Genomic DNA, 71,765 nt, shown 5'->3' on the forward strand with positions numbered 1-71,765 from the left:
TATAAACTATGTTATGCCAATTGAGCTGGATGTTCCTGGAGACCATGGTCCCCAGCCCTCAGCCCAGTGATTTGGTCCCTCAGGGAGTTTGAATGTGTCTGTGGAGCTTCCATGACCTTGCCTTGTACAAGCTGTGCTGGCTTCCCCAGTATTATGTACTGTCTTACCCTTCACCGAAGTTACCACTTACCTATTGTCTATTTAATGTTTTTCCATCCTCATCCCTCCCCTCCCTTGTAAACATGAAAGATTGTTCCTTTTTGTGTGCAAATCTTTTCATGAGTTTTTATAGTAGTGGTCTCATACAATATTTGTCCTTTTGTGATTGACTTATTTCACTCAGCGTGATGCCTTCCAGATTCATCCATGTTGTGAGATGCTTTCCAAATGCATCATTGTTCTTTATCATTGCATAGTATTCCATTGTGTGTATGTACCATAGTTTATTCACTCATTCATCTGATGATGGGCACTTAGGGTTGTTTCCATCTTTTTGTTACTGTGAATAATGCTGCAATGAACACGGATGTGCATATGTCTATTCCTGTGACTGCTATTTCTCTAGGATATATTCCTAGGAGTGGGATTGCTGTATGGTATTTCTCTTTCTAGCTTTAAAGGAAGGACCATGTCATTTTCCAAAATGGTTGTACCAGTTTGTATTCTCACCAGCTGTGCATAAGAGTTCCAATCTCCCCCAGCCTTTCTAATGTTTGTTATTTTCAGTTTTTTTGATTCAGGCCAGTAATGTGGGAGTGAGATGGTATCTCACCGTGGTTTTGATTTGCATTTCTCTAATGGCTAGTGATCTTGAGCATTTCCTCTTGTGTCTGTTATTGCTGAACATTTTGATCAAAGACTATATAAAAGAATACTGATCCAAAGGTGAAAAATGCAGAACAGAATTTCAAATTTTATGGATTCCACACTTACTGGAGCCATGGAAGCTGGATGAGCCCCTGAAACTATTGCCCTAAGATACTCTTTAAACCTTAAACCAAAACTATTCCCTGAATTCTTCTTAAAACCAAACAATAGGTTAGCCTAACTAGTAAAGAATGTCTGCGTTGCGCTTTTTCAAGATCTATCTATATGGAATCAAATTGAAAACAGCAAGTCAATAGATAAGATAGGAAACTTAGGGGGCAGCGAGTATATTTAGTGGGGGAGGAATAACTCAGAAAAGAAGAGTGAGGATGGTTGCACAACTCAAAAAATGTTATCGATGTCACTGAACTGTACATGTAGAAACTGGTGAATTAGTGTATATTCTGCTGTGCATATTCTCAACAATAACAACATAAACAAAATTTTAAAAAGATATGATAAATACCCATCTCTATTTTCTAGTAGCTCTTTTAGATGATTTTTATTTAGTCCTTCAGTTAATTAATCCATCTGGAATTTATTTTAACAATTAATCAGAGCAAATTATTTTCTAAATTGCTAGCCAAGACCATTCTTCCTTCGTGTATCATTTGGTGACACTTATCAACTACAAAATTCTCACTTTAATAGGATAATATTGTTTCAGCTATTATACCTAATAACTCCTAGATCCTGGCTGACCTATGGCTCCCATACCACTGAATCAATGATGTCCATAGTTTCATGGGGAGAGAAGAGCCATCAAGAATGGGGATTACTCTTTGGCTCTGAGTTTAAAGACCAAGTCAAGGCCATAGTGAGATTACAGTGTGAAAGCAAAGGCTTTTGATTAACAAAATTCAGGCCATGTTGAGAAAGTTTAAAAAAGGGATGGAGGAGTTTCAGATAGTTAGGGCTTAAAGAACTAATCATAGAATAGATCATTGATTAGAGTGGAGAACAGAATATGACATTAGTGGAGTTCCTACCACCTAGGAAGGGGAAAGTTCCTTCTTAGTGCTGAGAGTAGGAGCTGGGTGAAGGAGGGAGAGAGGTAAAGGGTCACTTGAAATGTCCTGCTCCCTGCTCACCCTAGGATGGAACACTGACAAAAGAGTGGACAGGAGGGGGCGTCATGGGTAAAACAACCAATCAGACATATTTGAGAGAATCTGAGACCTTCAGGGGCTAGTATCCTGAACACCTGGGCAGAACTTAAGGAAACTTGGTCCTTCCAGAGAAATTCCTCCTGGGGTTGGGTGTCTTGTCCAACAGGATTCAAGAAAGGGGAAGTAACAGTGACTGAGACAGGTGCTGAGGGCAACCTCACAGAGCCCCCACACCACAGCATGCTGGAGAGAAAGCAATCAAGAATTTTCTGCTCCCCATAAAGGTGTGGAATAGCTGAGAGACCAGACGATACCTAGTGTTCAAATAAGGAAGCAAAGAGTAGGGCACGCTTGTCACCAGAGGCAAGAGCCAGGGTGTGGGTGAAAGATGTCCGTGTGATATTCCTGGACCAGATCAGGCTAGACGACTATGGCCAGGCAGATGAGAGGAATCTCAGCAGAGACCAGGAAGGACCCAAGGGAGAACTGAACAACTCCACTGCACCCGGACATTGTCCTGAGAAGGTGTCTCAAGCCCTTCAAGCCGTTAGGGAGTCAGAGCATTGCCTTGACTGCTTTACCTAAACAAAATCTCAAAATGGAAGAAACTAAGTTAACATTAATCAGCTAATTGAAGTTTCTTGCCCTGTGTCACCTTATCCTTGCTATTCGCATAAAAAAGCATCCAGAGTGTGATACAATTATAAAACAAAAATTCTACCTTTATTTTTCCATATCTGAGTAATATGTAAATTTTGAAACTAGTACCACCAAACACACACACACACACACACACACACACAATTGAGGCTCCTTCTGGATATTTTATTCCTTTATTGATTTAAAATATTCCCTAAATTCAAAACAAATCTTTAACGTGTTTGGGGTATGTTGTGAAGATCCTTTTGTTGTTGTTGTTTCTTTTAATAAATGTAAGTAGAGGTTTCTTTAGCGTGTCAGAGGAACTCAGAACCCTTCCTTGTATTGTCAGTCTTGTGACAGGTGTAAGGTGTAGGTATGGGACGCCTCATGCTGGGAGTGAATGTAAAAAACAACAACAAAAATGTAGGAGAATGGAAATTTGGAAACACCGCCGGATTTTCTGCCAGAAAACCCTTGAACTTCCTCTTGTTCTCTCACACCCCATAGGAATGCGTGCGTGTCCAATTGCCTGGGACAGTTCCCATTTACCACTGCTCCCCCGACACAATTACAAACCGTGCCCACTTTTGCTCTCAAAAATAGCCTGGTTTGAGTAAACTCTATGGTCACCCTGGCCATGAAGTCTTCCTGGCACGAGGGGGCAGCATCTACCCATAGTTGAAAAGCGGTGCAGCTTGTGGATGGTTGTAGTACCTGTGCCAGAGAAAGTGATCTCTTCATTAACTGTGGTCAGAAAAGAAACCCACTGCCATAGAGTTGATTCCGACTCACAGCGACCCTATAGGACAGAAGAGAACTGCCCCATCAGGTTTCCAAGGAGCGCCTGGTGGATTCAAACTTTTGGTTGGCAGTGTGGTTAGCACTTAAACTCTATGCCACCAGGGTTTCCCAACTTAGGTCAGGGCCCCATAAGGCCACAGGAATGAGAGTACCTTAGAATGCAAGGACCTGTAAGGGGGTCATCTTGCCCATTCCCTGCCATGGGGCAGGCCACATAACCATTCCAGCAGCTGTGACAATAGGTGCCCTCAAGGTGGGGATCCTTTCAGCTTTTGAAATTAGGGTCTATTTAAGCATTGCCTGTGCTGAAAAAGAACCCTTTAAACTGTTAAAAGGCAAAGATGTCACTTTGATGACTAAGGTGCAGCTGAGCCAAGCCATGATATTTTCAATCACCTTATATGCATGTGAAAGCTGGACAATGGAAAAGGAAGATAAAAGAAGAATTGATGCATTCGAATTGTGGTGTTGGCAAAGAATGTTGAATAGACCATGGGCTGCCAAAAGAATGAACAAATCAGTCTTGGAGGAAATACAGCCAGAATGTTCCTTAGAAGCAAGGATGAAAACACTTCGTCTTGCTTACTTTGGACGTGTTATCAGGAAGGACCAATTGCTGGAGAAAGAAATCATGCTTGGTAAAGTAGAGGGTCAACAAAAAGGAAGGAAACCCTCCATGAGATAGGTTGATACAGTGGCTACAACAATGGACTCAAGCGTACCTACTGTTGTGAGGATAGTGCAGGACTGGTCAATGTTTTATTCTGTTATACATAAGGTCACTATGAGTTGGAGTCAACTCAATGGCACCTAACAACAACAACAACCCAGGGAAGGGTCTTCTCCACCAGCAGTTTCTGAGATTCTCACACACAAAAACTCTGGTCCTTGTATTGAACATGTTGACTGCTTAAATACCCAACCATGGAGAAGATGTTTGTTTTCCAGATGGTACCTCAATTGTCAGCTCTTATCTTTTTTTTTTTTTAATTGTACTTTAGATGAAGTTTTTACAGGACAAACTAGTTTCTCATTAAACAGTTAGCACACATGTTATTTTATACATTGGTTAACAACCCCACGATGGGTAAACGCTCTCCCTTCTCAGCCTTGGGTTCCCTATTACCAGCTTTCCTGTCCCCTCCTGCCTTCTAGTCCTTGCCCCTGGGCTGGTGTGCCCCTTCAGTCTCTTTTTGCTTCATGGGACTGTCTAATCTTTAGCTGAAGGGTGAACCTCAGGAGTAACTTCATTACTGAGCTATAAGGATATCCAGGGGCCATACTCTCAGGGTTTCTCTAGTCTCTGTCAGGCCAGCAAGCAAGTCTTTCTTTTTGAATAAGAATTTTGTTCTACAATTTTCTCCAGCTCTGTCCAGGACCCTCTATTGTGATCCCTGTCAGAGCAGTTGACGGTCACAGCCAGGTACCATCTAGTTGTACTGAACTCAGTCTGGTGCAGGCCATGGTGGATGTGGTCCGTTAGTCCTTTGGACTAGTCTTCCCCTTGTGTCTTTAGTTTTCTTCATTATTCCTTGCTCCCAAAGGGGTGAGACCAGTGGACTATTCTAGATGGCTGCTGACAGGCTTTTAAGACCCCAGATGCTACTCACCAAATTAGAACGTAGAACATATTCTTTATAAACTATGTTATGCCAATTGAGCTAGATGTTCCCTGAGACCATGGTCCCCACAGCCCTCAGCCCAGCAATTCGGTCCCTCAGGGAGTTTGAATGTATCTATGGAGCTTCCATGGCCTTGCCTTGTACAAGTTGTGCTGGCTTCCCCAGTATTGTGTATTATTTTAGCCCTCACTAAAGTTACCACTTATCTATTGTCTCTTTAGTGTTTTTCCATCCCCACCCCCTCCTCCTTCGTAACCATCAAAGATGATTTCTTTTTGTGTATAAACCTTTTCATGAATTTTTACAGTAGTGGTCTTATACAATATTTGCCCTTTTGTGATAGACTTATTTTACTCAGCATAATGCCCTCCAGATTCAGCCATGTTATGAGATGCTTCACAGATTCATCGTTCTTCTTTATCTTTGGGTGTATGTACCACAGTTTGTTTATCCATTCATCTGTTGATGGGCATCTAGTTTGTTTCCATCTTTTTGCTATTGAGAACAATGCTGCAATGAACATGGGTGTGCTTATGTCTGTTCGTGTGACGACCCTTATTTCTCTAGGAGTGGGATTGCTGGATCATACGGTATTTTTATTTCTATCTTTATAAGGAAGTGCCATATGTTTTCCAAAGTGGTTGTATCATTTTGCATTCCCACCAGCGGTGCGTAAGAGTTCTGATCTCCCCACAGCCTCTCCAACATTTGTTATTTCCTGTTTTTTTGATTCAGGCCAGTAATGCCGGGGTGAGATAGTAACTCACTGTGGTTTTGATTTGCATTTCTGTAATGGCTAGTGATCTTGAGCAGTTCCTCACGTGCCTGTTGGCCTCTTGAATGTCTTCTTTGGGGATGTGTCTGTTAATTTCCCTTGCCCATTTTTTAACTGGATTATTTGTCTTTTTGCTGTAGATGTGTTGGATTTTCTTATAGATTTTAGAGATTAGAACTTTGATTTGTAATAGCCAAAAAAGTTTTTTCCCGGTCTGTAGGTTCTCTTTTTACTCTTTTGGTGAAGTCTTTTTGTGATCATAAGTGTTTAATTTTTAGAAGATCCCAGTTATCTAGCTTATCTTCTGGAGTTTGTGTGTTGTTGGTTGTAGTTTGTATCCTGTTAATGCCGTGTATTAGGACCTCTAGCATTGATCCTATTTTTTCTTCTATGAGCTTCATAGTTTGGGGGTTTATATTTAGGTCTTTGATCCATTTTAAATTAGTTTTTGTATATGGTGTGAGGTATGGGTCCTGTTTCATTTTTTTGCAGATGGACTTCCAGTTTTGCCAGCACCATTTGTTAAAAAGACTGTCTTTGCCCCGTATGATGCACATTGGGCCCTTGTCGAAGATCAGGTGACCATAGGTGGATGAATTTACATCTGGGTTGTCAATTCTGTTCCATTTGTCAATGTGTCTGTCATTGTACCAGTACCAGGCTATTTTGACTACTGTAGCTGTATAGTAGGTTTTGAGATCAGATAGCATGAGTCCTCCTACTTTATTCTTTTTTTTCTGTAGTGCTTTACTTCTCTGGGACTTCTTTCCTTTCCATATAAAGTAAGTGATTAATTTTTCTATCTCTTTAAAGAATGATGTTAGTATTTGGATCATGATTGCATTGTATTTATAAATTGCTTTGGGTAGAATTGTCATTCTCACAATATTGAGTCTACCTATCCATGAGCATGGTTTGTTTGTCCATTTATGTAGATCTCTTTTGGTTTTTTGCAATAGCATTTTATAGTTTTCTTTGTACAGGTCCTTTACATCCCTCGTTAGATTTATTCCTAAGTATTTTATTTGGGGGGGAGGGGCTATTATAAATGTTATTATTATTATTTTGCTGCTGTTTATTCTTTTTAAAAAATGTTTTATTGTGATTTAGGAAATAATTTACATAGAAAATTAGATTGTCATTTAACAATTTCTATATTTATTGCTATTCAGTGACATTGGTTACATTTTTCACAACGTGTCATCATTCTTATTATTTACATTCTGGCTGTTCTGTTGCCATTGATCTAGCTTTCTTTGATCTAGGGTAAATATTGACTATTAGGCCTCGTTGTGGTGATTGTTTAAAAGAACACAGTACTCACAGGTGCTATTATTTATTTCATGAGACATTCTGCCTTTTAATTGATAGGTAACCTCTCCAAGTGGTTTGAGTTTCAAGTTTAAAGGGTATCCGAGGGCAACAGTTGTAGGGCTCCTCTAGTCTCTACCAGTCCAGTAAGTCTGACCTTTTTTAGCAATCTGAGTTTTGCTCTACATTTTTTATTCTGCATTCTACCCAGGACCACCTAACGTCCCTGTTCAGAATGGTCGGTAGCTGTAGCTGTGCACCATCTAGTTCTTCCGGTAAGCCCGTAGTTCATAATTAATCTTGAAGACTAGTTCCTTCTTTGAGTCTGTTTTCCTTCTTTCTCTTTTGCTCCAGACACATAGGGGACAATAGTTATATCTTAGATGGCCTCTCACAAGGTTTTTTTTTTTTTTTTTTAATTTTTATTGTGCTTTACGTGAAAGTTTACAAATCAAGTCAGTCCTTCATACAAAAATTTGTATACACCTTGCAATATACTCCTAATTGCTCTCCCCCTAATGAGACAGCCCGCTCCTTCCCTCTCTACTCTCTCTTTTCGTGTCCATTCTGCCAGCTTCTAAAATGGTATTGTTTTTGTGATTTCCTTTTCATCATTCTCTTTATTGGTGTATAGGAATACAACTGATTTTTGTATGTTTTTACTGTATCCTGTGACTCTGCTGAATCTTTCTATCAGTTCAAGTAGCTTTCTTGTGGAGTCTGTGGCTTTTCTATGTATAGTATCATTACCATTTGCAAATAAGGAGAGTTTAACTTCTTAATTACCAATTTTGATGCCCTTTATTTCTTTTTGTTGCCGTATTGCTCCAGCTAGCACTTTCAATACAATGTTAAACAGGAGTGGTGATAAAGGGCATCCTTGTCTTCTTCCTGTTCTCAAGGGGAATGTTTTCAGCCTCTCTTTATTAAGAGAGATGTTGGCTGTTGGTTTTGCATAGATGGCCTTTATTATGTTGAGAAATTTCCCTTTTATTCCTATTTTATTGAGAGTTTTTATCAGGAATAAGTGTTGGACTTTGTTCAATGCATTTTCGGCTTCAATTGAGATGATCATGTGATTTTTTCCTTCTATTTATGTGGTGGATTATGTTGATTGATTTTCTAAAGTTGAACCATCCTTGCAAATCTAGTATAAATCCTGTTTGGTCTTGGTGTGTGTTTTTTTTTTTTTTTAATAATGCTGAATTCTTTTGGCTAGAATTTTGTTGAGAATGTTTGCATCTATATTTATGAGTGATATTGGTCTGTAATTTTCTTTTTTTGTGGTGTCTTTGCCTGGTTTTGGAATCAGGGTTATGTTGGGTTCATAGAATGAATTCAGAAGTATCTGCTCTTCTCTGAATGTTTGGTAGAATTCTTCAGTGATGTCATCTGGGCTTTTTTGATTGGGAGTTTTTTTTTATTATTATTACCTTTTCGATCTCTTCTCTCATCATGGGTTTGTTCAGATTTTCAACATCATTTTATGTTAGGCTGTGTACGTAGTGTGTTTCTAGAAATTTGTCCATTTTCTCCAGGTTTTCAAATTTGTCTGAGTATAGCTTTTCATAGTACACTGTCATGATCCTTTTAATTCAGTTGGGTCTGTTGTAACGTCCCCCGTTTCATTTCTTATTTGGGTTACTTGTGCCCTCTCCTGTTTTTCTTTTGTCAATTTGGCCAGTGGTTTGTTGATTTTGTTGATCTTTTCAAAGAACCAACTTTTGGTTTTGTTGATTCTTTCTATTTTTCTATTTCATTTATTTCTGCTCTGATCTTATTTCCTTTCTTCTGGTGGCTGTGAGCATCTTTTGCTGTTCTCTATTAGTTCAAGTTGTGTAGCTAATGTTTTGATTTTGTCCCTTTTTTTTCTTGATGTGTGTACCTATTGCTATAAATTGACCTCTAAGAACTGCCTTTGCTGTGTCCCAAAGGTTTGGTTATGATGTGTTTTCATTCTTGTTTGATTCTAGGAATTTTTTATGCCATCTCTGATTTCTTCTATTATCCAGTGGTTTTTAAGGAGGGTGTTATTCAGTTTCCATGTAATTGATTTTTTTTCCTTGTTCTTCTTGTTGTTAATTTCTATTTTGAAGGTGTTTTGATCAGAGAAGATACTTTGTATTACCTCAATGTTTTGGATTTTGTTGAGGGTTGCTCTGTGGCCTAAGATGTGGTCTATTCTGGAGAACATTCCATGTGCATTGGAAAAGAATGTGTACTTTGCAGCTGTTGGATGGAGTGTTCTACATATGTTTATAAGGTCAGTTTGACTGATTGTGCCCTTTAGCTCATCTGTATCTTTCTTGAGTTTCTTTCTAGCTGCTCTGTCCTTTACAGAAAGTGGTGGGTTTAAAGTCTCCAACTATTATTATGGAACTGTCAATTTCTCTTTTTGGTACTATTAGAGTTTGTTTTATGTATTTGGAGCCCTGTCATTGGGTGCATATATGTTTATTATGGTTAAGTCTTCATGATGGGTCATCCCTTTAATCATCATATAGTGCCCTTCTTTGTCTTTTATGTTTTAAACAGACTTTGTTTTAAAGTTTATTTTATCTGAAATTAGTATTGTCACTCCTGCTCTTTTTTGGAAGTTATTTGCTTGATATATTTTTTCCATCCTTTGATTTTTAATAAATTTACATCTTTGTTTCTAAGCTGTGTCTCTTGTACACAGCATATTGATGGATCCTGTTTTTTTTTTTTTTAATCAATTCTGTCACTCTCTGTGACACCAGTATCACCAACATATAACGTTGACCTTGCTGACTGTGCACAAAGACATTATACCAACTCCTAAGAAATGTTGCATCTTTTCTGCAGCAAGTACTTTCTGCCTAACTAAACCCCTGGTGCACTGGGTATTGACTGCCTCTATCCTCCACTCTGCCTAGTTTGCTTTAAGACCCTGTGTCTTAGTCAGCACCACCCAAAGTTGTGCTCCATTCAGTCCAGCCGAAACCTAGCCACATTCTAAAAGTATGAAACAAAGTTAAAAATGTGAACTTTAAAAAAATCAATATTTATTTAGTATAGTAAGAGTCATATTGTGCTTTAAAGATCTGAATTTCCATTTCAGCTTTGCTGTTATTTATATACTATTTTGTGACCTCAAAGTCACTTGATCTGCCTAGGCTTTTGCTTCCTTAATCATGCCAGCCTCCCCTCATTCAGTGTAATTATTGATAGGTGTGAGTTTTTTGCTATCATTTTGTAGTGCTCTTTTTTGTGGTGCTGAAGTTTTCTTTGTTGTTCTTACTCTCCTATGCTGAATTCCTTTTGTTTGTGGATTTTTTTTCATTTTTTGTTTTTGTAGATTTCGTTTTTACTGAGACTTTATGTTTTTCTTCTTTGTTTTGATGAGTAGTTTTGTTAACTTTCTTTGTGGTTACATTGAAACTTACCCATATCTTCCTAGGTTTGAACCAGCCTATTATTACTTGGTATCACCTTGTCTTCCTCTCCGTTATAAAATTCTGTACCTACACCATTTATTCCCTCTTTTATTGTTCTGATGTTGTCATTTACAGATTAATTTTTCTGGTTCCCTATTGTAATTCTTTTGGTTTTGGACAGTCCTTGAGAGTTCATTTCCTTGATTGGTGTCTGGCTGGTACACTGTTGCATCCTAGATTCAAGCTGTGGTCTGATGTTGTTTGTTCTCGGACTGAAGGACTGCCTTTAATAACACTTGTAAGTTTGGTTTGGTTTTTACATATTCCCTTAATTTCTGTTTATCTCTAAATATCCTAATTTCTCCATCCTTTTTTGGTCTGAGCGTTTTGTAGGATGTATTATTCTTGGTTGGCAATTTTTTTCTTTCGAGGTTGTGTATATGTCTTCCAATTGCCTTCTTGCTTGCATGGTTTCTGTTGGATAATCAGGGTTTAGTCTTGTTGTTTCTCTTCCGTATGTGACTTTTCATTTTTTTTGAACTGCTCTCAAAATTCTTTGTCTTTGGTTTTAGTGAGTGTGATTATGATGTGCCTTTGTGATTTTCTCTTGGAGTCTATCCTATATGGGGTTTGTTGAGTTTCTTGGATGGTCAGCTTTTCATCTTTCATGAAATTAGAGAAGTTTTCTGTCAGCAATTCTTCAATGATCCTCTTTGTATTTTCTGTTTCTCCTCCTGTTCTGGAACTCTAATCACTAGCAAATTTTTGCTTCTGACTGTACCCAACCTAATTTTCAGGATTTCTTCATTTTTGTTTGTCTTTTATTCTGACTTTTTCCTCAAACAGAGTTATATTCAAGTGTTTGTCTTCAATGTTGCTGATCCTGTCTTCCGTCATTTCAAAACTGCTGCTCAGCCTTCTATGACACTGTCCATTTCTGAAATCTTCTTGTTTGTATTTTTGATTTCTAATTGTTGTTTTTGTATGATCTCTAGTTTTGAATTTATTTTGGCATTTTTTTCCTGTATTATTTTCCTGAATTCTTCCATTCTTTTTTGTCTGTATTTTCCATGAATTTGTCTGCCTTTCCTGTGAATTTGTCTATTTTTTTCCTCATTTTTGTCTGCTTTTTGCTTCAACTCTTGGATAGTTCTGAACATTAGGGATTTGAATTCCCTATCAGGTAGTTCTATGCCTTTACTTCTACTGGAAAGTCATCTGATGTTTTATTTCGGATGCCTACTGAAACCATCCTGTCCTTTTGTAAATATGTTTTGATATTGTCTGCTGTCTTCAGGACATTCAGTAGTTATCTCCTTCATTTATTGATTGTAGGTCTGTTTGTTTTGCCCTGATTTTTTGTTTTATTTGGTTATGTCTGAGCAGGTGGGCTGTGCATTCTTTGTTGTTTGCTTGTCTGCGGTCATGATGCTTTTCACCTACTTGTCCAGTGGGCAGGGCCAGTAGCTCTGCTATGGTGCAGCAGTGCAGGTCCAGCTGAAGTGTAGGGGCTGTGATGGGTTGTTTGTGGCATATACTAGGGCCAACAGGGTGGGCTGGGAATCACTGCTGGGCAGGTTCTGGTAGGCCGTGCCTGTGCTACTCGGGGTGTGATGTTCAGTGCACAGTGCGGTTAGGCAGGAAGGAGGGGGGAGATTGTGATGTGTGGAGCTAATATGGGTTTGGAAAACAGGGTGTGAGGAGAGAGAAACAAGAGCCAAAAACAAACAAGCAAAAAAGAGTGTGTAAGGAGCTTGCCATTGGAGTGGAGAGATAAGAAACCAAGAAATGGAGAAAAAAAGAAAAAGGGAAAAAGAAAAAAGAAAAACTAGTTAAAAATTTGGTAGAGAGAAAAAAGAAAGGAAAGAAAAGCCCCCAGAGATCCCACTAGTGTGGCTGCAAAGAACAGGGAAGTGGCTCACAGACTGCACAGTATACCCTGGCTAGAGGGGGTATAGATGTCATACAGTGCCAGGTATTCAAAAGATAGGAAAAGAAGGCAAGTATAGAGAGATGAGAGCTGAGAAAGGAAAAAAGAGAAAAAGAAAAAGAAATGCCCCCATAGATCCCACCTACGTGTTTGCACAGATTGGGGGAGTGGCTCCTAAGCCGCGCAGTGCAGCCCTACTAGAAGGGGCTCCCAAGCCTGGAAAAGAAAAAGAAAACAAATAAACAAAACAAAACAGAACAAAGCATAAACAAAACAAAGCACCAGGGATCCCACCAGCGTGGTGTCTTGGGCCAAGGGAGTAGTTCCCCAGTTGAGTAGCTTTTCACAGCCTTTCAAGAGGAAGTAGAGATGGCACACAGAGCCAGGTGTTCAAGACAAAGAAAGGGGAGGTGGTGGGGGGCACAGAAGAAACCAAAAGAAACAGAAAAAGCAACATCAACAACAGACAAATGGCACTCAGGAAACCAGTCAGTGTGGGCAGGGTGAATCCAAGTGACCCAGGGCCAAAGTAATTGCCTCTGGGCCAAGAGATTGTGACTGATGGGAAGCAGAAGAGGCCAGGGGTGGGGGAAGAAGGGAAGGTTACTGGGTGCTCTGTCTCCTGCTGGGAACTTCATGAAGCTGCTTTCCCATACTGTTTGCCTATTGACTCCAATGTGGGTGGGGCAAATCCAAGTGGCATGGAAGCTACCCTTCCTGGCCAGCTGAGCCACTGCCTGCCGGGAAGCACAGAGGTAGAGCAGTGGGAGATGATGGGGAGTGGGAAAGCATGTTTCGCTGATTACTGGGTGCTCTGTCTCCTACTGGGAGCTCCATGAAGCTGCCCTCCCGTGCTCCCTGTCCACCAATCTCTCACAGGGGTCCAAGATGGCGAATCTGTACTGTGTTAGGTGATAGGGGACCTGCACACCTATCTCTCCTTGCTCTCTGTTCTCTTTCAGTTTCTTAATCTATTCAGTGCTTTGCTTTATCTCTTCATTTGACACTTTGGGTTCCAGGACTGACATTTGTCTCTGTTTTACTTAGTTTTTCAGGTCTTTTCTGTTGAGGGACAGCATGGTGTTTCTGTCTATGGCACCATGTTGGCTGGAAGTCCAACTCTTCTCTTTTTTCTCTCTAGTTGCAGTTGCTGATTCACATTTCATGAACTAGTTATCTATTGCTGCATAACAATACTGCCATAAACTCAGCAGCTTAGAACAACATACATTTATTATCTCACAGTTTCTTTGGGTCAAGTGTCCTGGCAGGCAACAAAATTTACAAGCCATTGCCCAAATTGACAAAAGAAAAATGGGAGGAAGGAAATAACCCAAATAAGAAATGAAGTGGAGGGACATTACAACAGACCCAACTGAAATAAAAAGGATCATAACAGAAAAACTGTATTCCAACAAATTTGAAAACATAGAAGAAATGGATGAATTTCTAGAAACTCACTACCTACCTAAACTAACACTAACAAAGGTAGAAAATCTGAACAGAGCCATAGCAAGAGAAGAGATTGAAAAAGTAACAAGAATTAAAAAAAAAAAAAAAAGGAAAACTCCCAACAAAACAAGTCCTGGCCCAGATGGCTTCACTGGATAATTTTACCAAACATTCAGAGAAGAGCTCACACTAGCACCACTTAAACTATTTCAGAACACAGAAAAGGAAGGGATACTACCAAATGTATTCTATGAACCCAGCATAACCCTGATACAATCAGGCAAAGATGCCACAAAAAAATTATACACCAGTATCTCTCATGAATATAGATGCAAAAGTTCTCAATAAAATTCTAGCCAATAGAATTCAGCATCATATTTAAAATAAATAATACACCACCACCAAGTGGGATTCATTTCAGGTATGCCAGGGTAATTCGACATCAGAGAATTAATTCACATAATCCATGTAATCCTCCACATAAATAAAACAAAAGAAATGAATCACATGATCATCTCAATTGAGGCAGAAAAGGTATTCAATAAAATTCAACACCCATTCCTGATTAAAAAAAAAAAAAAAAAAACTCTCAACAAAATAGGAATAGAAGGGAAATTCCTAAACACTATAAATGGCATCTATACAAAACCAATGGCCAACATCATTCTTAATGGAGAAAGGCTGAAAACATTCCCCCTGAGAACAGGAACAAGACAAGAAAGCCCTCTATCGCCACTCCCATTTAACATTGTGCTGGAAGTCCTAGCTAGAGCAATAAGGCAAAAGAAAGAAATAAAGAGTATCCAAATTAGTAAAGAAGTAAAACTATCCCTATTTGTGGATGATATGATACTATACATAGAGAACCCAAAAGAATACACAAGAAAACTACAGAACTAATAGAAAGATTCAGCAAAGTTGCAGGATACAAGATAAACATACAAAAATCAGTTGGATTCCTATGCACCAATAAAGAGATCTACAGAAAAGGAAATCAGAAAAGGGCTATCATTTATGATAAAAAAAAAAAATTTTTTTTTTTTATCGCTCCTAAAAAATAAAATACTCAGGAATAAATCTCTCCAGGGACCGAAAAACCTATACAAAGAAAACTACAACAGGCTACTCCAAGAAACTAAATGAGAACAACAACAAAAAAAAGGGGGGGGGGAATAAAAATAAATAAAAACAAGGCAAAAAAAGAAAAGCCTCCAGCAATTCCACTGGTACAGCCACAAAGACCACGGAAATGGCTCCCAGGTTGCAGAGTACAGCCTGGCTAGAAGGGGTAGAGATGTCACTCAGTGATAGGTGTTCAGGAGACAGGAAAAGAAGGTAAGTATAGAGAGACAAGAAACTGAAAAATGAAGAAAGACAAAAAAAAAAGAAGAAGAAATGCCCCCAGGGAGCCCACCAGTGTGGCTGCACAGACCAGGCAAGTGGCTCCTAAGCCACACAGTACAGTCCAGCTAGAAGGGGCTCCCAAGCCTTGAAAAGCAAACAAACAAACAAAAAAAAAGGCGGGGGGGAGCCCCAGGGATCCCACCAGCATGGTGACAGGCCAGAGAAGCTGTTCTCCAGTCAAGTGGTGCTTCACAGCCTTTCAAGAAGAAGCAAAGATTGCACATGGACCAGGTGTTGGAGAGAAAGGAGGGAGAGGTGGTGAGAGGCACCGAAAAAACCAAAAGAAAAGGAAAAAAGCAAAACCAGCAACAAACAAATGGCACTCCAGAAGCTGGCCAGTGTGGGAGGGGTGAATCTAAGCAGCAAGGGGTTGAAGCCAGTGCCGCTTGGCCAAGAAAAGCAGAGGAAACTGAGCAGCAGAGGGGAGAAGGATGGGAGGTGGAAAAGCATATATCACTGGTTACTGGGTGCACCATCTCCTGCTGAGAGCTCCTGGAATCTGCTTTCCTGTACTCCCTGTCATGGATTGAACTATGTCCCCCCAAAAAATGTGTGTATCAATTTGGCTGTGCCATGATTCCCGGTATTGTGTGATTTTCGTATATGTTGTAAATCTTGTCCCTATGATGTTAATGACGGAGGATGGGTAGCAGTTGGGTTAGTGAGGCAGGACTCAATCTACAAGACTGGATTGTGTCTTGAGGCTAATTCTTGAGATATAAAAGAAAGAAGTGACCAGAGAGACAGGGTGACCTTATGCCACCAAGAAAGCAGTGCCAGGAGCAGAGCTCATCCTTTGGATTGGGGTCCCTGTGCAAGGAAGCTCCTAGTCTGGAGGAACAATGATGAGAAGACCAACAGAGAGTGAGAATGTCTTTCCCGTGGAGCTGACACCCTGAATTTGGAATTTTAGCCTACTTTACTGTGAGGAAATAAATTTCTCTTTGTTAAAGCCACTCACTTGTGGTATTTCTGTTATAGCAGCACTATATGACTAAGACACTCCCTGATGCAGGCGGGGTGAATCCAAGCAGCACAGACCCTGCACTTCTCAGTTGGCCAAGCGACCGCAGCCAGCTATGAAAAGGAAAAGGTTGAGCAGAGGGGAGAAGGATGGGGTGGAAAAGCATATATTGCTGGTTACCGGGTGTTCCATCTCCTGCTGGGAGCTCCGTGAAGCTGCTTTCCTGTACTCCCTGTCTGTTGATCTCCAACAGGAGTCCAAGATGGCAAATCCATGCTGCATTAGCTATAAGGGACCTCCACACATATTTCTCCTCACTCTTTTCTCTGTCAGTTTCTTATTCCATTTGGTTCTTGGCTGAGTTCTTTATCTCTTCATTTGACACTTAGGGTTCAAGAATTGACACTTGTCTCTGTTTTACTTAGTTTTTGGGGGGTCTTTGCTGTGCAGGGACGGCATGGTGCTTCCGTCTATAGTGCCATGTTGCCCAGAAGAGCACATTGTAGTTTTTTGACCAATACATGAGGATTTGTTAAATCAATTCCTCTTTGTCTTCACTCCTACTCCACCCTTGACTTGACTAGAACATCAATTTGGCCTCATCAGTCCCATCTCAACTTCATTACTTTTGGTTACTGTCACATTTTTTCAAATGTTCTCCCTCTGGTACATTTTGCTCACTGCCAGTACCCTGCTCAAAACACTATCACTGATTCAGAGTGGCACAGTAGAAAACTCTAGAGGTCAGTCCAGCCACCGAAACAACAATTAAACTGGAAAGAGCAATTATTTTGGAACTCTGGAACCTGATCAGATACTTAAAACCAAACAGAAATGTCAGATGAACAGCAAGGCTGCTGGTCTTTCCTAGGTGAGCCACATATGCCAACAGCTACCACCCCCATGGCTATTTATTCAGGTAATGGTACAGTAGGGAAAGGGGACCCATAGTCTAAATTGACATTATACCCAGAGAACCAAAGCATTATCATGACCTCTTAGTTAGAACGGGATCTTTGGGGTTCAGGTAATAAATGAAGTCCTGGCCACAGTCCAGCTTATAGTGTGTTTGTTCACTGGGTCTACAGATACACCCAGGGGTAATGTCTTCAGTTCCTTAATTGGGATTGACATACTTGTTAGTTGGAACATTGGGTCATTGGTCTGTGGGGTAAGAGCTACCACAGTGGGAAAGGCCAAGTGGCCCACTCCCAACCAAGACAGTAAATACAAAACAATATCACATGATGAAGGGGATTGTGAATATTAGTACCACCGTTAAGAATCTAAACATGCAGGAGTGGTTGTTGTTGTTGTTAGGTGCCATCGAGTCAGTTCTGACTCATAGCGACCCTGTATACAACAGAACAAAACACTGCCTGGTCCTATGCCATCCTCATGATTGTTGTTATGCTTAAGCCCATTGTTGCAGCCATAGTGTCAATCCATATCATTGACAGTCTTCTTCTTTTTCGATGACCCTCTACTTTACCAAGCATGATGTCCTTCTCCAGGGATTGGTCTCTCCTGATAACATGTCCAAAGTATGTGAGACGAAGTCTCGCCATCCTCCCTTCTAAGAAGTATTCTGGCTATACTTCCTCCAAGACAGATTTGTTTTTTCGGCAGTCCATGGTGTATTCAACATTCTTCACCAACACCATAACTCAAAGGCGTCAGTTCTTCAGTCTTCCTTATTCATTATCCAGCTTTCCCATGCATATGAGGTGATTGACAACACCATGGCTTGGGTGAGGTGCACCTTAGTCTTTAAAGTGACATCTTAGCTTTTTAACCCTTTAAAGAGGTCTTTTGCAACAGATTTGCTCAATGCAATGCTTTGTTTGACTTCTTGACTACTGCTTCCATGGGCATTGATTGTGGATCCAAGTAAAATGAAATCCCTGACAACTTCAATCTTTTCCCCACTTATCATGATGTTGCTTATTGGCCCAGTCGTGAGGATTTTTGTTTTCATGTTGAGGTGTAATCCATACTGAAGGCTGTAGTCTTTGATCTTCATCAGTAAATGCTTCAAATCCTCTTCACCTTCAGCAAGCAAATCCTCTCCACACTTCCTCTTGTGTCTTCTGCGTAACGCAAGTTGTTAATGAGTCTTCCTCCAATCCTGATGCCCCGTCATTCTTCTTCCTAGAGTCCAGCTTCTCAGATTATTTGCTCAGCATACAGATTGAATAAGTATGGTGAAAGGATACAACCCTGACACTCACCTTTCCTGACTTTAAACTGTGCAGCACCTCCTTGTTCTATTTGAACAACTGCCTCTTTATCTATGTACAGTTTCCTCATGAGCATGATTAGGTGTTCTGGAATTCCCTTTCTTTGCAATATTATCTATAATTTGTTATGATCCACACAGTTGGTTGCCTTTGAATAGTCAATAAAACACAGGTAAACATCCTTCTGGTATTCTCTGCTTTCAGCCAGGGTCCATCTGACATGAGCAAGGGTATTCCTTGTTCCATGTCCTCTTCTGAACGCAGCTTGAATTTCTGGCAGTTCTCTGTCAATGAAGTACTGCAACGACTTTTGAATAATCTTCAAAACACCCAACCATAGGACACTAAAGGAGTATGCATCTAGAACTCTCCTCATGAGCTGCCATCTATCAGACCACCAAGTCAGAAGGCCAGGCAGGCCCACCAGCAATTCATCGTAAGTTGAGAGTGGTACCTCTGGGACTGAGCACAGGTAGGACTTGGACCACAAGAAAGATGCAGAAGCAGATAGCCTAGACTCTCATATTCATTGCCACTGATGAACAAGTGCCCCTCCCTCAGCTCATAAGGGGCCACGTAGGAGCACACTTTATGACCAATGATGGAGGAAGAAAAAACCCAAGCTTCGTTTATGGATGAGTTGGTTTAGCTATGTGAGTTCAAGTTAAGAGTGGACAGTAGCTGTACTACAGCCCCTCTGAGGAGAAGCCTTGAAAGATATTGGCAAGAGAAAGTCCTTGCAGTTGACAGAGCTCTCGGCAGTGCACCTGGACATTTACTTTGTGTGAAAGGAAAAGTGGCCTGAGGTTAGAATATATATAGACCTGGATGTGGAAAGATTGCGAACAGATTGGGGTAGAGGCATGTGGATGGACATATGGAAGTAGACATGAGTGTGAAGATCTCTGTGTCATATGTTAATGCTTACCAGAGAGTATCCACCATGGAAGAGGCACCAAACTACCAAGCTGACAGATAATTTGTCCAGTTGATGTCAGCCAACTTCAGTCATTGGTCACCCTGGTGCTGGCACAATGGACTCATGAGTAAAGGATGAAGGCTATACTTGGGCACAACAACACAGTCTCCCACTAACCAAGGCTGAGTTAGTTTCTGTTGCTATTCAATGTCCAACCTGAGAGCAACAGAGATCAACACTGAGTGCCCCATATAGCACCATTCCTTGAGGAGTGCAACTGTCACTTGATTGCAAATTAACTATTCTGAGCCCCTCCCATCCTGGAAGGGCTAGTGATCCACTTATTCAGAATAATGTGTGTTCCAAATAGCATCTTAACCAAATAATTCCCAACTAAAGAAAAAACAAAACAAAAAACCAAACCCGTTGCCATCTATTCTGACTCTACAGGACACAGTAGAACTGCCCCATGGGGTTTCCAAGGAGCACCTGGTGGATTTGAACTGCCAATCTTTTGATTAGCAGCAGTAGCTCTTAACCACTACGCCACCGGGGTTTTCAATTCCCAACCAGTAAGAAACATATCCATTTCAATCCCCAGACTCAAGTCACTCCAGAAGGATTATGCAAGAGGTGTTGATCATATTTTCCTACAGGGATCTATACCACCATCTTGATGTGAGCTACAGCCATGGTCTTGGGCAACTATACTCCCATTTTTCAAATGATCTCCTAGGATTCTTTCACTGGCAGTTTGTACATGAACTTAAACCATCTCAGCATTCTCCTGACTGCCTGTGGAATAGCTTCTGTATTTGGAGATTGAGCATTGCTGGGTTACAAGATTTGCTATCAGCTAACTGTTGGTAGAGGCTGTAAAAGCTTGCTAAATGCCGATATAAAATGATTAGTTGTGCTATGCAAATACTTTGTTCTGTTATCATTTGGAGGAAGGACAAGTCTCATAGTTCACCTTCCTCTTTGAGGTTCCAATTAAGTGATCAAGGACTTATAACAGGCCAGGTGTTTTTAAACAATGTGGTTGTCAGTGCTCAGCATTCTGGCCAGAGCTAGGGAGAAAATTGTACCTTTCCAGCAGATAACAATAACGTATAAGGATGATTGTAAATCTTGACTTCCAAGGAAGTGAGCAAAACTGGGTGAGGCACGGACACATGGGTCCATAAAACATCTTTGTACATTGCTCTTAACCACACATTATAAAACACGTTTTAGAGAAGGAAGAGATCAATACTGTTTTATTACACTAATGGCTTTCCTTGCATTGGTTAATTTTCTTTTTTCTGATTTTGACTTCTGTGTGTGTTTTGCAAATAAAATCCTTTGCTAAAGCTGGGATTAGGAGATGGGAAGTAGATGGACAAAGAGTAGATAAAGCTCTAACCAGATCTGATGCTTGGTAAAATGTATTATTTAGCCTGACTTTGGAGTCTGGTGTCTGGAAATCAGTGCCGTAATGTATGTAGAGAAATCCCCTGTAGTTTTGTGTTTGGCAAGAGCATGCGGTTATGTCCCAAAGAGCAGTAGCCAGTAGGGAGTCCCCCTGCCCTCCATAAAGCTTTAGAAAGGGAACCCTCATGGCTCTGGGTCAGTGTTCTGAAAACTGGTCCAGCGCATTGCAACTAATTGTATTTTACTATAATTTGTGCCTATGCCAAAACCTCGTTGCCATCGAGTCGATTCTGACTCATAGCAACCCTATAGGACAGAGTAGAGCTGCCCCATACTATTTCCAAGGAGTGCCGGGTGGATTCGAACTGCCAAACTTTTGGTTAGCAGCCATAGCACTTAACCAAGAGGTCACCAGGGTTAAGTCTTTAAGATGTTCAGAAGTAGGTAAAATAGAAAATGATACGCTTAACAATGCAAAATGACTACATCAGTTATAAAAAGCTGAAAATTTGACATTCATTTAGAAATACAGAATTAAACCTTAGACAAATTGATTTATTTTTTTAATCTTTAAAATGCCAAAAACCAAAACCAAACTCATTGCCGTGGATTTGATTACAACTCAGAGTGACCCTATAGGACGGAGTAGAACTGTCCCATAGGGTTTCCAAGGAGCAACTGGTCGATTTGAACTGCCGCCCTTTTGGTTAGCAGCTGAACTCAACCTCTGTGCCACCAGGGCTCCAAAATGCCAAAAAGATGGTAAAAAAAAAAAAAGAAAGAAAGAAATAGACCGCTGAATAGATAAAAATGCTCAAAAAGGAATTTTTTGAGGCTTTGATTATAAGATGCCTGCTCCTTATTGCTGCAAACTAATCTGATAATATTGCAGCTAATGTTGTTGTTAGGTGCTGTCGAGTCGGTTCCGACACATAGCGACCCATGCACAACAGAAAGAAACACTGCCTGATCGTATGCCAACCTCATGATCGTTGTTATGCTTGAGCCCATTGTTGCAGCCATAGTGTCAATCCATATCATTGACAGTCTTCTCTTTCGATGACCCTCTACTTTACCAAGCATGATGTCCTTCTCCAGGGATTGGTCTCTCCTGATAACATGTCCAAAGTATGTGAGGCTAAGTCTCGCCATCCTCACTTCTAAGAAGCATCCTGGCCACACTTCTTCTAAGGCAGATTTGTTCGTTCTTTTGGCAGTCCGTGGTATATTCAATATTCTTCGCCAACACCACAATTTAAAGGCGTCAACTCTTCTTCGGTCTTCCTTATTCCTTGTCCAGCTTTCACATGCATATGACGCGATTGAAAATACCATGGCTTAGGTCAGGCACACCTTAGTCTTCAGGGTGACATCTTTGCTCTTCAACACTTTAAAGCGGTCCTTTGCAGCAGACTTACCCGATGCAATGCATCTTTTGATTTCTTGACTGCTGCTTCCATGGCTGTTGATTGCGGATCCAAGTAAAATGAAATCCTTGACAACTTCAATCTTTTCTGCATTTATCATGATGTTGCTCATTGGTCCAGTTGTGAGGATTTTTGTTTTCTTTATGTTGAGGTGCAATCCGTACTGAAGGCTGTGGTCTTTGATCTTCATTCGTAAGTGCTTCAAGTCCTCTTCACTTTCAGCAAGCAAGGTTGTGTCATCTGCATAACACAGGTTGTTAATGAGTCTTCCTCCAATCCTGATGCCCCATTCTTCTTCATATAGTCCAGCTTCTAGTATTATTTGTTCAGCATACAGATTAAATAGGCTGACCCACACCTTTCCTGACTTTAAACCAATCAGTATCCCCTTGTTCTGTCCGAACAACTGCCTCTTGATCTATGTAAAGGTCCCTCATGAGCACAATTAAGTGTTCTGGAATTCCCATTCTTCGCAGTGTCATCCATAATTTGTTATGATCCACACAGTCGAATGCCTTTGCATAGTCAATAAAACACAGGTAAACATCCTTCTGGTATTCTCTGCTTTCAGCCAGGATCCATCTGACATCAGCAATGATATTCCCGGTTCCACGTCCTCTTCTGAAACCAGCCTAAATTTCTGGCATTTCCCTGTCGATATACTGCTGCAACCGTTTTTGAATGATCTTCAGCAAAATTTTGCTTGCGTGTGATATTAATGATATTGTTCTATAATTTCCACATTCGGTTGGATCACCTTTCTTGGGAATAGGCATAAGTATGGATCTCTTCCAGTCAGTTGGCCAGGAAGCTGTCTTCCATATTTCTTGGCATAGACAAGTGAGCACCTCCAGTGCGACATCTGTTTGTTGAAACATCTCAGTTGATATTCTGTCAATTCCTGGAGCCTTGTTTTTCACCAATGCCTTCAGAGCAGCTTGGGCTTCTTCCTTCAGTCCCATTGGTTCCTGATCATATGCCACCTCTTGAAATGGTTGAATATCGACTAATTCTTTTTGGTGTAATGACTCTGTGTATTCCTTCCATCTTCTTTTGATGCTTCCTGTGTCGTTTAATATTTTCCCCATGGAATCCTTCACTATTGCAACTCGAGGCTTGAACAACAACAACAGGGCACTTTGAGTTGCCTGGATTATCTCAATTAATTCACATAATAACTTGATGTGGTAGGTGCTATTATCTCCTGTTTTACAGATTAAGAAAATGAGGTTTAAAGGGGATAAATAACCTGACAATATCACCTTCCCAGTAAAAAGTACAGCTGGACTATTAACTTGGAGCTCTGACTCCAGAGTCCAAGTGATCAACCATGATGCTATACAGCTCCCTGAGAAGCTGGGAAGGGAGAATCTAGCTGGACATTAGTTACTTCTCCACCACCTGCCTGAAATCATTCAACTCTCAGAATGAGCCCAGAGGCAGGGCCTCCATTTATAGCTCTTCACATTGTACACTGCTCAAGGGTGCCACACCTAAGGGGGTGCCATCTACATTGTAGATATATTCTAACTTATATAAGAGGCTGTGGGCAGATGCAAAAATCTTGAGCTCCTGATCATGTCCTGGGTTAGTAGCTCCCATAGCTGTACACTCACTCATTAGCGCACACACACGTGCACAAGATAACCACACTACAAGCATGGAGTTATTTCTCTTTCTCTCCTGTTGTTTTCAATGGCCTAATTCCTACTGCCAAGGGGAATAGGAATACACACTTCCACCCAAGGTTATTCAAATGGTGCAGCAATATTTTTAATTAATTAATTTTTTTTTTTTTTAAGGAAGAGATATTTTTCTAATTGGCCCAACTATACTATATTGACTATCTGGGTCCTGATGGAGTCCTTAACTAGACTCCACAGCACCCCTACCCGCTGAGTCACTCAATTGTTGAGTGCTTGGGCTGTGCCTGCCATTTTAATGCCAGTTTAAAACTGACAGAAGTGGGAAGATCACATCTGCGTTTTTTTTTTTTTTAACATTTTATTGTGTTTTAGGTGAAAATTTACACAGCAAATTAGGTTTCCCTTTAACAATTTTTCGAAACTCTACTGGCATTTTTTTTACTGGCATAGTGGTTAAGAGTTATGGCTGTTAACCAAAAGGTCGGCAGTTTGAATCCGCCAGGCACTCCTTGGAAACCCTGTTATTTTTACGATGTGTCCACATTCCAATTATTTCCATTCTATTTGTTCTGTTTCCTTTGAACTAGCTTCCCTTCCCTTCCTTGCCTTCTAGCACCTTTGCTTTTCTTTGGTCTCATATAGTTAATTGTTTAAGGGAGCACATTACTCACAGGTGATATTGTTTATTTTAAAAGCCAACCTATTATTTGGCTGAAAGGTCACCTACAGAAATAGCTTCAATTCCAAGTTCAAAGGGTATCTTAGGGCAATAGTCTCTGGGATTCCTCTAGTCTCTATCAGTCCAGCGAGTCTGGCCTTTTTTAGGAATTTGAATTTTCTTCTACATTTTCCTCTACATCTTCTATTGCGTCCCTGGTCAGAATGGCCAGTAGTGGTAGCAGAGCACCATCTAGTTCTTCCAGTCTCAGGTTAGAAGAGGTTGTGGGTCATGTGGCTGTTAGTCCCACTGACTAGTTTCTTCTTTGAGCCTTTGATTTCCTTCATTCCTTTTTGTTCCATACAAGTAGAGACCAATAGTTGTGTTTTAGATGGACACTCAAAGCTTTAAAGACCCCAGATGCTACTCACCAAACTAGGATGTAGAACATTATCTTTGTGAACTATGGTACGCCAGTTGACTAAGTTGTCCCCCGAGACTTTGGTTCTAAGCCTTTTGACCCAGCAAACCAATCCCTCGAGTTGTTTGCATATGTCTAGGAAGTCTCCATAGCTGTGCCCCACGTCGCTTGTTATTTATGTGGATGTGTATGTAGTACACACAAAGGCGTATATACATATGCCTACATGTACAGATACAACTATACATGCACGGGCATTTGCTTGAATATGACTTCCTCTACACAGGTATGCATCCATATCTACCTACATAATCACATACATATTTTTCGGTTATTTTTACTGTTGTTGCTAAATTGTATACGTTATAGTATTTACAGAAATTCTCCCTTTTTCTCGGGTACTTCTTTGTGTCTTTATTTACCTTGGTCAGGTTGTGCTTACTTCACCCATATTTGGAATTGCCTTTTTTTTTTTTTTTTGGTGTAGCGGTTAAGAGCCATGGCTGCTAACCAAAACGTCTGCAGTTCGAATTCACCAGATGCTCCTTGGAAACCCAGTGGGGCAGTTCTACTCTGTTCTATAGTGTCGCTATGAGTTGGAATTGACTCGACGGCAATGGGTTTTTTTTTTACCCATCACTAAAAGTAACAATTGTCTGGTATCTGGAAAGTGATCCCTTCTCCTTCTCCCTCCCTAGTAACCATCAAAGAATGTTGCTTTCTCTGTATAAATCTATTCTTGACTTTCTATAATAGTAGAGCCGTACAGTATTTATCTTTTTGTGATTGACTTATTTCCCTCAGCATAATGCCCTCCAGATTCATTCATGTTATGTTTCGTGGACTCCTCATTAATATTCCATTTTATGTATGTATCACAATTTGTTTATCCATTCATCCGTTGGTGGGCACTTAGGTTGTTTCCAGCTTTTTGCTATTGTGAATAATGCTGCAATGAACATGAGTGTGTATATGTCTATTCCTGTAACTGCACTTATTTCTCTAGCGTATGTACCTAGGAGTGAATTATAAGGTACTTCTATTTCTATTTCTAGCTTTTTGAGGAAGCGCCATATCATTTTCCATTGTGGCTGTACTATTTTACACTAGTAACGTATGAGAGTTCCAATCCCCCCCACAACCTTGCCAGCATTTGCTGTTTTCTGTCTTTTGATCATTGCCATTTTTGCAGGGATGAGATGGTATCTCACTGTAGTTTTGATTTGCATCTCTCTACTGGCTAACGATTACAAGCATTTTTTCATGTATTTGTTGGCTGCTGAATGCTCTCTTTGGTCAGTGTCTGTTCATGTCCTTTGCCCATTTTTTGATTGGATTGTCTTTTTGTTGTTGAGTTGTTGAAGTTTTCTGTATATTTTAGAGATTAGACCCTTATCAGTTATGTCATTGCCAAAGATTTTTTTCCAAGTCTGTAGATTCTCTTTTTACTCTCTTGGTAAAATATTTTGATGAGCGTAAGTATTTAATTTTTAGGAGGTCCCAGTTATCTAATTTATCTTCTGTCATTCGTGCATTTCTGGTTTTGTTTGATAGATTATTTATGCCAGAAAGTAGGTCCCCTGGTTTTTGTTCCTTTGTATAATGCGGCTTTGTTTATTTGAACAAATTACACAATTATCTCATATTTTAGTAGATGGGCCATGTTTATCTCACATTTTCAGGTACACTATATGCTTAGAATGAGTGTCATTTATTTTAATTCAGAAGATAAGTTTTTTTTTTTTTTTTTTTTTGCATCCCTGGCTAACAGTTACAGCCTATATACAATTTTCCTGTAAATCTCTAATGTCTGGACATTTCATGAACTATGTGAAATATTGAAGGCTGCTGACTGAAGTTTTCCCATTCTCCTTGCATTTGCTCACCATGATATTTATAAATGTTTTTAATTAAGATACCCTACTTTTTTATTTAATACTGAGTATTGTAGAGAGAAATAGACAATTACAAGTAAGAAGCACACCATCTATCTTGACCAGGAAAAGAAATAAGATGTAGAAGCACATGCGCTGAGGACTAACTAGTATGATAAGATGCAGATAACATAGGAAAATGATAGTAAATGGAAGATGTTGGGAACAACTATTTTTTAAATTCTACCCCCACCTCCACTTCCTGATATTTTTCATTACAATGAATGAGAGAGTAGTCGCTTGCAGGACGAAGATCATATTTTGACAATGACTCTAGTACCATTTTATATTTGGAGTTCTCATGACACATTTTCTGAAAATTCACAATTTGCTGGCTATTAGTCATACAGATCTAACATGGCAATGAGAGGCAAAATTTATTGGGACTGTAGTGGATTTACAGGAATTCAAAGATACACAGCAAAGGCTGGATATCACCAGAGGAAAGTACTGCTTGGCTTCTGCAGGACCATCTCTCAGGTGCTGTTTGCATTGGTGACTTCACCGTGATCCAGGCTTTAGCCTTTAACAAGTCCACAACCTGATCTTGCCAATGTATTAGAATTCATCCAACACCGGGTGGTGGAATACACTGATTACATCATAAGACTTAAGAATCACAACTTCCCAGGTGCAAGACATCAGTAAAAGCAGGGCGGCATTGTCAGTACTCCCCATTGTCTTCACTGGGTGAATGATGAACACACCAAAGAAATGAAGTCATACTGCAACCCCTCAAAGACTGGTCTGAGGTAGAAGAAATGCATCGTACTACTTCTCTGGAGAAGGACGGTTCGATTTCAGGCCTGGCAAAGTTGGAGATGGTGCGGAGGGGACAAGGCTATTACCTCTGTTGGAGGTTCCTTTGGCAGTGCTTTTTTGGTGGCTTGGCTTCCCACGTGTTTCCGGGAGGCACAAGGTTGATAAGACCTGAGCATCAACTCTGTCTGGTGGGCCCTGATGAGGCTGAGAGACTTGAGATGGTGGCAGGCCCTTTCCAGGTACCAGGTCCCCTAGTTTTGACCCTATGTTATCTTCCAGCAACTTTATAATTTTAGCTTTAAATTTAGGTCTTTGATTCATTTTGAGTTAGTTTTTGTGCATGGTGTGAAGTATGGATCCTGATTCATTTTTCTACATATGGATTTCCAGTTTTGCCAGCACCATTTGTTAAAGAGACTGTTTCTTCCCCCTGATAAGGACTTTGACCCTTTGTCGAAGATCAGCACCCGTAGATGGATGGATTTACTTCTGGGTTCTCAATTCTATTGCATTGGTCTATGTGTCTGTCACTGAACCAGTGCCAGGCTGTTTTGATTACTACGGTTGTATAGTAAGTTTTTTTTTTTTTAATTGTGTTTTAAGTGAAAGTTTACAGTTTAAGCTATTTTCTCATATAAAAATTTATATACACATTGTTATATGACCCTAATTGCTCTCCCTATAAGAGCACACTCCTTCTTTACACCCTGGATTTCCCGAGTCCGTTCAACCAGCTTCTGTCCTTTTTTTCCTTCTCATCTTGCCTCTGGACAGGATCTGCCCATTTAGTCTCATGCATCTACTTGAGCTAAGAAGCACTTTCTTCACAAGTATCATTTTATGTCTTATAATCCAGTCTAATCTTTGTCTGAAGAGTTGGCTCCGGGAACGGTTTCAGTTCCGGGCTAATAGAGAGACCGGGGGCTATATTTTCTGGGGTCTTTCCAGTCTCAGTCAGACCATTAAGTCTGGTGTTTTTACTAGAATTTGAGTTCTGCACCCTACTTTTCTCCTGCTCCATCAAGGAACTCTCTGTTGTGTTCCCTGTCAGGGTGGTCATTGGTGGTAACTGGGCATCATTTAGGTTTTCTGGTCTCAGGCTAATGGAGCCTCTGGTTTATGTGGCCCTTTCTGTCTCTTGGGCTCATATTTTTTCTTGTGTCTTTGGTGTTCTTCGGAAACCCTGGTGGCATAGTGGTTAAGTGCTATGGCTGCTAACCAAAGGGTCAGCAGTTCGAATCCACCAGGCGCTCCTTGGAAACTCTATGGGGCAGTTCTACCCTGTCCTATAGGGTCGCTACGAGTTGGAATCAACTCGACGGCACTGGGTTTGGTTTTTTTGGGTTTTGGTGTTCTTCATTCTCCTTTTCTCTGGGTGGGTTGGGACCTATTAATGCATCTTAGATGGACTCTAGCTAGCTTTTAAGACCCCAGATGCCACTCACCAAAGTGGGATGCTGAACATTTTCTTAATAAACTTTGTTGTGCCAGTTGACCTAGAAGTCCCCTGAAACCATGGCTCCCAGACCCCTGCTTTTGCTACTCTGTCCCTTGAAGTGTTTGGTTGTATTCAGGAAGCTTCTTAGCTTCTGGTTTAGTCCAGTTGTGCTGACTTCCACTGTATTGTGTGTTGTCCTTGTCTTCCCCTAAAATAATTCTTGTCTACCATCTAGTTAGTGAATACCCCTATCCCTCCCTCCCCTCCCTTGCAACTATCAAAGAATGTTTTCTTCTGTGTTTAAAAATTTTCTTGAGTTCTTATAATAATTGTGTCATACAATATTTTTCCTATTGTGACTAATTTCACTCAGCTTAATGCCTTCCAGATTTATCCATGTTATAAGATGTTTCGTGGATTCATCACTGTTCTTTATCGCTGTGTGGTATTCCATTGTGTGCATATACCATAATTTATCTACCCATTCATCTGTTGATGGGCACCTAGGTTGTTTCCATCTTTTTGCTATTGTGAACAGTGCTGCAATGAACATGGGTGTGCATATATCTATTCGTCTGACTGCTCTTATTTCTCTAGGATATATTCCAAGGAGTAGGATTGCTGTATCTTATGGAAGTTCTATTTCTAGCTTTTTAAAAAAAAAAAAAAAGGAAGTGCCAAATCAATTTCCAAAGTGGCTGTGCCATTTTACATTCCCACCAGCAGTGTATAAGTATTCCAGCCTCTCCACAACCTCTCCAACATTTATTATTTTGTGTTTTCTGGATTGTTGGAGTGAGATGGTATCTCATTGTAGTTTTGATTTGCATTTCTGTAATGGCTAATGATCTTGAGCATTTCCTCATGTATCTGTTAGCCACCTGAATGCCTTCTTTGGTGAAGTGCCTGTTTATATCCTTTGCCCATTTTTTAATTGGGTTATTTGTCTTTTTATTGTTGAAGTTTTGCAGTATCTTGTAGATTTTAGAGATTAAACCTTGATCAGATTTGTCGTAGCCAGAATTTTTTTCCTAGTCCGTAGATTGTCTTCTTAGTCTTTTAATGAAGTCTTTTGTTGAGCATAAGTGTTTGATTTTTAGGAGCTTCCAGATGTCTAGTTTCTCTTCTGGTGTTTTGCATTGTTAGTAATGTTTTGTATTCTGTTTATGCCACATATTAGGGCTCCTAGTGTTGTGCCTATTTTTTGTTTCATGGTCTTTATCATTTTAGATTTTATATTTAGGTCTTTGATCCATTTTAAGTTAGTTTTTGTGCATGGTGTGAGTGTAGGTCTTTTTTCATTTCTTTGCAGATGGATATCAAGTTGTGCCAGCACTATTTGTTAAGGAGACTGTCTTTTCCCCAGTTAATGGACTTTGGCCTTTGTCAATTATCAGTAACCTCTGGATTCTCAATTCTGCTCCACTGGTCTATGTATCTGTTGTTGTACCAGTACCAGGCTGTTTTGACTACTGTGGTGGTATAATAGGTTCTAAAATCAGGGAGTATGAGGCCTCCCACTTTGTTCTTCTTCTTCATTAATGCTTTACTTATTCGGGGCCTCTTCCCTTATGAAGTTGATTTATTTCTCCACCTCAGTAAAAAATGCCATTGGAATTTGTATTGTATCTGTAGATTGCTGTGGGTAGAATAGACATTTTCACAATGTTAAGCCTTCCTATCCATGAGCAAGGTATGTTTTTCCACTTATGTAGGTCTCTTTTGGTTTCTTGCAGTAGTGTCTTGTAGTTTTCTTTGTATAGGTGTTACTTCTCTGGTTAAATTTATTCCTAAATATTTTATCTTCCTGGGGGGTATTACAAATGGTATTGATTTGGTGATTTCTTCTTTGAAGTTTTCTTTACTGGTGTAGAGGAATCCAACTGATTTTTGTATGTTTATCTTGTATCCTGATGCTTTCTTGAAATCTATTAGTTCCAGTATTTTTCTTGTGGATCCTTTCGGGTTTTCTGTGTATAAGACCATATGATCTGCAAATAGGGATACTTTTACTTCTTCCTTACCAATTTGGATGCTCTTTATTTCTTTTTCTAGCCTAATTGCTCTGGCTAGGACCTCCAGCACAATGTTGAATAAGAGTGGTGATAAAGGGCATCCTTGTCTGGTTCTCGTTCTCAAGGGGAATGCTTCTCAATGGGAATGCTTTTAGACCCCCTCCATTTAGGATGATGTTAGCTGTTGGCTTTGTATAAACACCCTTTATTTTTTTGAGGAATTTCCCTTCTATTCCTATTTCGCTGAGAGTTTTTGTCATGAATGGGTGTCGAACTTTGTCAAATGCCTTTTCTGCGTCAATGATAAGATCATGTGGTTCTTGTCTTTTGTTTTATTTATGTGATGGATTACATTAATTGTTTTCCTAATGTTGAATCATCCTGGCATACCTGGTATGAATCCCACTTGTTCATGGTGAATTTTTTTTTTTGATATGTTGTTGAATTCTATCGGCTAGAATTTTGTTGAGAATTTTGTGTCTATGTTCATGAGGGATATTGGTCTGTAATTTCCTTTCTTGTGGTGTTTTTACTGAACTTTGGTATCAGGGTTGTGCTAGCTTCATAGAATGAGTTTGGGAGTGTTCCATCCTTTATATACTCTGAAATACCTTTAGTAGTAGTGGTGTTAACTCCTCTCTGAAAGTTTGGTAGAATTCTTCAGTGAAACAGTCAGGGCCAGGGCTTTTTTGAGTTGGGAGTTTTTTAATTACCTCTTTAATCTCTTCTTTTGTCATAGGTTTATTTAGTTGTTCTACCTCTGTTTGTGTTAGTCTAGGTAGGTAGTGTGTTTCTAGAAATTTGTCCATTTCCTCTAGGTTTTCAAATTTGATGGAGTACAATTTTTCATAATATTCTGCTTTGATTCTTGATTTCAGTTGAGTCTGTTGTGATATCACCCATCTCATTTCTTATTCAGGTTATTTGCTTCCTCTCCTGTTTTTCTGCTGTCAGTTTGGGAAATGACTTATCGATTTTGTTGATCTTTTCTAAAGCTCTTGGTCTTGTTAACTCTGTCTAATGTTTTTCTATTTCATTTAATTCTGGCCTAATTTCTATTATTTGCTTTCTTCTGGTGCCTGAGGGCTTCTTTTGCTGCTCTCTTTCTATTTGTTCGAGTTGTAGGTTAATGTTTCAATTTTTACCCTTTCTTCTTTTTGGATGTGTGCATTTATTGCTATAAATTGACCTCTGAGCACTGCTTTTGCTGGGTCCCAAAGGTTCTGGTAGGATGTGTTTTCATTCTCATTTGATTCTGTGAATTTCTTTATTCTGTACTTAATTTCTTCTATAACCCAGTAGTTTTTGAGCAAGGTCTTGTTCAGTTTCCATGTGTTTGATTTTTTTTCCCTTGATTTTTCTGTTATTGATTTCTACTTTTATGACTTTGTGGTCAGAAAATATACTTTGCAATGTTTTGATGCTTTGGATTCTGTTAAGTCTTGCTTTATGGCCTAATATGTGGTCTGTTCTGGGGAATGTTCCATCTGAGTTGGAAAAGAAAGTATACTTGGCTGCTGTTGGGTAGAGTGTTCTGTATATATCTGTGAGGTCAAGTTGGTTGATTGTGGCATTTAGATCTTCTGTGTCTTTATTGAGCTTCTTTCGGGATGTTCTGTCCTTCACCAAAAGCGGTGTGTTGAAGTCTCCTATGATTATTGTGGAGTGTCTATCTCTCTTTTCAATGCCGTCAGAGTTTGTTTTATGTATATTGGAGCCCTGTCATTGGGTGCGTAAATATTTATAATGGTTATGTCCTCCTGGTGTATTGACCCTTTTATCATTATATAGTGTCCTTCCTTATCCTTGTGGTGAATTATACTTTAAATTCTATTTGTCACTGATTAATATTGCTACTGCTGCTCTTTTTTGATTTTTGTTTGCTTGATATATCTTTTCCATCCTTTGAGTTTTAGTTTGTTTGTGTTTTTAAGTCTAAGGTGTGTCTCTTGTAGGCAGCATATAGACAGATCGTATTTTTTAATCTATTTGCCACTCTCTGTCTATTGGTGCATTTCGTCCATTTACATTCAGCGTAATTATTGATAGATATGAGTTTAGTGCTGTTGTTTTGATGTATTTTTGCATGTTGTTGACAGTTTCTTTGTTCCACTTAATTTTCTGTGCTGCATTATTTTTCTTTATACATTTTCTTTTCACCTTTTTCATTGTTGCTGATTTTGTATTTGCTGAGTATTTATGTATTTTTTGTTTTTTATTTTGATGTGTAGGATTGTTAGTTTTCTATGTGGTTACCTTAATATCACCTCTATTTTTCTAAGTTTAAACCAATCCTTTATTTCTTTGTATTACCTTGACTTCTTCTCCATATGAAAGATCTATGACTAAGTTTTTTAGTCCCTGTTTTTTGTTTCAATATTGTCACCTTTTATATATTGACATCTCTGTTTCCCTATTTTCAGCGTTTTAGTTTTGATTTATTTTTGTGACTTCTCTATCTGTTTGATATCTGGTTGCTCTGTCCTGTGTTCTAGTCTTGGGTTGTTATCTGACATTACTGATTTTTCTAACCTGAGGACTCCCTTTGGTATTTCTTGTAATTTTGGTTTGGTTTTTGCAAATCCCTTAAACTTCTGTTTATCTGGAAATGCCCTGATTTTGCCATATTTGAGAGCCAGTTTTGCTGGGCACATAATTCTTGGGTGCCAGTTTTTTTTCTTCAAGGTTTTATATATGTCATACCATTGCCTTCTTGCCTGCATGGTTTCTGCTGAGTAGTCTAAGCTTAGTCTCACTGACTGTCCTTTGTAGTTGACTTTTTGTTTATCCCTAAAACCCACAACCCAGTGCCACTCTTAAAATTCTCTTTTTATCTTTGATTTTGGTGTTTGATTATAATGTCTTGGTGACTTTCTTTTGGGATCTACCTTGTGTGGGGTTTGAAGAATATCTTGGATAGATATCTTCTTACCTTTCACAATATCAGAGAAATTTTCTACAACAAATCTTCAAGAATTCTCTCTGTATTTTCTGTTTTTTAATTCTTTTTTCTGATTTTTCCTCAAATATGTTAGTGGCAAGTGCCTTATCTTCAATCTCAATAATTCTGACTTCCATTGCCTCAGTTCTGCTCCTATGACTTTCTATTGAGTTGTCTAATTCTGAAATTTTGTTGTTAATCTTCTGGATTTCTGTTTGCTGTTTTTCTATGTTTTCTTGCAGCCTGTTAAATTTGTCATTGTGCTCCTCTATAATCTCTTAAATTCCTCTGTTGTTTTGTCTGTTCCTTGGCTTGTTCTGCATTTTGCCTGCTCTCCTTCCTGATCTCTTGAAGAGTTCTGTATATTAATCTTTTGTATTTTACTTCCGGTAATTCCAGGAAGTTTTATTTTTCTGTGGAAGATTTCTTGATTCTTTGTTTTGGGAGCTTGGTAAAGCCATCATTGTCTGCCTCTTTATGTGCTTTGATATTGACTGTTGTTTCCTAGCCATGAATAAGTTATTGTATTTATTTTATGTTTGCTTACCGTGTCCTAGCTTCTTGTTTTGATATGTCCAAATAGGCTGCTCATGTGAGCTAGTTTGATTATTGGTACATTTGAAGTTCTAATGTCCTGTCACCAGGTGGTTAGATCTGTCACTAGGTATGTGAGCTTAGAAGTCCATTTACTTTACTTGTATAGATTCAGCTCAGGTGTCCAGATAGTCAATCACCAAGTGTGTGATGCAGGCTACACAGTCGTACATAGGCAGGGGTGATTGGAGTAGACACAGGTATCTGGCCACACACTGAGCAAGGCAGAGGGCTGATGGCTGCCCTGAGTGTCTGGGAGGAAAGTGTGTCCCTGTTCCCTAGAGTGTGTAGATGGGTGGGTTTTGCATCCAGAGTATGGACACCCAGTGCTGTTGACTGTGAGGACTGGGAGGCACCACTTATTCTTGGACCCCAGTAGCAGGTGGCTAGGTGGCATGGGTGGAGCCTCCAGTCCTCACGCACCTGATATGGGTAGGTGAGGAACCTGCTTAATGGGAAGAGCAGTGTCAAATGTCACAATCTTGCCACTCCACCATATAGCTGATACAGTGAAGTTACACTTCAGGTATATACCCTGTTATACTGCACTGATGAGGGCCTATGCTGTTGAAATGGATGCATATAGGTCTATGCAGGGAAGAAAGGCATTCAAAGTCTTCAGACCCCTTATGCCTGTGCCTAGGCGAAGGGGCTGTACCTGCCCTGCAGTCCCAGTTTAGGGGAGCTGGCAGATTATTTTTTTCCTGCTTGTTAATTTGTTTCCTCTACCAGGTCAGGAGAATGGCTCAGGGTGCATGACAGGCCATACTTCTGGCCCAAGGGAAGCAGCAATTCACAGTCACTGAAGCTGACCCAGTGCAGAGCAGGGAGGGAGCAGGGAGAGAGGTTCTTCCCAAATGGGGTGTTTTTTGGTCCGTGCAGTAGGTTAGATACATGCACTTATCTCTTACTGATTGAGGGCAGCTACTCTCTGATTCTGGAGGGTTGAGCAGACTCTCCAAGTTCACTCTCTCCCGATTTGGAAAATTCCACTGCTTGCCTCACCATGCTTGTCAACTGATCCAGGCTGCAGGGTGCCAGTTCCTGCCGGGTCAGGTCTGGCAACTCCTTGCTGCTTCTGAACCGTCTTTCCCTCCTTCTGCCTCTCAGTCTGATTCCTCAACTTTGCCTTTGATGTTCAGGGCTCCTAGATTGTCATATATAATCGATTAACTTGTTTTTTCGGGTCTTTGTTGTAAGAGGGACTACTGGAAGTGTCCGACAAGTCCGCCACCTTGGCCCCACCTGTACAGTTAATTTTGAGATCAGGAAGTGCGAGGCCTCCTACTTCGTTCTGCCTCTTGAATATTGCTTTAACTGTTCAATGTCTCCTTCCTTTCCATGCAAAGAGATTAGGTTTTCCGTTTCATTAAAGAATGTTGTTGGGATTTGGATCAGGATTGCATTATATTTGTAGATCACTTTTGGTAGTGTTGACATTTTCACAATGTTAAGTCTTCCAACCCATGAGCATGGAATGTTTTTTTCATTTTTTTTTATATAGATTTCTTTTAGTTTCTTGCAATAGTGTTTTATAGTTTTCCTTACATATAGTCTTTTACTCCCTGGTTAAGTTTATTCCTAGGTATTTTATCCTTTATAAATGGTATTGATTTCTTGATTTCCTTTTCAGAGCCCTGCTTGTTTGTGTAGAGGAACCCAACTGACTTTTGTGTGTCGATCTTGTACCCTGCCACTTTGCTGAATCCTTCTATTAGTTTCAGTAACTTTCTTGTGGATTCTCTGAGGTTTTCTACCTACAGGATCATGTCATCTGCAAATAAGGATAGTTTTACTTCTTCCTTTCCAATTCAAATAGACTTTATTTCCCTTTCTGGCCTTATTGTTCTAGCTAGGACTCACAGTACAATATTGAATAAGAGTAGTGATAAATGGCATCCTTGTCCATTCCCATTCTCAAGGGGAAGGCTCTCAATCTTTCTCCAATGAGAATAATGTTGGCTGTTGGTTTTGCCTATATGCCCTTAATTATGTTGAAGAATTTCCTTTCTACTCATATTTTGCTCAGAATTTTTATCAGGAAAGGGTGCTGGGTTTTATCAAATGCCTTTTCTGTGCTGACTGAGATAATCGTGTGATTCTTTTTCTTTGTTTTATTTATGTGGTGAACTACATTGATTGATTTTCTAATGTTGAACTATCCTTGCATCCCTGGTGTGAATCCCACTTGATCATGATGATTTGTGGTGACATTCTAGATATCTAGAATTTTTTTGATATTCTAGAATTTTGTCAAGAATTTTTGAGTCTATATTCGTGAGGGATATTGGTCTGTAATTTTCTGTTTTAGTGAAGTCTTTGACTGGTTTTGGTATCGGGGTTATGCTGGCTTCATACAATGAATTAGAAAGTATTCATTCCTTTTCTGTGTTCTGGAATAATTTGAGTAGAATTGGTGTCAACTTTTCTCTGAATCTTTCATAGACTTCTCTAGTGAAGCTGCCTGGGCTGGGGATTTTTTTGGTTGGGAGTTTTTTTTTTATAAAGACATCGTTAAGACATTGTTATGGATTGAATTGTGTCCCCCCAAAAGTTGTGTCAACTTGGCTAGGCCATGATTCCAAGTATTGCATGGTTGTCCTCCATTTTGTGATCTGATGGAATTATCCCATGTGTTGTAAATCCTAATTGCTACCTGTGGTTAGGGAAGCAAGATTAGGTTATGTTAAAAAGGGTTAGGATGGGATGCAACACCCTTACACAGGTCACAACCCTGATCTGATGTAAGGGGAATTTCCCTGGGGTGTGGCCTGTATCACATTTTGTCTTATAAGAGATAAAATGAGAGAGAAGCAAGAAGAGAGATAAAGGCTTCATGCCACCAAGAAAGAAGTGCCTGGAGCAGAGCGCATCCGTAGGACCTGGGGTCCCCACAATGAGAAGTTCCTGGACCAGGGAAGTTTGATGACAAGGACCTTCCCTCAGAACCAACAGAGAGAGAAAGCCTTTCCTGAAGCTGACACCCTGAATTCAGACTTTTAGCCTCCCAAAGTGTGAGAGAATCAATTTCTGTTTGTTAAAGCCATCCACTGCAATATTTCTGTTATAGCATCACTAGATATCTAACAGACATCTTCAACTTCTTCTTCTGTTATAGGTCTATTCAAATATTCTACCTCTATTTGTAGATACTGGGCGGTTTAAAGTTAGGAAAGGTGTGTGTCAGGGTTATATCTCTTTAGCATATTTATTTAATCTGTATGCTGAGCAAATAATCTGAGAAGCTGGACTATATGAAAAGAACAGGGCATCAGGATTGGAGGAAGACTCATTAACAATCTGCGTTATGCAGATAACACAACCCTGCTTGCTGAGAGTGAAGAGGACTTAAAGCACTTACTGATGAAGATCAAAGACCACAGGCTTGGGTATGGATTACACCTCAACGGAAAGAAAACAAAAATCTTCACAACTGGACCAATAAGCAACATCATGATCAACAGAGAAAAGATTGAAGTTGTCAAGGAATTCATTCTATTTTGATCCAGAATCAACACCCATGGAAGTGCAATCAAGAAATCAAATGATGCATTGCATTGGGAAAATCTGCTGCAAAAGATTTTAAAATGTTAAAAAGCAATCACTTTAAGGACTAAGATACACCTGACCCAAGCCATGGTGTTCTCAATCACCTCATATCCATGTGAAAGCTGTGCAATGAATAAGGAAGACCAAAGAAGAATTGATGCCTTTGAGTTATGATGTTGGTAAAGAATACCGAATATACCATGGACTGCGAAAAGAACCAACAAATCTGTCTTGGAAGAAATACAGCCAGAATGCTCCTTAGAAGTGATGATGGAGAGATTTCATCTCACATAATTTAGACATGTTATCAGGAAGGATCAGTCCCTGGAGAAGGACATCATGCTTGGTAAAGCAGAGGGTCATTGAAAAAGCAGAAAACCCTCAACAAGATGGATTGACACAGTGGCTGCAACAAATGGCTCAAGCATAACAATGATCATGAGGATGACACAGGACTGGGCAGTGTTTCATTCTGTTGTACATAGGGTTGCTACGTGTTGGAACTGACTCGACGGCACATAACAACAACAACAACAATTTGCATTAGTTTAGATAGGTAGTGTGTTTCTGGAAATTTGTCCATTGGTACGTCACATATTTTATAAGGAAAACCTCACCCAAAAAATATTTTCAGAAGGGAAATATTGGGGTGTTTTTTAAGTAAGTCATCCATCTGGGTGTGCCGAACTTGTTGGTGTTCTCTTTTCATTAAGATCTTTGTTTTATGATATTGTGCTTTGTCCAAGGCAGGAATTAATAACTGCCAGACGGCGTAGCTAAGTGGAATCAGTGACATAGAGGGCCCAATCTGCCTCTCCATGGGAGATGGAAAGGTCAGGTCAGCTGGAGTGCACCAGCTGTCAGCCAGACGGCAGGGGAATTCCTCTCTCCAATTTTGAAGTTTCCCTTTTCCTCTGCCCAGGTCATTGCATCATTGTCTGGGAGATGCCTGAATGGGCTCACAAAGCCGGGGCATCCCGAAAAGTCTTGGACCCTGGAGTGGAGGGGAAGTGGGGGTGGGGCTGCATGGATCACTGTGTGTCCTTGAAGCCACTGTCACCACCCCTGGAAAAGTTCTGCTAGAATAAGCGACAGTAAGAAAAACAAGGGGCCTGTCTGGATCTCTCTTATAAGCCATAGGATCCAAACCCTGAGACAAGTGACTTAATGAATGTCCCAGAGAGATCAGTGGCAGAGCTATGCTTTGCACCCAGATGTTCTACTGATAAGTACAGCTTCTTTCCAACACACTACACTACATTCTACATTTAAAGAAGATTTAAAGGAGACTTCCAAACACCAGCAACTCAAGGAGAACAAAAGAGAAGTCCAAGGAGACCTGATTTCTGGATTGATATGGATGGAGAAGCCCCAACCAAGCCCAGAGAACAGAAGGTGAGATGAGGTTTTCTCCCCAAGGTTGAGGTCTTGTCTCTGAATATGGGTGGTGAGTTACAACAGCAGCTGTCAAGCATGCACAAAAGCTCTCTTCCCAGAGCAGGCTGGGCTCATCCCAGGAGACCAGGTAAGGATTCTGAAGTTCAGGCCATGGCTCCTCTCTCTACCTCGCTATTCTTCTATTTCCCCCTACCTGCCCTCCCACCAAAGTGCATGTTTCCTTAGAGTGCCCAGAATAACTTAGAACCAACAAATGCTAGAAAGAAGGGAGAGCTTGGAGATCATACAGTCAAGACCCTTTTTTATAGTGGAGATGAAAGGAGCACATTGCTCAAGGTCACTCATTTGGTTAGACGCCGGCAAAGCAGAACCTCCTGAGTCCTAGCTCTGTGCTCTTGTCTCTACGCCACACTGTCCCTCCCCTTCTTATCTGCTGCTCAGTGGAGCTCCAAGAAGCAGTAGGGACCCAGAGTCCTACACCAGCCTGTACTGAGCATGAGGCAGATGCCCTCCCCAGCAAGACCAGAGGGCCAAGAGAGTTCCCGGTATTCCCCTCACTCCCTGAAATGCTGTGTGCTGTCACAGAGGCCTGTGGCCCAAATTGCTGAGTTGGGCACCCAGTCTTCTGGAAAAAGGTTATCTGAAGGTCACCAGCAAAGAAGGGACTGGGAGAAATTCTGTTGATTATCCTTCCAGCCTCCAATCAAGCCTGATAACCCTCTGAAGACTTTTTATCTCACACTCCTGAGCTTCCTCATTGCCCTGCTGAGGCGGCATCTGCTCGTGAAGCTGATATTGCTGCACCATTGGATTTCAGAGGAGCAGGGTGGTGTGGTGCCCATACTTTGGCCCTAACACGTGTTGTGTCAGTACTTGCCACTGCAGAAAATTTAGCCTAGAGGGAAGCAGATGCCAGCCACAACCTTAGCCTGGACTTGGCAGATACAAATCAAACTGCAGAGATTAGGTACTAGTACTCCCTGGGACAGCCTCCAGGTGAGGGCAGCCAGATACTCTAGGAGGCAGGGAGGGGTATGAGAAGGCTAGCAGTGCCCAGGCAGGGGGCTTGCTAAGAGAAGGCACAGAAGGAGCTGTATGGAGCCTGTGGGCTTTTCCAAATCTGACCATTCGGGGTTCTAACTGGAAAGAGCAGTCGAAGCCCTTATGGAAATGAATGGGCATAGCCAAGCAGAGGTGGACAACTTGAACTGTTGTGCCAACCCATGGACTCTTCATGTTTCTCCCGTTCTCTCCTCTCTTCTCTTCTCCTTTTTTCACCTCCCACTCTTCACTTCCTCTCCTCCTTCCCCTACTTCCTCTGCCATTTTTACCCTCATTTCCTCTTCTCCTCTTTTTGGTTCCCACACCTACAGCCTATGTCCCAGACTGACCAGTGTCTCTGTGGGGCTTATTCAAGTTGGAGAGTAAGGGGAGTCCTCACCTTGGGTCTAACCATTGACTATCAGCACCTCTTCTGAACATTTTTTAAAAAGCAATTATCATTGGGTCAACTCCAACTCATGATGACTCCATGTGTGTCAGAGTAGAACTGTGCTTCAAAGGGTTTTCAGTGGCTGGTTTTTTCAGAAGCAGATCACTAGGCCTTTGTTCTGAGGCATCCCTGGGTAAACTTGAACCTTAAACCTGTTGGCTAGCAGCTGAGGACATTAACTGTATCACCCAGGGATTCCATCCTTAACATTAGTGAGGTGTGTGTTAGAGTAGAAGGAGCCCAGATGGCGCAGTGGATAAGCACTCGGCTGCTAACCAAAAGGTCAAGAGTTTGAACCCACCAGGTGTTCCACAGGAGAAAGATGTGACACAGTCTGCTTCTGTAAAGATTTACAGCTTGGAAATCCTATGGGGCAGCACTACTCTGTCCTATAGTGTCGCTATGAGTCAGAATCAATTCAACAGCAACGAATATTAGTGCAGGAAGGAGATACAATGGCTAAATGACTAGATTTAGTTTGCTTTTTTTTTTCTCTTTCTCTCTCTTAATCTACAGGCTCCAGGAACTGCAAGCAGTACATAGATTCGAGGAGCAGATTTTTAATAAAAGAGTATCCATGAGCACTCTCCAGGGATTACAAAAGAACTATAATGTACTATCTCTGTCATTTTAATTGGCAAGCAATAAAAGAACCATTCAGTAGTGGTCAATATGGCATCCACTAGTGGGTGGTGGGTTCTTCACAGCAGCTATGCATTGTCACCTGCCATGTGCTGGACCTGTGTCAGAGCCTGGGGGTAGAGATGACTGAGACAAAGTCCTGCCCTCAAGCTGAGCCCCAAACCACTGGGAGACACAGACAAGGGAAAGATCAATGTACTTGGGGCAGGGAGAGCTTTCTGGAAGTTGTGGAGAAGAAGCAGAATAGGACCTGGGACAGACCCTATGCAGACAATTGCTTGGCCAGAATGTGAATTTGTAACTCCTTATTGCTACTGGAAAGCTCAGGAACAGTGAAAGAGAAAGCTTCCCTTGAAGGAATCAATTCCTCTTCTGCAAACAGAAAGGGGTGATGAGAGAAGAGCACAGGAACTGCTCTGTGCCAGGCAGGCTGTCGGACACGGTAACGGCTCTCTCGTATAAATCGTACAGCCACCACCTGTATACATTTCTCATCCCCTGTCCTACAGGTGAGGAAACAAACCCGCAAGGCTGAGTAACTTTTCCCAGGTCCTGCAATTTCAACTCAGATCTGAACTTGTAAGCATGTGGTCTTTCCCACCCCTTGATGCTCTCCCCACAAATTCAGGGCTCCACACTGGCAAGTGGGAGGGAGCTGGGCTGGAATCCCACAGAGGGGTTTTCCCTGCTTCTGAACGCAGGAACCTCAAGGGTCGGGGAATTTTAACCTTGCCAACTGTGACCAAGGCCACATATGCATATTCAGAAGTGTGAAGATGAAGTCAAACTTCTCTCAGAGAGGGTAGTTCTTGTCCTGCTTTTGTTGCTGTTGTTAGTTGTCATCGAGTCAATTCTGACTCATGGTGACCCCATATGTGCAGAGTAAAACTGCTTCATAGGATTTTCAAGGCTGTGATCTCTCAGAAACAGACCACCAGGCCTATCTTCCCAGGTGCCTCTGAGTGTGTTGGAGCAGCCAGCTTTATGGCTAATAGTTCAGTGCTTAACCGTTTATACCACGCAAGGACTCCTTTGTCTTACTCTTAGATGTAAGCAATCCAGCCCCCACTCTGTGCAGATGAGCAAACTGAGACCCGAGTGTGGGAAGGTACTGTCCCAGGACCCTGCTGCTCCTCCTGAGCCTCTTCTCACTTAGTGTCCTTTGCAGGTCACCAACCAGGAGGCAGGATGGAAAACGCCCCTCCTCCTCACCCTGTGCCTGCTGCAAGGTGAGTGCCAACACAGCCCCGGTTCAGAATGTACAGAACCATGCAAACACCCAGACCGCAGAGATTCCTGACCAGCACTGCAGAGGCTTCAGCGCTCCCTTGCAATGTGGGCATATCCATGGTTTTTCTTCTTGGGGTCCAGGGCCAGACAGTGAGTCCGGGGAGAGGTCAGATTTGGCCAGGAGGAAGTGAGGGAGATAAGGAGCTCACAGGACAGGGCATGTGCCTGACTTGATAATTCCTAGACTATTCATATTTCAATATTGCCCATTTTCTGCTCTCTTCCATTTAAGTAGATGACTGAAAGTTGGCTGCATTTTCAGGATGAGGGTCCCAGGGCATGCAAAAGACGGAAGCAGCAGGGCTTCATGGCTATTCATCCTACAAACACTTAAGTGCCAGGCTCATAAAGATGAAGACTCTGCCCCACTCTTAAAGAGTTCAGAGTCTACAAAGGAACAAGATAGGTAAACAAAAATTCCATTTATTCACTTATTTATTTGCTCAACACACATTCATTAAGGGCCTACTCTGTGCCAGGCATTGGGAACAGAGAGATGAAGACAGGACCCTTAAAGGTCCTCACAGTCTAGTGTGGGTTGTAAGGCTGGCCAGGTATAGATCAGGCACAGATTACAAATAGGCCCCCCATGCTGCGGTGCCTGGATTTTATTCTCACGGTGATGTGGAGCCAAGGAAGAACATAATGAGCTGAGTGGTTAGAGGTCCCTGAGTGCACATGCGGTTTGCCATCAGCTACTAACTAAGTTATCTAGTGTTGCTATAACACAGATACCACAAATGGGTGGCTGTAACAAATAGAAATTTGCTTTCTCACAGTTTAGGAGGCTAGAGGTCCGAATTCAGGGCACTGGCTCCAGGGGAAGGCTTTCTCTCTCTGTCAGCTCTGGGGGAAGGTTCTTGTCTCTTCCACTTGTTTCCTGGTTCCTTAGAGAGAGAAAGCCTTCCCCTAGAGCCAGCACCCTGAATTCGGACCTCTAGCCTCCTAAAAACAAATTTCCTTTTGTTAAGGCCATCTACTTGTGATATTTCTGTTACAGCAGCGCTATATGATTTTAGTGCTTGATTAATGAATAGAAATGTTATGATAACACCAAAAAAAGAATTAACAACTGAGTCTGGCTTACACACAGGCTGTATTAAAAAAAAAAAAATCTGAGTTTTATTAAATCAAAAGTAGTCAATGTTTAAGCAAGCACTCTGTACAATTTAATTTATCTTTATTTTACTCTCCCACCACCCCCTTTAAAATTTTTCAGGAGAGGCAGGTTTCCTTCGGTCTTGAATGAAACTGTAGGCAGACTCATGATTTTTATGCTAACTTAGAAATAATAGAAAGTCCCTGAGTGGCACAGATGGTTTGCTACCAGCTACTAACCAAAAGGTTGGTGGTTTGAACCCACCCAGCAGCAGTGCAGAAAAAAAGAGTCCTGATGACCTGCTTCCTTAACGAAGAAAACCCCATGGAGCTCAGTTCTGCTGTGTAACACAGGGGGTCACCGTGAGTGAGAATTGACTCTGAAGCAACATTTTCTTTCTTTTTTTTAGATAGGTAATAGCCCTAATGGTCACTTTAGGTCTCAAATATTCTAAATTTAATAATGCTAAGTGTCCAGGTAAATATTTGGGCCAGCACTTTAATCTTCATACAAAGATACGCCCTCCGCAACCCCAGGGCCTGCAGTACTGGAAGGAGGAGAGGGTTGCATTCTCTCTTTGCCTCCTCCTTCCCCTCCACCCTGGCTCAGCAGTCGTCCATGATGATTTGATGCTGATTTGATGCTGATTTGGGGGACAGAGGAAAGACAGGAAACCAGGGCAGCTCTTACTTGATTGGAGGGCCTGGAGCTCTCTGGTCTGGTGGGGTGTTAAAGCTGGCCCTTCAGTGCTTCCTCCAGTGGGAGCCTTTGTGGACTTGTGGACACCACTGATGGTCCACTGCCCCAGGTTCTTCTTCTGCCCCTCCACATAAGAGTGCAGCCCTGACACTCTTAGATTCCACCTCAGAGGGCTGCAGACTGCCTCTGTCCCCTCTGGGACCCTCCTCTGGGCCAGGGAAGCACTCTTCCTCACCCCTCTGCTGGTGGAAGAAGGCAGACTTGGCAGGTGCAATCCTGTGCTCCCTCTGTCCTGCCTCAAACCTCTCACACTTTCTCAAATACCAGTCAGCTGTCCTCTAACCGCAGGCATCACTCATGATGCTCTTAAGTGGGCCATTTGGGCCTTTGGCTGGCCTGGGGTGAGGGTACGGGGACTCCTGTTGGTCAGTCATTTCACCCCATTACTAACAGAAACTTTAGCCACAGGGTGATGATGGCCAAATGAGAGCCAGAGGTACCCACCTCCACTGAAGGGTAGATGTGCACATTAGGAATCCTGGGGGGCAGCTCCAGTTGCAGGAATGTTAGAGTCCATAAGTTCTATGGATATATGAATACTTACTGTACGTTTAATGAAATGCACCACCAACTATATCAATAAAGACAAAGTTAAGTGGTAATTTATTAATAAAAGCAGAAAACCAAGGACCGTATTGGACAACAGTGATGGTGCCCAGATAAAGTTCCTGCATCCCTGATAAAAATGCCTGTACCACCACTTTGGAAATCTATCTGGCGTTATCTTAAACAGTTAGAAATAGAACTACCATACAACCCAGAAATCCCACTCCTCGGAATATACCCTAGAGAAATAAGAGCCTTCACACAAACAGATATATGCACACCCATGTTTATTGCAGCTCTGTTTACAATAGCAAAAAGCTGGAAGCAACCAAGGTGCCCATCAACGGATGAATGGTTAAATAAATTGTGGTATATTCACACAATGGAATACTACGCATCGATAAAGAACAGTGACAAATCTGTGAAACATTTCATAATGTGGATGAACCTGGAAGGCATTATGCTGAGCGAAATGAGTCAGAGGCAAAAGGACAAATATTGTATAAGACCACTATTACAAGATCTTGAGAAATAGTATAATCTGAGAAGAACACATACTTTTGTGGTTACGAGGAGGGGAGGGAGGGAGGGAGAGGGTTTTTTACTGATTAATTAGTAGATAAGAACTGCTTTAGGTGAAGGGAAGGACAATACTCAATACATGGAAGGTCAGCTCAACTGGACTGGACCAAAAGCAAAGAAGTCTCCGGGATAAACTGAATGCTTCAAAGGTCAGCGGAGCAAGGGCGGGGGATTGGGGACCATGGTTTAAGGGGACTTCTAAGTCAATTGGCAAAATAATTCTATTATGAAAACATTCTGCATCCCACTTTGAAATGTGGTGTCTGGGGTCTTAAATGCTAACAAGCAGCCATCTAAGATGCATCAATTGGTCTCGACCCACCTGGATCAAAGGAGAATGAAGCACACCAAGGTCACACGATAACTAAGAGCCCAAGAGACAGAAAGGGCCACATGAACCAGAGACCTACATCATCCTGAGACCAGAAGAACTAGTTGGTGCCTGGCCACAACCGATGACTGCCCTGACAGGGAGCACAACAGAGAACCCCTGAGGGAGCAGGAGATCAGTGGGATGCAGACCCCAAATTCTCATAAAAAGACCATACTTAGTGGTCTGACTGAGACTAGAGGAATCCCGGTGGTCATGGTCCCCAAACCTTCTGTTGGCCCAGGACAGGAACCATTCCCGAAGACAACTCATCAGACATGAAAGGGACTGGACAGTGGGTGGGAGAGAGATGCTGATGAAGAGTGAGCTATTTGTATCAGGTGGACACTTGAGACTGTGTTGGCATCTCCTGTCTGGAGGGGGGGTGGGAGGATAGAGAGAGTTGGAAGCTGGCAAAATTGTCACAAAAGGAGAGACTGGAAGGGCTGACTCATTAGGAGGAGAGCAAGTGGGAGTACGGAGTAAGGTGTATATAAACTTATATGTGACACTGTGACTTGATTTGTAAACGTTCACTTGAAGCTCAATAACAGTTAATAAAAAAAAAAAAAATGCCTGTACCCCGGAATTGATCAAAAACGCTAGCCCTTTCTTTAATTCTCACAGGAAACGAACATAAAATTCCAAAGGCCTTAATTGTTATGTGTAACTAAAAGCTACTTACCAGTAAGCCAACAAATGAGTGCCTTTTTTAAAATTGTGCTTTATGGAGCAAATTAGTTTCTCATTAAACAATTAATATACATATTGTTTTTCCCTCCAGACCCCTCCCCTCCCTTATACCCATCAAAAATTGTTTCTTTCTGTGTGTAAACCTTTCCATGAGTTTTTATAACAATGGTCTCATACAGTATTTGTCCTTTTGTGACTGACACCACTCAGCATAATGCCCTTTAGATTCATCCATGTTGTGAGATTTTTCGAAGATTCATCATTGTTCTTTATCATTGTGTAGTAGTCCATTGTATGTATGTACCATTCATCCATCCATCTGCTGATGGGCATTTAGGTTGTTTCCATCTTTTTGCTACTGTAAACAATGCTGCATTGAACATGGGAGTGCATATATATATTCCTGTGACTGCTCTTATTCCTCTAGGATATATTCCTAGGAGTGGGATTGCTGAATCCTATGGTATTTCTATTTCTAGCTTTCTAAGGAAGCCTGTATCGTTTTCCAAAATGGTTGTACCATTTTGCATCCCCACCAGCAGTGCATAAGAGTTCTAATCTCCCCCCAGCCTCTCCAACATTTGTTATTTTCTGTTTTTTTTTTTAATTTGTGCCAGTAATTTCTGGTTGAAATGGTGTCTCATCGTAATTTTGATATGCATTTCTCTAAAAGCCAGTGATCTCAAGCATTTCCTCATGTGCCTGTTAGTTATCTGAATGTCTTCTTTGGTGAAGCGTCTGTTCATACCCTTTGCCCATTTTTCAATTGGGTTATTTATTTTTTTGTTGTAGGGGTGTTGGATTTTCCTGTAGATTTTAGGGATTAGATCTCTGTCGGATGTGTCATAGCCAAAATTTTTTTCCTAGCCTGTAGATTCTGTTTTTACTGTTTTAGTGAAGTATTTTGATGAGCATAAGTGTTTAATTTTTAGAAGATCCCAGTTATCTAGCTTATCTTCTGGTGTTTGTATATTGGTAGTTTTGGTTTATATCCTATTTATGCTGTATATTATGTCCTCTAGTGTTGACCCTATTTTTTCTTCTATGGTCTTTATAGTTTTGGGTTTTATACTTAAGTCTTTGATCCATTTTGAATTAGCTATTGTATATGGTGATAGGTATGGGTCTTGTTTCATTTTTTCACAGATGGACATCTTGTTTTGTCAGTACCATTTCTTAAAAAGACTGTCTTTTTCCCATTTAATGGACTTTGGGCCTTTGTCAAACATCAGGTGGCCCTAGGTGTATAGATTTACATTCTCAATTCTGTTCCACTAGTCAGTGTGCCTGTCATTGTACCAGTGCCAGGCCGTTTTGACTACCGCAGCTATATAGTAGATCCTGAGGTTAGGTAGTGTGTGTCCTCCTACTTTGTCCTTCTTCAATAATGCTTTACTTATATGAAGTTAATGATTAGCTTTTCCATCTCATTAAAGAATGCTGTTAGTATTTGGATCAGGATTGCCCTGTATTTGTAGATTGCTTTGAGCAGAATTAACATTTTCATTATGTTGAGTCTACCTATTCATGAGCATGGTATGTTTTTCCATTTACATGGGTCTCTTTTGGTTTCCTGCAGTAGTGTTTTGTAATTTTCTTTGTATAGGTCTTTTATGTCCCTGGTTAGATTTATTCCTAAGTATCTTTTAATTTTTTAGGGTCATTATAGTTGGTATTGCTTCCCTGATTTCATTTTCATAGTTGTCTTTATTGGTATATAGGAATCCAACTGATTTTTGCATGTTTATCTTGTATCCTACTACTTTGCTGAATCTTTCTATGAGTTCTAGTAGTTCTATTGTGGATTCTTTTGGGTTCTCTATGAATAATATATTATCTGCAAATAGGGATAGTTTTACTTCTTCCTTAACATTTTGGACACATTTTATTGCTTTTTCTTGCCTTATTGTTCTAGCTAGGACTTCCAGCGCAATGTTAAATGGGAGTGGTGATAGAGGGCATCCTTGTCTTGTTCGTGTTCTCAGGGGGAATGTTTTCAGCCTCTCTCCATTGAGAATGATGTTGGCTGTTGGTTTTGTAGAGATGCCCTTTATTACATTGAAGAATTTCCTTTCTATTCCTATTTTATTGAGAGTTTTTATCAGGAATGGGTGTTGGACTTTATTGATCGATCGTGTCCATTAGATCTTCTGTATCTTTTCTGAGTTTCTTTCTAGATGTTCTGCCCTTTACCAAAAGTGGTGCGTTGAAGTGTCCTGCTATTATTATGGAACTGTCAATTTCTCTTTGCAGTGCTGTTAGGGTTTGTTTTATGTATTTTGGAGCCCTGTCATTGGGTGCATAGATATTTATTAAGGTTATGTCTTCTTGGTGGATTGTCTCTTTAATCACTGTATAACGTCATTCCTTGTCTTTTATAGTGGATTTTGTTTTAAAGTCTATTTTATCTAGATTAGTATTGCTACTCCTGCTCTTTTTTGGTAGCTGTTTGCTTGATAGGAAACTCTGACAGTGTACTGGTTAAGTGCTACAGCTGCTAGCCAAAAGGTTGACAGTTCAAATCCACCAGGCACTCCTTGGAAACTCCATGGGACAGTTCTACTCTGTCCTATAGTTTGCTCGATATATTTTTTCCATCCCTTGATTTTTATATATTTATGTTTGTTTCTAAGGTGTGTCTCCTGTAGACAGTGTATCAGTGGGTCCTGTTTTTTTTATCCATTCTATCACTCTCTGTTTCTTCATGGGTACATTTAAGCCATTTTTGTTCAGTATGATTATCAATAGGTGTGAGTTTATTGCTGTCATTTTGTAGAGCTTTTGTGTGTGTGTGTGTGTGTGTGGCGATGACATTTTGTTTTGTTCTTCTTACTCTCCTGTGCTGAGTTCCTTTTTTATTTTATTTTGTTGTTGTTTCTTTCATTTTTGTAGATTTTTTGTTTACTGAGACTTCATGTTTTTCTTCTTTATTTTGATGAGTAGTTTTATTAACTTTCTCTGTGGTTACCTTGAAATTTACCTCTATCTTCTTAAGTTTAAACCAGTCTTTTATTACTTAATATCTCCTTGACTTCCTCTTCATTTGGGAGTTCTATACCTATACTGTTTATTACCTTTTTCATTTTTCTGATGTTGTTGTCATTTACAGAATGATCTTTCTGGCTTCCTGCTGTAAATTTTTTAGATTTTTTTTTTTATTCTTGAGAGTTAATTATCTCAATTGGTATCTGGCTGATGCTGTTCTGAGTCCTAGATTCAGGTTGTTGTCTAATGTTGTTGGTTCTCTAATCGAAGGACTCCCTTTAATAGTTCTTGTAAGTTTGGTTTGTTTTTTACATATTCCATTAACTTTTTTTTTAATCTGAAAATGTCCTAATTTTGCCATCATATTTGAGTGAGAGTTTTGCAGAATATTATTCTTGATTGGCGATTTTTTCTTTCAAGATTTTATACATGTCATCCCATTGCCTTCTTGCCTGCATGGTTTCTGTGGTGTAATCAGAGTTTAGTCTTATTATTTTCCCTTTGTACGTGACAATGTGTTTTTCTCAAGTTTCTGTCAGGATTCTTTCTTTGACTTCGGTTTTGGCGAGTGTGATTATGTATGTCTTGGTGACTTTCTTTTGGGGTCATTCCTGTATTGGTTTCATTAAGCTTTTTGGATGGTCAGCTTTTCATCTTTCATGATATTAGGGAAGTTTTCTGTTAGCAAATCTTTAATGATCCTCTCTGTGTTTTCTAGTTTCTCCCCCTATTCTGGAACTCCTATCACATGCAAATTTTTGCTCTTGATTGTATCCCACATTGTTCTCAGGTTTTCTTCATTTTTTTCTCTGATTTTCCCTCAAACAAAGTTGTATACAAGGATTTGTCTTCAATTTTGCTGATTCTATCTTCCCTTGTTTCAAATTTGCTTCTGAAACCTTTGATTGCACTGTCTGTTTCTGAAATCTTGTTGTTTATCTTTTGCATTTCTAATTGCTGTTTTCATATGATTTCTAGTTTTTTTTTTTTTTTTTTTTTTTGACATTCTGTCCCTGTATTATTTTCCTGAATTCTTCTAATGTTTTCTTCTGTCTTTTCCATGATTTTGTCTGGATTTTCCATGCTTTTTTCTATTTTTTCCTTATTTTTGTCTGCATCTTCCTTCATCTCTTTCCTAATCTCTTGGACAGTCCTGAATATTAGACTTTTGAATTCCCCGTCGGGTAGTTCCAGTGCCTTTTTTTCTACCAGAAGGCGATCTGATGTTTTATTTTGGTTGCCTTCTTGAGTCATCCGGTCCTGTTTTTTATATGTTTTGATATTATCTGCTGTCTCCTTGATAATAAGGAATTATTTTCTCCCTTTATTGACTGTAGATTTGTTTTTCTCATCCTACTTTTTTGTTTCATTTGGTTATTTCTGGGCATGTGGGCTGGGTGTGTTTTGTTGCATGTTCATCTGTGGGCATGATAATTCTCATCACCTTGTCCAGGTTCACAGGGCACATTGCTCAGTTATGGTGCAGCAGGGCAGGTCCAGAGCGGGGAAGGGGCAAGGATGGATCATTTGTGGCATGAAATGAGGCTGATGGGGGCTAGGCCAGGGCAGTGCAAGTGGGACCTGGAAGACTGGGGGGCCACACTAACTGAAAGGTTGGTTGCTTGAACCCACCCAGAGCCACCTTGGAAGAAAATCCTGGTGATCTTTTTCTGAAAGGTTACAGCCTTGAAACCCCTGTGGAGAAGTTCTACTCTGCACACATGGTTGCCATGAGTTGGAACCAACTTGACAGCAATGGGTTTGGGTTTGGTTTTTGTTGGAATCTGTCAGCCCGGAAAGCACCACCAGCTGATCACAACTGTCCCATTTACCTCCTCTCTCCTCTCCATGCCTAACCCTGGAGGGACCCAAAGCAACAATTTTGAGTAGATGAAGGCATAAAGCAAAGAAAGAGACCTCAACATGTCCCTCTTCTCCACAGCCAACTTCCAAGCTTAAAGCAGGTCCTGGCTGGGAGTAAGAAAAAGGCTTCAATTGGAAAAGGGATTGGAGTTGCCATATTTCACTGGACTGGAAAGAATATTTAATTTTAGACTAGACTGGATTTTTTATTATCCAAGAGAGACTCTGAAAGCTATTATAGCCAAGATTATTCCTAAGATTTCATCCAGAGGCAGAGAAGGCCACAGAACAAGTATGAAGAAGCAGTTAAAAAAAGAAGAAAAATTTGTTTCTACTTGCATCCTGTCAAATTTAACTCCTTCAGTAACCCATAAAGTGGTCATATATTATGGTTTAACTATGAGTCATCCTTATGCCTATTGCCAAAGCAGACACATTCACAGTACTTCTCATTGGTGTTTTTACAGTGGCATTTGATTGTTTCTGTTTCTACAGAAAAGTGGCCAGTATGATAAATTTTGCAACCACTGGTCCAGGGATATACCCACCAAACAGACCAGGATCAGGACACCTTCTCCCTTTCTAATGAAAAAGCACAGTGCTCCACGCCTACTATTTAGCATCTCTGTCTCTCTCTTCACTCCCCTACCCCAGCCTCACACAGGTACTTAGATTACAGCTTTTAAAATCTCTAGTTTTGGAGCACAGTGGAAGGCACCCAGGCTCTGGATGGTCTTGAGTTCACCATCTTTTATGAGAGCACATGGTACATGACAGAGAGAGAGAGAAAGAGAAGAAAGATAGGGAGACAGAGATAGCTGCTGTCAATTCAACTCCAATTTGTGGTGACCTTTTTTTTTTATATACAACAGGACAAAATGTTGCCTATTTCTGTGTCATCCTCATGATCACCAGCGTGTTTGAGTTCATTGTTGCAACTATTGTGCCAGCACATCTCACTGAGGATCTGTTTCACCTTCACTGGCCTTCTACTTCACCAAACATGATGTCCTCCTCCAGCAGTTGATCCCTCCTAATGATGTGTCCAACACAAGTGAATAGGACAATATTCTGTTGTGATCCATAGGGCTTTCATTGGCTAACTTTGGGAAGTAGATCACCAGTCTTTTCTCCCTAGTCCATCTTAGTCTGGAAGGTCCACTAAAACCTGTTCACTGTGGGTGACCCTGCTGGTATTTGAAGTACTGGGTGGCATAACTACCAGCATCATAACAACATGCAAGCCACCACAGTACAACAAACTGACAGACAGGTGGTGAGGCATATGATAAGTGTTAGCTAAATAGTCGGTAAACTATTATACAATGATCTTCTCTCAGATGGAGCCCTGCTCCAGCAACTAAGTTCTACCATTTCCATATTGATTCTTCTTAGCTTCATTTTCATGGTGGCATTTTCTGACCTGTCCCTAATTCTGGAAGACTTTGGGGCTTGTAACTCCCCAGTCAATACACTCAGCATTCCCTCTCCTTGGACATTTTCTGTTCCTGCAGCTGCAAATGCTTTGAAGACCCCGAAGCCAGTGTCTGGGGAGCTTGGGGGAGCTGTCACCATCAAGTGTCATTATGACCCCACTCCTGTCAACAGACACCAGAGGAAGTACTGGTGCCGCTTGGGTCCCCCAAAGTGGATCTGCCGCACCATTGTGTCCACCAACTACTACACTCATCGTAGCTACCATGGCCGTGTGGCTCTAGAAGACTTCCCACAGAGCAGCTTGTTTGTGGTGAGGTTGTCCCAACTGTCCCCAGCTGATGAGGGGTACTACCACTGCGGCATTGGAAATAATAACGACATGTTTTTCTTCAGTGTGAATCTGACCGTCAATGCAGGTAGGAGCCAATGGCTGGTGGGGTAAGCTTGGCAAAGTGCTAGGAAGGAGACGGTGGGAAAGGAGGCTCAGAAACCCAAGAGAACTTTAAATACTAGGGGAGTGCTGATGAGCAGCTGAGGTTAAGGCAAGGACTTTAAAAAGTAGGCTTTTATTTTAGAAGTTCTATCAGGTAGAAGAAGCTCTAGTGGTGCAGTGGTTAAGAGCTCAGCTGCCAATCAAAAGGTTGGTGGTCCGAATCCACCAGCTGCTCCATGGAAACCCTATGGGGCAGTTCTACTCTGTCCTATAAGGTCACTATGAACCAGAATTGACTTGATGGCAATAGGTTTGGTTTTGGGGATTGGATCAGGTAGATAAGAAGCCCTGGTGGTACAGTGGTTAAGCGCTCAGCTGCTAACCAAAAGATTATCAGTTTGAACTCACCAGCCACTCTGTGAGGGAAAGATGTGGCAGTCTGCTTCCATAAAGATTACAGCCTTAGAAACCCTATGGGGCAGTTCTACCCTGTCCTATTTGTTCATTATGAGTCGGAATTGACTTGATGGCAATGGGTGGTGCAAGTGGTTAGCACACTTGGTTGTTAACCAAAAGGCTGGAGGTTCGAGTCCACTCAGAAGCACCTCAGAAGAAAGGCCTGGTGATCTACTTCCAAAAAATCAGCCTTTGAAAACCTTATGGAGTGCAGTTCTACCCTGACACACACGAGGTCATCATTATTTGGGGCTGACTCTTTGGCAAACTGACTTGAGTTTTTTGGTTTCTTTTTTTTTTTCTAATCAAGTAGATATTAGGCAAAACTTCCCAACTGAATGCTCATAAGCCATCCTACCCAAGTCCCCCACCAGACGTTGTAGAGTATATGTTTGGAAGTAATTCCAAGAAGGTAGTGAATTGAATAATGTAGTCTCCCGTGGTCGTGATGTCTCAGGGGGTCAAACACGCAGAGGAGAGAGCACTGTACAGCAGGCAAGACAGGTAGGACAACTAAGGTGCAGGGACAGAGGGCCTGCAAGAAGGCTTTTCTTATAGCAGACCCTGGCTGAGCCCCTCAGCAGACATCCAGCAGCTACCCGGTCTATCCCCTCTGGATCAGGTTCCAGAAAGTTGGTCCAGAGCCAGGCACCGAGAGAAGGGCATCCCAGCTGTGAAAGTCCAATCTGCAGAAGAGAAGCAGCCAGGCTCTTATGCCTGAGCATGGATTTGTTTTATTAGATGCCACCTTCTAGCCATCTGCTGAGATTGGCTGCTCTGCTGGAATGAAAGTTTTTCTTTATTGAAGAGCTGTACCTGGTGGGCTGTGGGCCTCCAGGGAAGGGACAGTATGGGGGTCCTGGTTAGCTGGGTGGAGAGATGTGGGCATGAGAGGGGAGATAGGAACATAAAATGTCAATATTTGTAACAGGCTAGAGAATGCATCCAAGATTCCCAAATTTTAATTTTATCCCATCTCTTGGCCAAAGACTGCATCTCTTAGTAGGTTGCATTCAATTTTAAACCTGGTGTCCTTTGCTAAACCCAGTAGGTGGCCTGGGGAGCTTTCCCCTGTGGTCTCTCTCTCTGTTGTTCTCACAGGTCCTCCCAGCACCATCCCCACAGCCGCTCCAGCTGCTAGTGAGCTTACCATGAGATCCTCAGCAACAGCATCTCCAGTGGCCAACAGGTGGACCCCAGGAACCACCCGGACTATAGAAGGGCAGGGAACAGGATGGGACAGAGTTGTGCCAACTCCGGGAGCCAGCAAAACAACATCTTCAGCTAAAGGAGGACAAGTCCCAGGAATAACCAGGGCACTGGCTCCCAGGACAGGCAGCTGGGTAGAGGGTTGCATTAGAGCAACAGTTCTCACCCCAGAGAGCAGGACTTCAAAACTTACAGTCACGTTGAATACAACAGAAGATGTTTCGGTGTGGGACACCACAAGCTCAGTAGCAAGCAGGGATAGGGTGAGCAAAGAAGAAAGGAAGATGACAACTCCCAAGGTTGATGGGCCAACAGAAGAAACAAGGAGGGTCAGACTACCCCCGAATCCAACCTGGAATGTCACAGGAACCATCAGACCATCGACTCTGGTCTCAGAAAAACGGGCCTGGGAAACCCTCCAAGGAGCAACATCAACATCTGTTTCTAAGCAACCAACCCTGGGCTCCACTGAAGAAACCACACCAGCTGCAGGTGTGTGGACCTTGGGAACCACCAACATAGAGATGGAAACTGAGGGAAGCACTGAAGGGGACTTGGCGTCTGCTGCTGAAAACAGTGGTCCCCAAGCAACTCCAAGCCAGTTCCCAGCAGCAGGGCCCCTGAGACCTCATGGCAAGGGGTCCTCCGTGGAGAGGTAAGATCTCAGGCCCCTTCCCTCAGCCGGGGCTCCAGCTCTGCTTTGTCCCATGGTATGCCCCTTGATGAGCTGACCTCTGTGCCCCTCTCCTTCCTCTCAGTCTCCCTGTGTACCCACAAGGCAGAAAAGGACAGGGATATAAAAATCAGATACCCTCCCTGGTTCCAGGGTCCCTGCTGTGAAAGTGCTACCTGAGTGTTTTCAGGTGGCTTTCAAGCCAAACTTAAATGATAGACTGGAACCTTAGGGACTTTTTTAGATTTTTTTACAGATGAGGAATGGAGGCTCCAGAGAAGGGAAGTGAGTTGCTAAAACCACGGGAAAGATTGTGCAGAGCCAAGTGCAAGCCTAGGTATCCTGGCTCTTGTGGGCCTCCTTCCCTCTGTGGCACCCAGTGAGGCCGACGCAGGACCGGCAGGCAGGGGTTCTAGTCCCTGCTCTGCCACCAACCAGAGAAGAAGCCAAGGCATCTGACTTCTTTTCTGCTCCTCTAAAATGAGGGGCTTGGGCCAAACAGTGTTTAATTTTCTCTCCAACTCCAACCTCCCCTCTTCTATACTCTCCCCACCTCCACCCTGCTCCTTCCACCCCAGTTCTCTTCCAGAAGAGAACGGTGTCTCTCAGATTCTGCCTCCGATCTCCACGGTGCTGCCCCTGGTTATACTTCTGGCTCTTGTTCTATCGCAAAAGAAGCTCTGGAGAAAGAAGGCCTGTGAGTCAAGTTTAAGTAGCTCCAAGGCTGGGGGGGAGAGCGCTTGTTTCCACATGACACCCTTGGCGGGGGTGGAGTCAGAGGGTACCAGGTCTTTTGGATATTAGTCGATTTTCAGTTCATAGTGACCCCATGTGACAGAGTAGAACAGCCCCCTAGGATTTTCTAGGCTGTAATCTTGATAGGGAGTCCCTGGGTGCTGCAAACGGTTAAGTGCTTGACTACTAGCCCAAAGCTTGGCGGTTCCAACCCAGCCAGAGGCGCCTTGGAAGAAGCCTGGAAATTTGCCTTGAAAACCATGTGGAGCACAGTTTAAGGAGTCCTGCTGGTGCAGTGGTTAAGCGCTCAGCTGCTAACCAAAAGGTCAATGGTTTGAACCCACCAGCCACTCCGGCAGAGAAAGCTATAGCAGGCTGCTCCTATAAAGGTTACAGCCTATGGGGCAATTCTACCTTGTCTTGTAGTGTCGCTGTAAATCGGAATCAACTCCATAGCAACAGTTTTTTTGGTTAAATCTTTATGGGTGCAGATTGCCTGGCCTTTCTCCCTCAGAGATAATGGGTAGGTTTGAACCGCCAATTTTTCAGTTAGTAGCTGAGCACTTAACCGTTGCACCTTCAGGGCTCCTTGAATATAGAAAAGCTAAATTCTAGTCTAAGCCATTTTACCTCTCTTGGCCTTTAGTTTCTTTTTCAATCAAATGGAGAAAATCACCTTCGTCTTTACTTCTCACTGGCATCCCAGGGCTCAAGGAGAAGTTCTTTGGAGGATGGCAAGACATAATGCAAACTCGTAGGTATACAAACCCCATAAGCAACCCCAGCAACACTCAGCAGGAGTGCAAGGCCCAGATGTGGGGCCAGACTACATTTGCACCTTCTGCACAGCCCAGCTGAAATCCTTCTAGAGCAATGTGCCCGGTTCAAATACTCCCAAAGGAAGTGCTTCGTTGTGTTGGAAGTGGTGAGGAAAGGTGAGGTTTTCTGGGAGCAAATGGAGGAGGTTAAGATTCTCAGACCCGAAGCCCCAAAGACCAGTCTAATTGCTGTTGATCTGAGGGCTCGGTTGCTAGTCTTCTGTTTTAAGGCTGGCAGTGGGTGGGGGTGGGGGGATCAAATTCAGCAGCTTCCACGCCCAGCGCCGTCAAGGCATGCCCTGTGTCTGTGCAGCTCGGAGGCAGAAAGAGCACCACGGGTCACCCTGACCCAGATGACACGTTTCTGGGAGTTGAGCTTCACACCTGACCAGCTGCCCCTCATGGAAAGGAAGATGCTGCAGGATGGCTCATGTCATACCCATGTCGGCCTGCCCATCACGGCAAAGGACCCCAGGCCCTGAGGAATGGAAGGAGAAGTTGCTCAGCCACCACGCCATGGCAGGACAGGACAAGACATCTCCGTGACCCCACCTCTCCTCCTCACCTTCCTTCATCTATGTGGAGAGAGCTAATGAATAAAAATGTGTGGAGCGAGGCTGGGGGAGGATGGGGGTAATTGGTAAACCATCCTTGGGGCTAAGAAGGTCAGGCATTCTTCACAGCCAGAGTTGACAGTATGACTTAAAGAGCCTTCAAGAAACAGTTTATTAAACATGGAAGAAGGGCACTAAGAAGAAGTGTAGAAATTCCATTCCTGGAGGTTTGAAAATATAAGAGGCTTCCAGTCAAGGTGGAGAATTACCAAGCCTCAGCCACCATGCCCAGCCCTTGCTGGGCTACCCCAGTCAGGACTCAGTCTGCTCCACACATTTTTATTACACCCCCCTTGTGTCACTCACTGCTGTTTCAGGCACACCAGCCAGACTTGCCTTCTCAAGCTGCCTTTCCGCTCCTTTGGGGCAGTGATTGTGTTTTATCCACCTCACTATGTCCTTAGGGAATTTCTAACGCAATACCAAAATAAACCAAACCGTTACCATGGAGCCAATTCCAACTCATGGTGACCTCATGTTTTACAGAGTAGAACTGAGCTCCACAGAGTTTTCTTGGCTCTAATCTTTCTTTTTTTTTTTTTGTACTCTAAAAGGTTTACAGAACAAATTAGTTTCTCATTAGACAGTTAGTACACATATTGTTTTATGACATTGGTTAACAACCCACAACATGTCTACACTTTCCCTTCTCAACCTTGGGTTCCCTATTACCAGCTTTCCTGTTCCAACCTGCCTTCTAGTCCTTGCTCCTGCACTGGTGTGCCGCTTTAGTCTCATTTTGTTTTATGGGCCCTACCAATCTTTGGCTGAGGGGTGAATCTCAGGAGTGACTTCATTACTAAGCTGAAATGGTGTCTGGGGGCCATACTCTCAGGGTTTCTCCCATCTCTGTCAGGCCGGCAAGTCTGGTCTTTCTTGGCTGTAATTGTTATGGAAGCAGATTGCCAGGCTTTCTTCCCTGGTGCTGCTCGATTGGCTCAAACTGACAACTTTCAGGTTAGTAGTAGAGCACAACCCATTTGCTCCACCCAGGGCCCTTCCCCATTTCAGTAGAACCCCAATAGATATTTGCAATTGATTGGCTGACTGGAGGGCATAGGCTGTGACCCATGCAGATGCTCTGAATCCCCCAGGCTTCTGCCCAATCAATTGTAGTGCTCTAGGTTGACCACAAAGGCAAGTGGCCAAAAGGAAGGACACCCCTTCCTCAAACCATTGCTTCCACTTTGTCTTGCCCTTATATGCTATTTGGTGCTGGCAATCAAGGGTGACTTGTTGCCCAAAACCCTCAGCAATAGCTGTGGGAGAGCAGGGGTCATTGGAGGGGATTGGGCACTTCAGTCAGTCATACTAGCCCAGACCTTTTGACTCAGTCACAATTGTCTGGGATTTTCCTAAATTCATGGAGAAGGAGGGTATTTTTCAGTAGATTTATGCATTCTTCACAAAGACCTTCTTGTTCGACTGCTTATAAATCTTTGACAGCAAGGACCATAAGTGAAGCTGGGACTTTGTGTATGGGCGGGCGGTGGGGGAGGAAGGGAGGTCAAAAAGAAGGCAGAGTAATTTTATGTGGATTCCACTTTACCTCATGCCTGTTAGGGAACTTCCCTCTATCCTGGGTCCAGCTGTCTTTTCAGGAATCACATCTGATCTTTTATTTTGACAGATCTGTTGGTAAGATGTCTAGACTCTGTGTTTGGACAGGGAAGGCTTTGAGCAATGGAAGCAGAAGGGAAAGAAAGTTTCCAACGTGGAGTTGAAAATTGTCAGACAGACACTGCCATTGCCCCCTCCTAAGCCACCAGCAACACCAGAAACCCTTTATTTACACGTCTTCAGATCTGGCGCTGAGCCCAGACACTGTACTAGGAAAATCAAGGCAATGAGGCTTCATGCTTGGTGAGAGAGACAGGCAGTCTTGAATTAGTAGGGAAGTTGCCTTCACCCCACCAAGTAGAATCAGAGAATTTCAGAGCTCACAGGTTCTTAGAGATTAACTAGTCCAGTATCCTCAGTCTGGAGTCCTGCGTGGTACAGACAGTTACCACACTCGGCTACTAATGGATAGGCTGGAGGTTTGACTCCGCCCAGAAGCACCTTGGAAGAAACGCCTGGCAATCTGCTTCTGAAAAATCAGCCCTTGAAAACCCTATGGAGCACAGTTTTAATTTGATGCCCATGAGTCACCAAGAGTCAGAGTCAATGCAACAGTAGCAAGTTTACCTTTAGTCTAACCAAGCCAGTTACCATCGAGTCGGTTCTGACTCATGGCGAGCCCGTGTGTTACAGCGTAGAACTGTGCTCCACACGGTTTTCATGGCTGCGGCTTTTCAGAAACAAATCACCAGGGTTTTCTTCTGAAGCACCGCCGAATGGGTTTGAACTGCCAGTCTTTTTGTTAGTAGCCAAGCGCTTAACCATTCGCACGACCCAGGTACTCCACCTTAGTTTAGAGGTGAGGCAACTGAGGCTTAATGTGGGGAAGTAACTTGTTTAAAGTCACCCAGTTAACCCACTTACTAGTAAAGGAGTGAAGACTAGAGGAGGAAACTCACCATCTCGGTCTAATTAGCGCCCTTTCACTACCAGTGCTCAGTAGTGTATCAACGCATAACTAATTGCCAAAGATTAATGTACCATGGTTGTGTCTCCAGACCATTTTCACGCACAATATCTCAGTAACCTGGCCCACGAGCCTGTAAGAAAGCTAGGACAGACACCATTCAACCAAGGAGGAAGCAGGCCCTGAGAGTTATGTAATCCAGCCAAGGTCACCCAGGTAATTAGCGGCAGGGACAGGATGAGAACCCAGGTGCATATGTTGGTTCCTCCTAACCAGTGTTTTCCCGGTTGTCCACAGAATGCTAGATTCTCAGGATGTTAAGAAGTATTCTGAGGAAAAGAAGGATTGCCATGTCAAAGAAATGGGGGAAATATTGGGTGAGACAACAAACAGGTTCTTCTGTGCAGGATTTTTCCAAGCCTCTAACATGCTAGGAGTCCTTGGGTAGTGCAAACGGTTAATGTGCTCCACTGCTAAGCAAAAGGTTGGAGGTTTGAGTCTACCCAGAGGTGTCTCAGAAGAAAGGCCTGGCGATCTGCTTCTGAGAAATCAGCCACTGAAAACCCTGTGGAGCACATTTCTACTGTGGCACAGTAGGGTAGCCATGAGTCAATTCCGACTTGATAGCACCTGGCTTGGCTTTTGGTTAACATACTAAGGTACAGTGTGAATAGCCAGGGGGCAGGGATACTACGAGCACTTCCCAAGAACATCGGGCTATTTTGTTTTGGTGAAGCAATCTCACGGGACTCAAGCTCCTCAGCTTGCTCTTTGTTGGAGAAAGCTTGATGCAGTAAACCAGAGGCTGGCTAACTTTTTCTGTAAAGGGCCAGATAGGAAATAGCGTCAGCTTTGCAGCCTCTGTCGCCATTACTCTGCTGCTCTGAGGCAAAAGCACCCGCAGACAATAAGTGAATGAACACCTGTGGCTGTATTCCAACAAAATTTTATTTTATTTACAGAAACAGGCGGCAGGATTTGACCTTTGAGCTATGACTTGCCAACATGCTTCTTCACTAAACCATAAAGCTAAATAGGACTCACCTGCCCCTGCTTTGGCCTGAAGGCTCAGATCCCTGACAGCCTAGCTCCTGGGGGCTCTCTCCTTTCTCTGAGCTCCTCTAATACTGTCTGTCTGGGATTTAGCAGTGAGGACATCCTGTTTGACTACCCCTTTTGGGGGAGGGAGGGAAGAGTGGGACCAGCCCAGCAAGGGTGTCGCCACATGAAGGAGTCAGAGGCAGTTTCCAGAAGAGTAAAGACTGCAGAGTCAGGGTGTCCTAGGGGAAGCTGAGGTCCACCAGAGAGAGGAGCCAGTCCAAGTTCAAAGGGGCCAGAGCAGAGCCAACATTACAGCCTTAGGGCCAAGAGTTTGGATTGCAGCTGAGCAGAGATAAGATCTGAGTCAGAGCCCTTCCAGGCAGGAGGTGGACACCGTTGGAGTTGGCAGCTGTCATTTACAGGCTAACGGATGCATGGAGTTGGGCAGGGATAGGTTGTCTTAAAGGGCCAGATGCAAAAGAGACAAAGAAGGCAAATTCTACCAATGAGTATTGTCAGTGATTTCTTTTTTCCATCTTACTTCCCCAGCTAGCATGATGCCCACACCACTGGGACGGGGGGCAGGGAAACCTCCATAACCAGGCTGGAGTCAGGGAAGCTCCTATGAGATTTTAATCCAGGATGCAGGGAAGCCATTGACTCTCACACGATCAAGCAAGTTCTCAGGAAAGAGCACAGCTCTCCGGTATACCTCCACACCCTTTCACTGACTGATCCTGCATCAGCGTATTAAAACCAGTTGCCATTGAATCAGTTCTGCCTCGTGGAAACCCCATGTGTGTCAGACAGAGGAGAAGTGTAGACCTGTGCTCCATAGTGTTTTCAATGGCTGACATTTTAGAAGTAGATCTCCAGGCCTTTCTTCCACTGTTAATAGTACTTAAGTGTTCGTTATTTCTGCACAACAGGTACTTATCCTAGGTGTTTTCACTTTCAGCATCATGTTCAGTGCAACATTTCATACAGAGGGCATTGTGATTCTTATTTTACAGATGAGAAAACTGAAGTCCAGAGAAATTAAGTAGTTTACACTGTTAGGGAAAAGGAAAGCTGGGATTTGAACTCAAAGTGGTCCTCTCCGCAGCTTGCATCCTGGTCACTGAGCCACGTTACTCTCCTCCTTGTTTGGATTTATGGCTTGAGTCTCAGTGAAGACTGTTCCTGTGTAAGGTTCTAAAGGCTTCCTTGTTTTCCTTTCTTAGGCCCGCATGTGGAAGGTTTCATAATCACTTCCGGTAATTTGTTCTTTTTAGCCACCTAGCTGGTTTGTTCCTCACCTGTTTAAGTGAAGAGTGAAAAGTTTACAGAGCCGGAACTGAAAGCTAAAAATTCAGGCACTGACTCTGAGTACTTTGCTAGTATTTTTACAAATAGAACTCACGTCTTAATTACCTCTGTGGGGGTCCGTTGATCTTAACCAAACCCAAACCAAACCCACTGCCATCGAGTCAATTCTGACTCGCAGTGACCCTATAGGACAGGCTAGAATTGCCCCACAGTTTCCAAGGAGCACCTGGTGGATTTGAACTGCCGACCTCTTGGTTAGCACTTAACTACTACGCCACCAGGGTTTCCCTGTTGATCTTAAGTTACTCAAAATGCTTAACCCCAAGCCAACTACCCACAGCTCTCCAAAACCGTTTGGGAGCACCTTCTTCTCTTCCAGTAGCCAGTGTGGTCTGGGAAGTGCAGGATGGGCTTAATAGCAGCCTCAGTCGGACGTAAGGAGGAAGGTACTTCAGTCAAATAGGGATGGTTCCCTTGACGACTGTCCATTTTGCAGCTGCCCTAGAGCTGAGAACTCAACAAAAGTTGAATGGAAAATGGAGATCCTGCACATAAAGAAATGGACCCTGTGTGGGGAATCCTTGATCTACTTCTGAAAAAGAGCCACTGAAACCCTATGAAGTACAGTTCTACTCTGACACACATAGGGTCGCCATGAGTAGGAAATGACCCGACAGCAACTGGTACTGGTACTGGTGGGTGGTCCTATGTGCAAAGTCTGGTCCCCATTTTTCCTTAAGTGACACAGCTTGGCTTATAGTCACCAGCCCTCTCAGGCCAGCCAGCTTCTTCACTGTCAGCAGAAAGACTAGCTGTCACACCTCTGCCTACTCTCCAAAGGGTCAGCTGAAACCCAGGCAGGTGGCAGAGAGGTGCTGGCCACAGGAGAAGAGCCCGCACCCCACCTCCGGAGCATGCAGACACCAACAGGAGCACTCGGGCCCTGGGCCGGTGGGCCACTATTTGCCTCCTGTCCCATTTTGTTAAGGACACACACTAATCAGCCCTGAACCCTCCTGCGGGGTCTTTTCCGGCCTCTGCTGTGTTCCCACGCCTCACCTACTTAATGCTCCTGTCTAGACCAGCCAGTTCTGCCCTGAGGGTAGAGAAACAAAGGCCACTTCTCCTAATGTCACAAATTTCTGGCTCTCCAACCCTGAGTGTTTTAGAGAAAAGGAAGCAGGCCTGTACTACCATGACCAAAGGCATTCTCCAAGTTGCCCCACAATTTGTCCAAAGATGTTGGTTGTACCTCATTTCAGATGATAGGTTCAGAAAAGGGCATCAGGGAATTTGCTTCCTGAGGGCCTGGAATGGGAAGGGCAACTGTTCTAAACTCTTAAATTGCCTGTTCTCTCTTCTCCCGCCTTAGCCCACATAGTCCAAAAAACTAAAAGTTAGTTACAACATACATCACAAAGCCTGACTAGAAATAAGCAAACACTCATTCTACAGATGGGAACATTGAGGTCAGATGGGCACAGGGTGCAGGGGCCACAGAGGTGTTTTCTCAATGGCTGCCGGCTGCTTCCATCTAGATTTGCCCGTTCTGCTCAAAGGCGAACTTTGGGCTGAGGGCCAAGTCCAGACCAGGAACAAGGAAACACTGAGTCTTCGGGAGAACCCCAATGGCTTATTAAAGGGGCTGGGCCCTGTCAGCTGACACTCCTACTTCAAAAATTTTCCTCCTTCCTGTACTCCCTGGCCAGGGTGTGGAGGCACTGGAGAGCAGGAGAGTGGTTTGCTAACCTTAGAAAAGGTTTACTCGTTTCTTCCTCCCTCCTAAAACCTGCTATTAAAAGATCTTCGAGGCCCCGGGACTAGGCTCAAAGGTGAAAAAGAGAGTCGGACCAAGGCCTATTTTCCATTTTAAGGCTCTTCACGTTTGCTTTTACCACCACTGCTCCCCGCGACAGCTGTCTCCTGCCAACGGGTGACAACTAGGGTCGGGAATACTATATAATTATCTGCTGGTGGCAGTGGGGGCTACGTGTGGCATGGATAATTCCCATGGCCAATATCCTTTAAAATTTTTTTTTAAAGGATGGGGGCTTGTCATTTGACTTTGGCAGATTCACTGTCACAATTCTGTTTTCCAATGATTAGTACTAAAGTGACATCTAGAGATGACAGGGCCTTGGGGGAATGCTGGATTACAGGGTTGGCTGGCCTGGAGTTAAACTTTGACTCCAGATGGGGATTAAACATTGACACAGCCCAAGACCCACACGGAGTAGCAGAGAGCTGGCAGTCAACAGCCATGATAAGCATTTCTTCTGTCCTTTCTTATCTTGATCTTGACCGTTCGGCAAAAGCCATCCTTATGAGAACCACCCACACTGAGGGATGTCCGATGGGCAGTGGGAATCTGGGGAAAGGCTGTCTGTTTTAGCCCCTCTTCTCTACTGGTGGCTGGGCCAACTCAGGGGCTTGCAGCGCCATGCTGATAGTGCCCAGCTAAAGAGGTGGATCTCTGGAGAGCCTGGGACTTGGCCCTCTCCAATCTTCTCTGGATCCAGCAAAGGTGCAAATGGAAGCCCCTTGCTATCTGTGAAAACACAACCCCAAAAAACCTCATACCTAGAGTGAAGGCTTTGGGAAGTAGAAGACAATGCCCAATGCCAGAAGACCTTGGTTCTAGACCCATCTGTGCCATTACCTCTTTGAGAACTGGGACAAATCATTTCACTTTTCTGCTCTTGGTTCTTCATCAGTCAGTGGGGAGCCTCTCTTTTTTATGAAAGTCTGGGCTGTCCCACTCATTTGATGCTGAATCATAAGTGCCTATTAAATGCTAGTCGCTTCACATATTACATTTAATCTTTATAACATTCTTGTGGGGTGAGTATAATTAGCCCCACTTTATAAATGAAGAAACTGAGGCCCAGAGCCCCTCAGGGTCCCCCAGCTAGCAGGTGGCAGGATTTAGATGGGAACCCAGGTGGTCTGAGTTCAGAGGCAGCACAGCCTCTCCACGCTTCTCCCTCCCAGCTTCTGTTGTTCCTGGGCAGACGACATCTCAATTAAAGGGTAAACCCGTAAAGAACAGGGATGCATGCTCCTGCTTGTCTCTGGAGCCTCCCTGGACCTCTAGATTATCCCATTCATTGTAAGTGCTTGTGCAAACTGAAAAATGCCCCCCCAAAGATATGACCAACGCTAATCCCCAAAACCTGTGAATGTGACCCTATTTGGGAAAAGTATCTTTGCAGATGTAATTAAATTAGGGATCTTGCACTGGATTATCTAGGTGGGCCTTAAACCCCACCTCAAGTGCCCTTACAAGAGAGAGGCAGAGGGAGACTTGAGACACACACAGAGGAGGAGGCCATGTCATCACGGAGACAGACATTGGGATGATGCAGTTACAAGCCAAGGAATGCCACGGCTACCAGAAGCTGGGAGGGGCAAGGAACAGCTTCTTCCCCAGAGCCCCTGGAGGGAATGTGACCCTGCCAACACCTTGATTTTGGACTTCTGGCCCCCAGAACTGTGAGAGAATAAATTTCTGTTGTTTTAAGCCATCAAAGTTGTGGTAATTTGTTACAGCAGCCACAAGAAACTAACACAGAATCTTAGAACTGGAAGATTCTTGGAAACTCTTGGCCTAGCCCTCTCATTTAACTTGCAGCCTTAAAGAGGGAAGTGATTTGGCAAAGGCCACTCGGCAAGTTAGAGTCAGAGCCAGAACCAAGATGCTGGTCACCTATCGCCAGCCCAGGCTCTGTCCACTCCCCTGCCCTGCCTCAAGCCAAGGCCCAGAATCATGAAAGTCAAACAAGAAACTATTCCTCTTATTATTTTCTTCGTTTATAATTACTTCAGAAGCAGACAAAGTGATGTAAGTTGGGAAGTATAATTACTGACATTATCATCAATATTACTGAGTTGGGCAGCTGGAACCTCTTGGCCAATCCCTCCTCCCCGAGGGCTGGGATGCAAAGGCTGTTTTAGGGTCACCAGGATCCAGATGGGGAAGCATGGTTGTGAGAGGGGAAGCTGGGGGACTCCAATCACGCTGCCAGTGTGTGACTAAGCCCAAAACAGGATGAAGGATTTTGACTGCCTGGTTATTCCTGGGTTCTACTTCTCACTTTTCTCTTTCTCTAAGCTAGGTCAGTCCTGCACAGGCAGGTTGGGTGGGCTGTGTGTGTGTGTGTGTGTGTGTGTGTGTGTGTGTATGTGTGTCAGCACACATACACATACATGTTCATCTGACACGTTCTACTAAGATCATCTTGGGGACTACTTGGGAACATGTTCCAGGACATGATCTAGGAAACCACCCACTATCATGGTCTAATGAAGCAGGGAAGGAGACCTGAGGCCCTGAGGCAGGATGAGAAGTAATGGTTCAATGGTTCTTCCTGCCCTCCCCCAAGCCTGCACTCATCAAGTCTCTTTACTAGTATCTAGTGGGCCTCCTTTGACCCCTATTGCAGCCCAGACAACTAGATACAAGTTATCCACTGCTTTGGGAAAAGTAGGTTACTGAGAAATAAGAAAATGAAACCTACAGTTATTTTGACTACTGAATTCAAAAGGAAAGAGGTGTAAGAAAGAAAACCATTGAAAAGATGTACAACCTGGCAGAAGCGGGCTGGCCCATCCCTGTCCCCGTGCCACCTCCATCTTCCCTAAATCCTCCCACTAATATAGACACTGTACCTGGGGAGGAGGAGGAGAGCTGGACGGGGAGAAAGAGAGTTCAGCTATAATCTGTAGGTGTGTCCTCCTACCCACCACCATGGGGCTGAGTAGGGGCTGCAGTAAGGGTTGGGGAGATTAACAGTGATAGAGAAATCTAGAAGGGCTGGAGATGGTGCCAGAGCAGAGGGGGCCTGAGCCTGTCCTGTGTCGAACTTGGGTGATCAGCAGTCTTGCCAATGTCCATTGTGCCCCCAATTACATGGAAACAACAGAGCACAAAAGGCTACAGGGGTATTAGGGAAGAGTGAGGGTCTGCTGCATGGATCTCCACAGCCCTCAGACAATGCAGGCCAGACGAACTTCCCTGCTCCCACGAGAGGGCAAAGAAGTGCTGAATGGCCTGGAAGCCCCATCTGAAGGAGCCCATTAGGAGGGACAAGGAAGATGCAGGGTATCCCATGTTACCCTGAGGACAGGAAGAAGGCATGGGGAAACCACAAACCCCTCAGTGTGAGCAGTGACCCAGGCCCACAGGCCAGGCAGGGCATCTCAGTTGTTGTTGTTGTTGTTGTCAGCTGCCTTCAAGTTTGGCCTCCAACTCATGGTAACCCCATGCACAATGGAATCAGACTGGGTTTTAATTGCTTGGTACATCTTAGGAGACAGAACCATTTCCATCTAGAGCATGAGGCCAACAGAGCACTCAGACAATGCAAGAACAAAATAACAGACCATTCCTTCTTGTTGCCACAGTACTAACAATGGCATAACCCACCCCTCACCTGGGCCCACTTCCCAGATTTACATAAACCCCAAAGGATCAAAGGGAGACAAATAGGAAGGAAAATCCAGAAGGAGACTGAGTCCTAAATCTAGAGTGCTGTGACTAAGAAATCACTGAACTGGACCAAGTTTCCCTGAAAGTGACTAGGTAAATTTTTTTTTTTCTCCCTTGCATCAGACTATGGGTTTAGGGTCTGAAATTAAGCCCCATAATACAAAATACAGTTTCGTTTCTCACCATCCAAATCTGCTGTTGTGGATTAATGCCACGGTGAGTGAGTGGTTAGCTAAAATAAGACCCACGGCTCTGTCTGCCTTGTGCTTCCCCACGGCTCTGTTTCTCCTTTTCTCCTTCCCCTTCTGGGTCTGGCCTGTACGGCTCTGCAGGGAGAGCTCATGTCAGCCCTGCACAGGTAAGATGGGACAGGGCTTCTGGGTGCGTGTGGGTTAGCAGCAGAGGGTGTTTGTGTGTTGGGGACCGGGCTTCACTTGTGTGACCAGGACTGCTAAGATCATTTTGGGAATGTCTGGGAGTCCTGAGTGGGTCACATCCTGAGAAACTACTCCTTGCTGTGGAGCTTACCCGAGGCCCTAACAAAACTCCTAAGGCAGCCATCTGAAAGGGGCCCCAGGAATAGACAAAACCTTATTTTGCCTGCGGAGTGAAAAGGGAAGAGCCACGGTCACCCCCAAGTTCCCAGAAGCTCTGTCTGCCAGTTTCTGGAAGCTCCTGGGTATAGGGGCTCTGAAGAAGGTATGTAAAGGATGGGATTGATCCAGGCTAAGTATGCTAGGGAGTCAGGGGTCCTGAGTGCCTGGGGATGTGAGGCCAAGCACTAAGAGAGCCGTTCCGGACCCCCATGTCCCTTCAATGAACACCAATGTCACACCACACGCTGGGCCAGGTGTTTGACATCTAATATCTGTGTCTACCCTCTATCTCTAGGTTTGGTACTGTAACCCCAAGGAGGGTCAGCTCCCTCCTTGCTGTGGAGCCAACCCCACACCCTAATGAAACTCCTAGTGCGGCCATCTTTAGGGGAGCCCAGGAGCAGCCAAAGCCTTAGTTCCTCTGGGGAGTGAAGAGGTAGGAGCCACGGTCACCCTCATGTTTCACCCATGAATAGAAGCACCATGGTGGCAGAGCAGGCTCTGCACGCGGACACTCTGTCCTGCAGCCTGCAACTGCATGGTGGAGGACTGCCTGGGAACAGAGTTGTCCCAAGGTCAGGAAGAAGTGAATGGAGCCAGTCAGGAAGCCAAAAGGAAAGGAAAGCATGGGATCCATTGGAGTCACGTGCCCCCGGCTGGCCAGCCTGCCTCCTGGAGAGTGTACCTTTAAGAGCCCCATCCAGGTGTGGGTCAAGCCCTGCACGGTTTCAGTTTTGGCAGAAACATCCAGTGCTCTGCTGGCAGTGCCCAGAGAGGCAGGGGTTACGGACTGGCCGGCGGGCTGCGCCCCTGAAACCGGATCATCAAGAGAGAAGGAAGTAGCTGGAAGTAAGTGTGGCCCCTCTGGGCTCTCCAGACAGTGGACCATATGGGAAGAGCCCAGGATGGCAGCTCAGGCAGTTCCCTGCTTTTCTGAGAGTGTGGTGGTCAGGACAAGGAGGCAGCCTGTGTGGGTGTGAGGGGGAGTGGGGTGCATATCCAAGGGGGACCGGGAAGGCCCCACATGTGCGGGACCCCCCACCCTTTTTCTGCCAATCATCGGAGGACAAGAAGAAATGCCTGTGGTCAGCATACGTAGCTCTTCTCTTTAAGTTTGTCCCTGAATTCCCTACTAATCCCTTCAGAGTGTGACCTTAGGTAAGTCACCTCATCTTTCTCACTCTCTCTGAGCCTCAGTTTCTTCATCTGTAGAATGGGGATATAACTAACACTACCACTCAGGTTTGATGTGAATGAAGTCCAAATGAGAAAATATATGTAGAATTGCTTTGCAACCTCTAAGGCAAAATAGGAATTGTTTGACATTCCTCAATGCCGTTCAGTCAAGCAAGGATTGAGCGCCACGCAGACCAGGATTCAGGTAATGCAGATAAAGTGCCTAACACATCACAGGTACTCTTCAGGTCTTGGGAGTTTTCCACCTCGAGCTTTCTGGTGAGTCTCTTTTTCTGGACTTCTAAGAGACTCTGAGATCCTTTCCAGTTTCAACCCAGCTATGCTCCAGCAGCTTCTAGCAACTCGTAAGTGTGTATCGTCGTATCACGCTGCCCTTGCTAAACCCTTTGTCTTTGAGTCAATTCCGACTCATAGTGACCCTATAGGACAGAGTAGAACTGCCCTGTAGGTTTCCAAGGTTGTAATCTTTATGGAGGCAGACTGCCTCATCCCTCTCCCCCAGAGAGGCTGGTGGGTTCGAACAGCTGAACTTTCAGTTAGCAGCCAAGCACTTAACCACTGTGCCACCACGGCTCCTTGCCCTTGTTACAGCAGCCGGGGAGGGGGCGGGGGGTACTGAGGTAGCCACAGGTAACAGAGTAAGGTAGGGCAGAACCAACTTCCAAAGCACAGGGAGCATTCCTGAGCCCTGGTGCTCCTCCTGGCTCTGCAGCTAGGAGACCTTGGACATGGGATTCCCCTCCCTCCACGCCCTTCCCTTGCCCATCCTGACAGCATCCCTATGTCAGCTGGGAGCCACCAGCATCCAGCACAGTGGCTCTGCCTGCTCCACTCACCTCCAGTTCCTTTTGTGTAACTGCCAGCACCTGGGGCCACCCAAAGTGCTCATGCTGTTTTGACCATGGCCTTTGCCATCACTTTCTTCCATCGTGAGGGGAAATTACAAGTTTCTTAATACCTAGGGAGCCCCGAGGCCCTGGGTGATACAAGGTTAACATGCTCCTCTGCTAACTGAAAGGTTGGTAGTTGAGTCCACTCCGAGCTGCGTTGGAAGAAAGACCTCATAACCTTTTTTAGAAAAATCAGCCATTGAAAACTCTGTGGAACACAGTTCTACACATCATGAGTTATCACGTGCCTGAGACGACTCAATAGCAACTTGGTTTTTGTTTGGTTAATAGCTGAGAGGGGATATACCAATTTTCAGGGTTAGGCTAGAAGGAAGGCAGCTCTCAGGGGAGGACTGGGGGTGCTGGGAGCAGAGTCAGATCTGGGACTCTCC

General features: G+C 42.9%; 1 protein-coding gene across 2 annotated transcripts; it reads left to right on the forward strand.

The window, feature by feature from the left end:
- Positions 1–36,823: 36,823 nt before the first annotated feature.
- On the forward strand, positions 36,824–58,833 carry FCAMR (Fc alpha and mu receptor). 2 transcript variants are annotated; one of them, XM_023548367.2, is made up of 7 exons: positions 36,824–39,627; positions 42,933–42,993; positions 53,466–53,804; positions 55,379–56,141; positions 56,738–56,856; positions 57,541–57,652; positions 58,026–58,833. In XM_023548367.2, the coding sequence occupies exons 1-7, from the start codon at positions 39,589–39,591 to the stop codon at positions 58,192–58,194; spliced, it is 1,602 nt and encodes a 533-aa protein (XP_023404135.1). In that variant the 5' UTR covers positions 36,824–39,588; the 3' UTR covers positions 58,195–58,833. The 2 variants fall into 2 exon arrangements, with proteins under 2 accessions (XP_023404135.1, XP_023404137.1); XM_023548369.2 differs by having other exon boundaries at positions 57,541–57,648; positions 58,026–58,174.
- The last annotated feature ends 12,932 nt before the right edge of the window (positions 58,834–71,765 follow it).

Source organism: Loxodonta africana, chromosome 20 (assembly GCF_030014295.1).
Source record: "Loxodonta africana isolate mLoxAfr1 chromosome 20, mLoxAfr1.hap2, whole genome shotgun sequence".
In the NCBI taxonomy this organism is placed as follows: domain Eukaryota; kingdom Metazoa; phylum Chordata; class Mammalia; order Proboscidea; family Elephantidae; genus Loxodonta; species Loxodonta africana.

What these genes read in the sequence shown, in the direction of transcription:
- FCAMR (XM_023548367.2), top strand. Translation starts at nt 39,589, where the DNA reads ATGGATGGAGAAGCCCCAACCAAGCCCAGAGAACAGAAG. An exon ending in AAGGGGTCCTCCGTGGAGAG is followed by an intron (nt 56,142 to 56,737) that starts GTAAGATCTCAG and finishes CTTCCACCCCAG; the next exon opens with TTCTCTTCCAGAAGAGAACG. An exon ending in GCTCTGGAGAAAGAAGGCCT is followed by an intron (nt 56,857 to 57,540) that starts GTGAGTCAAGTT and finishes CTTGGCCTTTAG; the next exon opens with TTTCTTTTTCAATCAAATGG.